General features: G+C 49.0%; 3 protein-coding genes across 6 annotated transcripts; 1 reads left to right on the forward strand and 2 right to left on the reverse strand.

Moving 5' to 3' along the window:
* Nucleotides 1–5,995: 5,995 nt before the first annotated feature.
* On the reverse strand, nucleotides 5,996–26,446 carry CCDC191 (coiled-coil domain containing 191; the record flags this gene model as incomplete). Its single annotated transcript, XM_082336674.1, has 17 exons — nucleotides 5,996–6,350; nucleotides 7,840–7,994; nucleotides 8,382–8,534; nucleotides 9,744–9,887; nucleotides 11,390–11,491; nucleotides 12,926–13,008; nucleotides 14,624–14,718; nucleotides 15,240–15,709; nucleotides 17,067–17,316; nucleotides 18,093–18,283; nucleotides 20,169–20,325; nucleotides 21,117–21,334; nucleotides 21,837–22,015; nucleotides 22,553–22,684; nucleotides 24,888–24,975; nucleotides 25,800–25,874; nucleotides 26,297–26,446. 17 exons carry the CDS (start codon nucleotides 26,444–26,446, stop codon nucleotides 6,218–6,220), a joined length of 2,775 nt encoding a protein of 924 aa, XP_082192800.1. The 3' UTR covers nucleotides 5,996–6,217.
* A 112-nt stretch (nucleotides 26,447–26,558) lies between these two features.
* On the forward strand, nucleotides 26,559–40,403 carry QTRT2 (queuine tRNA-ribosyltransferase accessory subunit 2). Of its 4 annotated transcripts, none has more exons than XM_082337943.1 (8): nucleotides 26,559–26,807; nucleotides 27,483–27,538; nucleotides 29,470–29,546; nucleotides 32,310–32,519; nucleotides 33,478–33,677; nucleotides 36,328–36,479; nucleotides 37,991–38,105; nucleotides 39,105–40,403. In XM_082337943.1, exons 1-8 carry the CDS (start codon nucleotides 26,611–26,613, stop codon nucleotides 39,364–39,366), a joined length of 1,269 nt encoding a protein of 422 aa, XP_082194069.1. In that variant the 5' UTR covers nucleotides 26,559–26,610; the 3' UTR covers nucleotides 39,367–40,403. The 4 variants fall into 4 exon arrangements, with proteins under 4 accessions (XP_082194069.1, XP_082194070.1, XP_082194072.1 ...); XM_082337944.1 differs by lacking the exon at nucleotides 26,559–26,807 and adding an exon at nucleotides 26,847–27,059 and having other exon boundaries at nucleotides 27,488–27,538; XM_082337946.1 differs by lacking the exon at nucleotides 26,559–26,807 and having other exon boundaries at nucleotides 27,527–27,538; nucleotides 32,314–32,519.
* A 10,899-nt stretch (nucleotides 40,404–51,302) lies between these two features.
* DRD3 (dopamine receptor D3) lies at nucleotides 51,303–63,071 on the reverse strand (the record flags this gene model as incomplete). Its single annotated transcript, XM_082337631.1, has 6 exons — nucleotides 51,303–51,499; nucleotides 52,307–52,652; nucleotides 53,530–53,726; nucleotides 54,851–54,993; nucleotides 56,220–56,332; nucleotides 62,790–63,071. The coding sequence occupies 6 exons, from the start codon at nucleotides 63,069–63,071 to the stop codon at nucleotides 51,303–51,305; spliced, it is 1,278 nt and encodes a 425-aa protein (XP_082193757.1).
* Nucleotides 63,072–69,562: the final 6,491 nt, after the last annotated feature.

The following is a 69,562-nucleotide window of genomic DNA, read 5'->3' on the forward strand; positions in this document are numbered from 1 at the left end:
TTTTTTTGTTGTTGTTTTTTTTTTTTTTTTTGTGGTGTTTTGTTTGTTTGTTTGTTTTAGGAGGAGAATGCAGTGCTGATTCCCCAGTGAACAGGAGTTTGCAGTGGTTGTACTCTGCATAGCAATGGTGACTTTTTCTTTAAGGACATGGCTTTTGTTTACCATCCCGCCTTCTTCCTGAGAGGATTTACCTTGTGAATGCCTTGGGAGATGGGAAGCATAAAGTAACAGGATATCTGAAAGGCTGGAAGGGTTGCGAGTTTCAGATGCGTACTTTGGAGCTCTCCTTTTAATAGCCCTGAGAATCAGCAAGAAGCCCTTGCTCCCTCTTGCCCTTCCAGCAAGGGCAGACTGTTGTGATCTCTTGGTGCACTAAAGGACAATTTCTTTTCTGAGTATTTTCTTGCTGAGCTTGTTATTGGCCACGCTGGTAGAAAAATGTTAAAACCTAGGCGTGAAGAGCCAGTCCTCGGGCTCGCTGTGTTGGTAGCTGCCTAGATCCGTGTGTCGGAGCAGCGGGAGCAGGCTGCATTTGACAGGTGACTTGTGTGGGCCAGGTGTGCGTGGCCTTGAGGCAAGGACCAGTATCTCACCAGTAAAACTGCATGCACGTACCTGGCTGTGCAGCAAACGGTGCCCAGCTGGCCCTTGCACGGTTTTCCCTGTGTAAGAAGAGAGGACCCGGACCTGCTCAGAAGCAGGGAGGGATTTGGGTAATAGCTGGCCTTGATGTTTCTCCACCTAGACTTGGAAATGAGTTTAACCATGACCTTTTAAGAGGCATTTTGTTGTTTTACAAATAGTGTGGACTTCTGTGGACCAGGGCAGCTCTTAAGGGGCCAGGTTTCTGATGTTGCTGCTGTTGTAGAGTTAAACCCTCCGTGTCCAAATGCCAGCACCCTACTGTTTGGTGACTGTACTAAGACCTGTGCGCCATTAGATAGACCCTGTAAACGGTGGCTTGGCGCTCTTTAACTCTGTCTTCTTACATCGTGCTTTTTTGTAGGCAAGTCACAGGTCCCCGCATCGACTGTTTCTCCATTTAACTTGTCCTCAAATGACAAAAGTCACTGGTGAGCCTGAGCTGGCGCTGCTTGCGACTCCTAATCACATTGCAGCTTTCATGCTATGATGGTGCTTTTTTTTTTTTTTTCTTCAAAGTAGGTTGCTTTCAAGTGTCTTAATGAAACCATTTGCTGTAAAATTTCTTCTGAAGATAAAATGGATACTGCCTCACTGCCTAATGTCTTAATAACGTGCTTGGTTTTTTCCTTCTATATGAATGTATATTGCCTCATTAGGGCAGGAAGCGTGTGTGATTATGGATGTGTTTTCCTGTATAGCTTTCAGTGAAGAACTCTACAGTTTCCTAGGATTTTCTTCCACTATCAGGATGTTTGTACAGTGAAAATCTTTCTGCAGACAGGTGAGGCGCTTTCTGAAATGTGGAAATTCAGCCTCCCAAGATTTTGTCTTTATGGACCTCCTCTAATGATAATGTGAAGAATGATGGACTCTGGGAGAACTGTCTGCCTTGGAGAGTGGGGTGTTTTGGGGTTTTCTTTTTTTGTTGTTTTGTTTGGTGTTGGTTTTTTTTTTTTCCACCCTAAGCTTTAGGGAGAAACTTTGTGAAACATATTTGTGGGCTTCGTTGAAAGGACTGGTGCGTGTGTGTGTGTTTGTGTCCATTTTGCATCATAGTCAGTGTTTCCAAATGGATGCAATTATGAATCAAAATAAATGATTAGAAATGATCTGTGGAGTGGTCTGTTGATTTATGCCAACACACTCAGCCAGGTCAAATGACCCAAAGCTGCCATCATCTCAAGGCTATTTAGTTGGGAGCTGGACTTGGGAATAAGGGAGCAACAGGCTTAAGGCGAAGCTAGGAAACAAGCGTTCTTCCAGTTCTGCAAAAGTTGACCTTTGGGGTTGTTGGTGTTGGGATGAAACGGAGACCTGCTTGGCAGTTCTCGCCTCCCTGGAAACTAGGGATATTCCCCAGCAATGGGGATTTGAACCGGGATCTTGCATCCGGAGAGCAATCCGTTACCAGATACTGAGTGTTTGCATCTGATCAGGTTCCTAGCCTTTTTGTCCAGTGTCTTGCTTTCCCTCCTACACCTGCTCACACAATACATCCAGAACCCCAAAAAGGAACAATCTCTTGCTTTAAACCGTCTTCTAAGCCATGTTTGGAAACAACGTGGATATTCTCTGTGCAGATAGTGGGAAGAGATGTAGCCTTTGATCCTGTCGGTATCTTGGGACATCTGCTGAAAGGCAAGATGACTTTTAATGAGTAGAATCACAGGTGCCTTTGATGGTTCCCAGAGCTCAGCTTTGATTTGCCTGGGTGGCACTTCTGTCTGCTGTTCAGCTGTTTCTCTTTGAGGATGACTTTGCGCTCGCTGACAACGAGCACCTCGCACTAGCAGCGAGCCAGGTTTGTAGCTAGGTGCGAGTGGTGTGCGCGGAAGGGTGTCAGGCTTCCGACACCCCAGCAGCCACCAGTTTCATTAACTCCAGCGCCGATGACGGGGACACACGAGACTATCGTCTCTCCCCAGCTTGTATTTATTTTTTTTTTTTTCCCTTGTGGCTTGCCACGTTGTCCCCACGCAGCGGGAGCATGCCTGGAGCGGCAGCTCACGTGCTGGGGAAGGCCAAGGCGTGCTAGTGCAGCTGGCGTCCGTAACGCGTAACGGGTCTGCAAAGATGTGAGCTGCGGATCAGACTGCGGTGGCTCGCAGACCCTTCCCAGCCTGACTCCTGTCCCCACCTACGGTCTTGTTTGCCTGGGGGGAGCAGAGGGAATCGTTTAATACTTCAGGTGCTGTTTCAAATCCAGTTTGAGCTGGGCCTGGGAGACTTTGAAGAGACTGGTGTACAGATTTGCTGAGAAGCAGCTATTTCTGTGGTCGAGGTTTTTGGGAAAGCATGTCAGATCTCTGGAGGGCAGGCGTCAGCTGGGGATGGGGTTGGGGAGAAGGGCAGTTTGCGATCGTTTCAGGGTTCTGTGTTTGCTGTTGTACCAAAATGAAAATCCTGCCCCCGTCCCTGCGCAGGAGAAGGAGAGGCTGGCTGTGCAGCCACCTCCCTCTCCTGCTAAGAAAAGCAAGGAGCTGGCAGGCAGGAGCGCGCCTGAGCTGTGGGTGTGTGGGCTGATGACCAGCGTTAAGGCATTGACATCTGCATTTAACCAAGCGCCGGAGCAGGAGGGATGCTCCGGCACAGCTGCAGGCTGAGCTGTTCCCTCGGCCTGACGAGCTCTCCTGTGCATCGCCCTCCTGCTGGGAACTGTTTGCTGGGGCTTTAATTGGCAAAACGCTAACACCCTGCCGGGGATTTTTAGGGGTGTCCTGTGCAGTCTCTCAACAGCATCAGCAGGCACAGCCTTGCTCTGCCAAGGAGGCGTGAGCTGTTTCAGCCAGGTGTGGATTGAACGGGGAAGTCGAGGGGCTTCTCCATCTCCCCTTTGATTCTGACTGGGTTCAGTATGAACACGCCTGATCCCTGAACATCATCCCTTTCCCTCAGCTGGATCCAGCTGAGACTTCAGCTCTGTGCTAGCATGGAATTAGCAGTAGGCAAGGGCAAAGGGCTGTCAAAGCACAGCTCCTCCTGCATCATCTTTTTGGCTTCTTACTGCTTGAACTGTCCAGCAGAAGAGCATCTTAACAGAACAATCTTTGTCAAAGCTGCTAAGAATGGAAGAAAACTCTAGAAGCTAAGAGTATTTGAGACAAAGGCCAGTTTTCAAAAGTAAGCGTTGGCTACTTCGAGTTCTGGGTGGGGGAAGCTGTGCTCCACATAGGCAATGTTATTTTCATGGATGGTGAGTGGGCGCTGTGGACCTCGAGGACAAAACCGGCAAGCGTGGCATTGCTGGGGGAGGCAGCTGCAGTTCAGTAAACTGGATGCACTCGTGAGTAGCCAGTGGTTGGGGGCAGGCTTTTAGTGTGTGAGAGATGATCCAGACCCTGCTCAGCCTGGTGCTAGAGTCAAAACCAGGCTGCGTGCGGCTCATTCACCCCGCTGCTCCGTACTGCGGCCGCTCCCCTTGCAGCCGTGGTGCGTCCCGTCTCCAGCCACCTGTAACGCTGAGAAAGCCCTCGCGTCCTCGCCTTTCATCCGCTGGCTCGCTATCCTTCTTACGCCGTGAATCCAGATGGAGGGTGGGCTGGAGACTTTCCCTGCTGTGTTCATTGCCAAGCCCCGGTCAGGAGGAATTCAGCTTAGGAAAAGGCCACCAGTCACCAGGGAGCATAAGGGCTGGTTGGGAGGTGTTCCAGGAGCTCCTTAGCCTTGGGAGAGGCTTCCGAGGGGAGAGAGCGGACCAAGAGAAAGCCCGTTGCTGCTGCTGTGCTGCCGCAGCTTGCCGCTCTTAGCACCAAGCGTGGCTGCTGGCTGCGCCGCGGCGTTGGTTTGGTAGCTCAGCCCCCAGCTCTGCTCCTCCCTGCCTCTTTGGCTCAGTCCCCTGCGAAAGACGCTACCCTTCTGCGGTGCCCGCTCTTCCCCGCCAGACGAGTTATTCAGCCCCCTCTCAGCTTGTCGCTTCCTCTCGCAATCTGCCTTTGAGGCAGCCAGATGGTCTGCTCTCGCCCACGCTCCACGCAGGCACCTTCGGCTCCCTGCGCTTGGGTAACGCGCTCATCCGACCTGCTGGGGGTCGGGTCCACAGTCCGCCTTTGCGAGATGGTGGACGTTCGTGTGTTGTAGGGGATGGCTGCGGGAGGTTACCTGGGAGCGACAGCCCTCTTCAGACCCGCGCCGAGTCTGCTTGTGTGGGCAGGGAGGCTCTCTGACCGCATCCCCGTGAGCTCTCTGCATGGACAAACTCCCGGTGCTGAAGCTCTGGAGCCTGCTGCTGTCCCTGGGCACCTGACCCATCCTGTACCGCCGCAGCTGCGGTGCTTAGTGCTGGCCCAGCTCCCTGAGCCGGGACTTCTGGCCAGTCGGCTTCCAACCCATTTGCACCGACAACACAGTTGTGCTCATTTCAGATTTGGGTTTATTGGAAACTTTCAATGCATATACAGGATTTAAAAATTATCCAACACAATGGATAACAGTAAACAGTCGTCTTCCTGGCGTTACCTAAGTGCTCCCTGTACTGCCAAACGCTTTTGGCGAGAACTTTGCCTATCTTGTTGTGAGGGGGAAGCAATTCCAGATTCCTGCCTTATGCTGTTGCTAAGACAAGACACACTGTACCTTAACGGCATTACCCTGTCTGCACTATGCTGCAGGTTAAGGTTAAACAGTGATAAGAAACTTTTCATTTTAATCATGTCAGCTTTAGCTTATGTAAAAATACAGTCTGCCTTTTTCTTGGATTTTGGGTTTGTTTTTTTTTTTGAAGTGCTGGATCAAGTGAAAAGGCCCAGACAGACTCGCACAATACACCCTTAAATACTACAGTTAACCAGCTTGGAAAACGTTTACGTGACAAGAAGATAGCGACTCATAAACTTGGAATCACCGCTTGCCACCAAAACCAAAGCACTGTGCTTGCGAGCCGGCCAGTGCTGCGAACTAGGCAGTCCCTTGAAACAGAATCCAGGTTTTAGATTGTCCATAGGCGATGCTGTGATCTGGACCGTTAGCAAATATGATTTGCATAAATAGCTCTTCCCTCTCCTCCTCCCATCCCAACCTTCCTGGCACAGTTAGCCAGAAACTCTTCCCTGGGTGGCCAAGTTCGCAGTAGCGGTTAGGGGTGAGCTGGCAGCCAGGTCTGCCCGCGCTCTGATCAAGCTGTGTCACCCCGCGGAGCGCTGGCAACAGAAAAGCACCAGGTTACTGGTGCTTACTTTCCTTACTGCATAAAGAAAAATAGGTGCAGCTCAGTTCTGTGCTTGCCGCGATGGAGAAGGATTCGTGTCGGCGCTGCAGCTCTGCCTGCAGAAATGGTCTTGGCCTGAAAGCCTAGCACTAGCCTCATGGCCACCAGCCAAGACACCCCTACGGAGACTTCACACAAGGAGGACCGTGTAGGGAATAACCCCCTGAAGCGCAGTGTGAAACCGGCAGATAAGTATCCATATACACTTAGTTTATGACAGCAGTGGCCCCAAGAAGCCTCCTTTTGGCTTTAAGAGCCTTTGCACTGGACGGGACTTCCCCTTGGATTCGTTTCGGTTCAGCAGGAAGACAGCATGGAACAAAATCAGTCTTTCTGTCCCCTTTCCCAGTCTCCTCCGACTCTCTTCTGTCACGCTTGGAAGTCAGGGAGAATTTCAGCTACTCTCCTGCGTAGCTCGTTTCTCCTTTCCTCTCTCTCTCTTTCCTTTTTCATCAGTAACGGGTACTGCCCCCATGCCTTGAACGTGTTCAGCATGAGTCTCCTTAAAGAAATCGGGGACACAAAGAACACAGTGACGACGCGCAGATATGTACGTAACAGAACAGGTCATCAGAAGATTTTGAGGGGGGACCTCCCCTAAAATACCTGTGGGATTTGTCCTTTCTGCTGCTAGTCAGGGCTGTGACATGTTAAACATCTGCATGCAGACCACTCCATTAATATGTCAATCATCCCCGGGTAAAATAACACATTGCCCTTCTCTATTCCTCTCCCTCAAGAATTTTCCTCCTCCCTCTGACAGGATTCATTAGCTGGTGTTTGCTTAGCACTCTGAAGACGAAAGATGTTTCTTGAAGAACAAACAGGGTCTCTGAAAGCAGTTTCTTCAGGAGAAATGCAGGCTTGTTTGGGCCACACCAACCACTTGGGAGCGCAGGTAGCTGGGCTCCAATTCTTACCTGATTTTCATCACCCCGCCAAAGGTGCCTTGCCCTGGGCTCCCATGTGGGCAACAGGGAGCAACAGTCCAAGAGTTTGCTACGTCAAAGTCTGAGCTGGCTTTTGCCAGGCAGCGGGGGAAGAGGTAATGAGGAACGACAGGCGATTATACTCCTAATATAAGGTTGTACATAGAATAAATCCAGTCTCTTCCTGGCTCTGAATTTTCCCTGGTTCCTCCAGTTTGCTGGCTTGTTGGGTTAAATCGTGCGCTGTTCTGATCTTACTGACAGGGCAAGCTAGAACAGGTTCGCTCTACCACGTAAGAGGTGAATTTCATTTAATTCCTCCTCCGAGGTGCTGCGGATCCTGTTTGGGCTACGCACAGGCGCAGCCCATTCATGATGCACGCAGCTGACGCGCTGTCATGGCGAGGTAGGTGAACGTGTTTCTGTTTTCCGCTGAACTTTGGCAATAGTTTTTTTTCCTCCTGTTAAAACGCACAGCTAACGCGGTTATGGGACAATGAGTGAGCTGGGTGTGCCCAGCTCCAGTCGTGATCGGTAGGACTGTCTGCTGTGGTTCTCACTGCCCGGTCAGGCTGACGATGGCATAAACTGAAAGATTCCTTAAGTAGGGTTTCTAGTTGATCAACTTTGGATTTGTGAACTAAGTCATCTGCTGTGGACAAAACACTACGGTGTAATTCCTGCACAATCGTTTGGCTTGCTATAATTGTACTGAAAGATTTTCCTAAGGCAGCTTTTAGCAGAAGCTGCGTGGCCAGATCTGCTAATCAGCTTACAAAGTTTCAGCCACTTATCCGCTTTCACCGTATTCTCTTTCAGCAGATTTAAAAGTCCTGTGAAGGGTACCACCGAATTTCCTTTTCCAAGCTGCGTGGAAAATTCTTACCACAAACCTCTGCTGATGTCGTCTGTGCATATCACAGAAGCAAAATACCAGCAGTAACGAACCTGTTTCACATGGTCTTGGGGAGCAGATAACTGACCTGTCAAAAATAGTCTCTAAAATATCTATAGGGTATATTAAACCCAAGTAAAGAACTGCTGGCAAGGGAATGCACTTACTTGTTGCTATGTTCAGTAGCAATCTTCAGCTTCTCCCATAAGGTGCTCTTTTCCTCCATGATCCGATCAAACCATGCCCAGAAGTACCTCCTCATGAGGCAGGCTGCATGGAGGGTACTCACCCTTTCCTCCAGAGCGGAGAGATAATCCTTGTACTAGGGAAGGAGGACAGAGAAAGAGGTGAGAATGGCTTCTTTCTCCCAACCCCCGGCTCAATAAGCAGACACAGAGCGGTGCTGAGACTGTGGCAGTGAAGGGTAACGGGGACAGGAGTGGAGGAAAATCAGCAGGGAGCAGGGCGAGAGAGAGCAAAGGTGGAGGTGGGGAGCAGTACGTAGGAGAGCGTCCTGGCTGGAGGAGGATGCTGGAGAGCGGAGAGCTGACAGAAAGTCTCTGAAGAAGGGAATGATGGTGCTGGGAGGGGGACAGCGTAACTCAGCAAAGGCTGGGCTGCAGGTGGGCGAAGTGGCACCGCGGTGAGGGGAAAGCGCGGCAGCAGCTAGCTCGCTTGGTATCGTTTCTGCGCTGTGGCGCAGGCAAACCTTTAGCCAGTTCCTGAAGCCCCGTCTCAGCAACATACGGGAATAGAAGTCCTCAGCCCGCGACACCTTCTCTGTGAGGCGCCCCTGGGTGTGCTGGAGCCAAGTCACCAGGCATTTCCTCTGCAGGCCCAAGCGGTGGTGCCTTTCTGCCACCTAAGTAAAGACAGCAGAGGCGGCAGCTCGTTACTTGGACTGGTGACTACATAAACATCAAGCTACAGAAAACTGGGTACGCTAGAAAATCACCTCGGCTTTTTGGGGCCCCAAAAATGCAGATGTCTGACAGCTGGAATAACTTCCAGGATAGGTTCCCACAAAGAGGGGTCAGTGTAAGGAACAAGACCAGTCTCTCTATCAGGCTACTGCTGCGTCACTTCTAGAGAACATCCTTTTCAATTAGATGCTCGGTTTAACCAGTTGTGAATGGAGCAGAGGCATGGCCTATAACAGTTTAGTCCAGCCCCGTCCATAACGCTGACCAGCAGGGTGGACTTATGGAGCAGCTGCTGTCCCTCTATTTCTTTCCAGCCGGAGGCCTGTGTGCATTTGGTCGAGTACTCTAAGTAGCTGCAGTTCCAGTGACTTAAATGGAAGCTTGCCAGCTTAGCCCTGGGCTCTGGCTAAATCTTCAGGATACGGCTGAGTGTTATTAGTCCACCCCTGCTAAGGCATGCCAATTCAGTCGTGTACGGAAACGTTTCATTAGCAATATTTATGTGTCAAGGTCTCAGACGCTACCACTTGCTGTTCTGCACTGAAGGTATGGCCAGGCTCAAACAGATCGCTGGATCACCACCTGTGGTGTCCGACCCCTAGCAGTGGCCGACACCGCACCAGCAGTGACTCCAGAGAGAGGGAAAGCCCTAGCGATGGGCTGGGCTTAACAACTACAACTACAGCGGCTTAGCGGTGTCTTACTGATGAGCTTTGCGGTGGAGCAAGAGAACTGACAAGCTCATGTCACATAACTTAAATTTTTTTTTTGGCTGTACCATACTAAAGTAACTCCCACTGTGTTATTGGCATCAAATCACGTGGCAGTTAGCACTGCAGACAAGTGGAGGCTACCAAAAGATGACTTCTCATTAGGCTGAATTCGTTCCTTTCTCTGTCCTTTTGGTTCCTGTTTAATCAGCTATAAACGAGGATGCCACCCTTGGGGGTTTCTGATGACCTTTCACGATTATTGTCAGATGGGCTGATTTAAAGAACTGACACAGGGCAGGGCATGCAGGGAGAATTTTTGCTTTTTCCATCTCCACCTGGCTTAAGAGCCTACTAAGCTTTCTGTGAAGTGCTGCAACCATTCTTTTTCCCTTCCTCCCATGGCACCAGTCCTTTCCTTTATCCTCAGCACTTTACCACCAGGTTTTCCTTGGCTTGCTCCTTCAGCCTTTTCCATGGCACCATTCCCAGCTTTCTCAGCAGGACCTTCTCGTAGTGATCTCTGGCCTTCTTCTGGAGCTGCTGCTCTTTCTCCAGCCTCCTTTGCTTCTCCAGCTCTTTCTACAATAAAAAGAACAGTAGTTTTAATTCACTCTGGATGAAGAGGATGTTAAGCAATGACAACAGATTGTTGTATTGGAGCTGGAGGTCCTGACCTGACAGGAAATAAGGATCTGCATCATCTTTAGCAGTGCAGACCAGACCAGACATGACCCCATCTACTAGAACCTGTGGTAGAAAGCAGAGCAAACCGTCTTGAAAATCCTCATGGAAGATGATGGTATTTCTGGACATTTCCTTGGGCCATGTATCAGCATGTGGCCCTCCCTCAGCACTGCAGTTTGGCGTTACGGTAGCAGACGTAATCTGTGGCTAGCAGCAGTGCTGACGTAGCAGGAACCTCCTTTTGACGGGCCTTCATCAACCTGGGGAGGGGTGCTTTGGTGAGCTCAGCTTTCTATCTTTATAAAACTAGATTGAATACCTGTCTGAAAACGATTTTGAGTGAGTTTACCCATGGACCCTGCCACTTAACCTAGCCTAAGTCGTAGGGGAGGGTTGTGGGTATTATATAACTGTACAGTATTGCTTTTGACTGAGACTCAGGGATGAAGGTCAAACATCCTAAAACACTCAATCCAAGTGGAACAGTAGTTGCAGGTCACATTCCTGTAGGATTTCAAATGTGCTATTTGGGTTATTAGGACAGCTCATTTCCAAGTAAGAGTAATGAAGTGGGGCTATTCCTGGCCTAGCTCCAGGGAGAGGATGCTTCTCTTCTTCAGGTGGAAAGTTGCCCTTGATATATCTGTCAGGCTTGTCATGTGTTTGTGACTGGTATCGTTGTGAATGCTGGAGGGGGATACAAGTGGAAGGAGCAGCCTGAAAGTAGGCCAAACATAGAATCCTAGAACAGCCCAGGTTGGAAGGGACCTCAAAAGACCATCTGGTCCAACCTTTCGTGGGAAAGGTGGCCTGTATGAGGTTATCTAGCACCCTGTCCAACTGCATCTTGAAAACCTCTGGCGATGGAGACTCTACTACGTCCCTGGGGAGGTTGTTCCAGCGAATGATTGTTCTCAATGTAAAAAAATTATTTCTTATATTGAGAGGAAACCTCTCCCAGTGCAACTTGCACCCATTACCACTAGTCTTCTCCATGTGGCTCCTTGTGAAGAGAGAGCCTCAGTCCTCTTTATAGCATTCCAGTACTTAAGTACTTAAGTACTTAGCATTCCAGTACTTAAGTACTGGAAACACGCTGCCACTGGGGGACTTATGTGGCTGTACCTCAGCAGTGAACGCCCACCAGCTGGGACCTCCAGTCCCGCTGATGAGACAGAGGCAGTATATACTTCATAGCGCCTTAAGCCCACAGCCCTTCCCCTAACGCTGCCAGAAAGGGGGAAGGTGGTGACACAGTGGGTGCTGTGCTGTGGAACTCTGCTCCACTAATGAAGACCTTCAGTTCACATCACTCTGCTGACTGAGTGCTAGTGGGTAATGGCTCTTCTTCCCTATCCCTGCTAAAGGAGGGGGAAACAGGTGAGGTGTTTGGTCACCAGCTTCTGCTGCCTTCTCTCCTCCCGTTGTTTTTCCTGCTGAGCTTCCCTTTCCTCGGCCTCCTTCCTCTGTCGTGCTTCCTCTTCAGCCTTCAGCTGGGCCTTGAAATGGAGAAAATGGAGGAAGGTAAAATTTAATTTGGCGCATGTGACCTTTTCAGAGCACATAGACCTCTCAGCTTTCCCAGTATTCCTCTAGTATTGACCAGCACCTGAAACTTCAGAAGGAATCAGACTTTGTCACATACTAGACGTGATCGGTGCTGGACAATGAACTGTGGAAGGCAGAGGAAGGAGGGACTGTTCTTTCTACAATCTATCTATCTATCTATCTATCTATCTATCTATCTATCTATCTATCTATCTATATCTTTCTTTGTCCTACGCTATAGTATTTGCCCACTCTTCCCCTAAAAAATTTAAACCATACACTAAGTTATTTATTGTTAACCTGATTGCTGAAGTCAGTTCTGGGCTCCTGGGCTCTGCTCTGAAGTTTTACCTCCACCTGCAAAGCAGCATTCCAGGGAACCAAACATTTCTTTCCCCAAACACTGAAGATCAAAGAAGAAGTTGTTTTACTTCAGTACTGGCCATACTTGGCACAATATCCTTCTCTGAATGTTTATCTACACCCCTTGCGGACCCCACTCCGCTTTCATTTCACAAAGCTTTTGCTTTTGGTGTATGCATCAGAGGCCTAAAAACCACGCCAACCATAATGCACGATTACTATGGCTGTGTGTCCTGATCTCTAAGATCGCGGCAACTGCAGCTGAAGAAACCTAACCTTATGCTTGTCTGTCCACTCTATGGTTAAAGTGTTCTCTACGGCTCGTTTCAGCCTCCTGCGCATGTGAGTGCATCTCTCCTCCTCGGAGAAGGAAGAAATGCTGGTTGTTTTAGGACCCCAGTTCCAAGCTGTCTAATCCTAATGCAACTTACTATCAATGTTTTCAGTAACAGCTCAAAGCCCTGAAGCTAAGAAGGCTCCTCTGTTGGATGTGCATCACAGAATTTGTATATTAACTATGCAAATATTGTCAGTATCTTCTCTCTTCAGCAGAGATTTGCTAGAAAGATGCAGGATTTTTACTAGGTCAGACTGCACGTCCTCAAGCTGCACATGGCCAGACAGGAAAGGCAGGGGAGGGGAAAGGCACCGTTGCCAGGTCCCATCAAGAGGATCTCTGCGTGCACTTCCACCCATCCCACCCTCGGCAAGGACATGGTCATGAGGTAGGTGTGAAAGATGTTGTTGGGGCATGGAAAGGGAAGCTGCTTCTAGAATTGCAACTGCATCAACGTGAAGCGTCCGCCTGTGATATGGCAGGGCTAGTGGGGCCACTGAACGCAAATGCAGCAATAACTACTTCTTTTGAAGTAGCGTGCCGGACATCTCCTTTCTCACAAGCTATGAAACTCCCGTTTTGGATAAAGGGCCTTTTCTTGGGCCCTGACTCTGGTGTTAAACCAGCATTTCTTGCAACTGGAATGGTGTGAAAGAGACTGCATTTCTTTTTCCGTTTTTCTTACCAATTTTTCCTCTTCTCTTCGTTGTTTGGCTTCTTCTAGTTTCCTCCTCCGTTCTGCCCGCTGAGTTGCTCTCTCCTCCATAGCTACAGAAACAGAGGACATAAGGCTTAGTGGCAACGAGCTATAGGATAATGACAGAAGTTTGGTGAACAAGGATGACCACTTTACTGCCAGGCCCCCATTGACCTGGCAACGCCAGCACAAAGGGACTTGCTTTCTGCTGCCTCCTACGGCTGGCAGCGTCATGAGCAAGGAACCCATAACCATTTATAAGATGATTCAGGACTATCCCAATTAGATTCACTCCATCCCTCCTTGGTTGACAGTCACAGCCATGAGGCTCAATTATGAAAGGAGCTGTGTCCAGAGGTTTTATCCCTGTCTTCCCTGATTGAGTGCTGAGGTTCAGGGCACCTGACTTAGCAGCAATTGCTATGAGGTCTCCAGTGAGCTCCAATTGCCTATTTAAAGAGTGACTTCATGATGGAAAGCATCCCTGCCATAGTGACACACCGGTACTTGGTCCCACTAGTGGGAAACTACTGCTTAATGCTTCTTTTGGGAGATAAATCGCAACGCAGCGATCTTGCTGGCTATCACTGAAGCTGTTACAGTGCTGATATGACCACACAGAACATGCAGTGGAGTTGAGAACCCGTGCTCGCTTCTTCTAAAGTCGCAAATGAAGCACAGGCTGGAGCAATCGATAACTGGGGGACATTTAAATGTTTCTGACCACAACAGGTTTCCTCAGTTTCTTTTCTCCTCTCAGCTGTCCCGGGATTCTCTGCCAAGAGAAAATCATCTAGTGATGATAACTTATTCATTGAATTTTTGGGGGATCTTCAAACAGAGGCACTTGAGAGCTCTGAAAATACATTTACTGTTCCTAAGCTGTACAGAGCGCAGGCAAATCAGAGTGAGTGACGGTGTGGACTAGGTAGCATTGGAGCTGAACACAGTCAGTTAATGACAGACAACTACTAACACTCAGCTATAATGGCCAAAAAGCTCTGGTGATCCCCGAACTGTTCAAACATCACAGTGATCATATTCCAGTCTTTCATGCAGACTGTGACCACCCCCCAGTTGATATGGAAGAACATGACCCAGGGATATAACAGAAGCGGATCTTAATTTACTGCATGAAAAGGCTGTGCTGCATGTTTAAGGTCTATATGCTGTTCCAGCGTGGCCAAAGAAGGGGAGATATCTCACAGAAGGCAGGGATCTGGAGCTCCTTCCCCAGCCTAGCTACTGGTGTCTCGCAAAACCTTGGGTAGGCACTTAATTCCCTTTGAAATCTCAACACCTCTGTCAAAGTTAGATGAAAATGACTGGTCACTTAAGTGTTACTTGGATGTGCAATGAAGGGAATACGACTGACAGCAAATCGCTGTAGAGCTGCTCTCTCTGAGGCTTGGCACACCAGAAACAATCACAAGTGCTTGTTAGGAGTAACTGCTACCACGGTGTACTAAGCGTGGACTTGAGGGGGTTGCAGTGGCTCAGGTTTTACAGATGCCTGACTTGGGCACGGGAACAGCTCACAGCACTGGTCAGGCTGGGAAAGAGAGTGCTGAGTTTTACTTGCATGTTGTCATCAACCGGCAAGGCTGAGGCGGAGAAGGCGAGAATTTTCCAGACAAGCTGTTGAGCAAAGTGGTCTGGAATGGTCTTTGCTATCTAGAAGAATACCTTTCAGTATGGGATGAGCTGAGGTCAGCTGGCTGGAGGGCCTCCTGCCTTGCATCACTGCCCTTGTGTTTTCTGGCCCATGAGAAACAGGTGGACTATGAAAGGAAAGAGCAAAGAAATTCATCAGTGAATGTGCTCAAATGATGTCTCACACCTACCACCTGTGGTTGAGAAACAGGCCGTGTAGTTTCTGTTCTCCATTATGCTGCGTTTTCATTCTGAATCCCTGATACACCTTCCTTCTGCTTGAAATGGGATTAATGATGCATCCTTGCAAAGGAGCCAAGTACCTGGGGCTGCTGCGTGTTCTGAAATACTGAGGATGACACTCCCTTTTTTCCTAACTAAGTAAATCCCTGCTGCCACTATGTGTGACACTCTAGTGTTGCTGTTTCTAAGCTGATCCTCTACGGATCACGTGGTGTCGAGCCACTGCAAAAAGGGAGAAGGACGGAGAACTGTGGCCAACCTGATGCTACCCTTCAGGCTATGTCACAGGTGAGAGGAAGAGCCAATAGCGCTAGCATGACTGAAGTGCGCCTGGCAAATTCTGGCTCAACTTGAGTAGGAATGAGACATGCTGACTAATTGAGCCTGCTTTATTGAGGGCATATACCTCAAAGGGGTTGTATTCTTGCATCTGGATTGGTATTCCCTCTTCAGTTTTTCCTCCCTGGTTTGTGAAGCAGAGATGTTAAGCAGCTGGGTTACAGCCGTGGCTTGTGCTGCCTCTTCTTTAGCTCTGCTCAGCCTCTGATTTTCCTGCAGTTCAAGGATCAGCTCTTGCTGTTTCCGAAGCTGCTGCCTCTGTTCCTCAATCAGACGTTGCTGGAAGGCATGACGGTGCTCGAAACGGCTACCATAAGCAGGAGCTGTCTTTGGACCAGGTGCCTGAAACTGCTTGGGGAGAGTGGCTGTTTGATTCCTGTATGCAGCCTGGTCACGTGCACTCGGGGCTGCATGTTTTAGGGTAATCTCCCGGGCAAATTTGGGTTTTCTGTAGGAATGAGATGTGTGAGCAGCATCCCAACAAGAGCGGTCTCTGGTCTGGTCAGGTTCTTTCTGTACAAGGCAAGTTTCAGTTGGCTAGGGGGGGAAAAAAAAGAATATTTGGCATTGATTAAAACCAAGCACTCTTCTGCCCTTGCTACATAGTAAGTGTTTCTTTAATGCAAATCTAGTGAGATGCCTGAGCAGTAGGGTAATCTCAGCTGTGCAGTCTTTATCCAGTTCCTAGCCAGGGCAGAGGGGCCCTGTAATGGACAAAATGGGGGGCTGTGGGAAAGAATTGTTAAGGAGCTGTGTGCCATTTCACTGGGAGGAAGAAATCCTGATCAGGCAAGAGCTCTGGTAGGAATGTATCCTGACTATTTTGTTAGGGAGCACGGCTCAGGACAGCTCATCTCTCAGGGGTTAGCTCATCTCTCAGGGATTAGCACACTCCCTTTTGGACTGTGTTGTCCCCCACTCAGTGCTCAGAGAGAGAATAAAGGAAAAAACAGTTGTTGAAGTGATCTATACTGCTGATCTACTGGACAGTCCCTTTTCAGATGGAAGAGGAGTCTACAAGGTACTGCTTCCTCATGCCTCTTCTCCAGCTTTGATAAATATTACCATGAAACTGGTGCACAGCGGGGAAGGAGGCTGCACCTTTTCTGACACATGGTCTTTCTCTGAAGAGGCATCAGGTGTAAGGTCTGCTCTCTGATTCCTAAGTCAAACCCCAAATTCAGTCCCATCCTTCCAGCACAAATTTTACCAGTGCATCAGAAGAAAAATACGGGTCTACTAGGATGATGTAAACACCGTAGGAAATCAACTTTTGCTGACAATTAAGCAAACGAAAAGCTTGACCTGTAATATGTGTGCGTGAGCTCTCACGCTGGGATCGGGACACTGCTGTAGTACAGGTTTTATAGTCAGATAGGAAGGGCAGGCTCTGACCTAACAAATGACAATTTAAGGAAGCAACCTCTGATTCTCCTCTCCTACCTCCTTGTGATGCGCATTATCCTGAAACAGCCAGTGACAGCTTTTTTTCCCCACGCTTAAAAGCCAGAGAGCTGCACTAGCATGACAAAATCTCTTGTCATGCAGTGAAACATTATTCTCTTTCAGTCTAAGCAGGCATCAAAGATGTAACTAACCTTTCAGCAAAAGTGATCTGGGGGTGGGACGCTCACTGCGACTCACAGTACATGAAGGCAGTTCTCTGGCAGCACTAGAGATTATTTATTTTTAAAACTCATCCATTGTCCTTCAGGTTTGCCTCTGATTTTTAAAGATTTCTCTCCTGAACAGATGCAGGCAGGTATTTGGGGGTCACCCTGGGGAAGAAGCCTTCCTCTGGGACAATGTACTCTGTATTTCAGATTGCACAAAGGAATTACTTTGGTATAAGTATTGAGATGCCAACAGAACAAACTACATGGGAAGGATTTACCTTGTCTTGCTGCAAATCTTGATGATGGTTTACTTCTGCTGTCCCAGGCTTGTTAACCTCCAGTGGCCTGTCCAGACCACCCTTCCCCAGTGACACTGCCTCCAGCAGCTGTGCCATCTTTCTCTTCGTCTCCTCCCTCTTGATCTGCAGCTCTCGCTTTTCTGTCTCCGCTTGGCTCCAGCGCTGCCACGCCAGAAAGCAGCAGCGCAAAAGCCGTCGCTGGTTATGCTCTGCAGACAGTTGGTTTTTCCTGAAGGAGAAAGCACCTGTGTTATGATAGGAGCGAGGCTTCTGCCCAGGCCTGCCTGAAACAACTGCATCACGCACAGCAGCCCAGGCCATGGCACGAGGCCCCATAACTTCCCAAGTCTTTTTGTCGCTTAACTCTGAAGGCCCTGCAAAGCTGTACAGAGTTTCTCCAAGGAGGAGCGGCAGAAAGGATGCCCGTTATTTTGAAGTAAGTTTCCCTAGTTCACATTTTGCAATTTCCTGTGCCATCCCTGGGCCGTAGGATGGGTGCAAAAGAGGTGTCCTGTTCCCTTGCCAGCTGCGTAGGGGGAAGCGGCAGTGCCTCACCACACAGCCTGCCAGGCACCTGCAAGAGCAAAATTTTCTCTGGCTGATAGGGAATTCATCCCACAGCCTCCTTAATGAAAGGCACAGGCCAAAATGATCTCTGCTATACTACTACTGAAATAGGAAATAACTATGTTAATCAGCAATAAATATGGCATCTCATCTTCTCTGGGGTCCAGAGCAAGCCAAGAGGAGATTTCCAGGAAAGATACCTACAGAGAGAGCGAGACGCAGGCTTGTTGGAAAGCGCTAAAGCTCTTGTTTATCTCTGTCCTCCTTTTCATCTGTGCCACAATGCCTCTGGCAGACCGCAGGCAATGTAGCAATTTTCTCAAAAAGCTCCCGTTTTCCTCCTGCTGGCTAACTGGCCAGCCCCTTTTATAGTCCCTGATCACGGCACTGCCCGAGTACTGCTGCAGTAGGAGGGATTCCGCAGGGTAGGATCACTACCTGTTTTGATCTTGGAGATGAACTTGCAATTGCTGTGTCGCCTGCTCTACTTTCTGGGCCCAAGTATAGTCTCTCCAGGCTCGCAGGGCCTTCAGTTGGCATTTCCAGTCAGCAAAGGCTCTGGCTTTTCCCATTTTAATTCTGTGCTCCAGAATGACTTTCAGCCAAGCAGAGAAATGTCGTTGCATGCACTGCATGGGAGAGTTTCAGAAAACCAATGAGCAAGACACAGCCCATCACATAAATGCTGATCCTCTCTACCGTTCCCCTTATCTATCTGACTTCCCTTTTTGAGATTCTTTTTAGAACCCCCACTTTCCACAGTTACCTTGAGGGTAAAAAAAAATAACGCAGAGCATGTGCAGGTCTTCTACAAGAAGCAGAAAGGGGCTAGAAAGATAACATCATGGGACTCTATGCTCTTGAATGAAACACACTTAGTTCATCAAGTGTAAAGGAATAAAATGGGTGAGGAACACAGAATTTCTAGAGATAGAAAAGACATTTCAAAATCTAGAAAACGTCTAAGATGCTACAGGTAAGAACAATTCTGTGGAGCACAGTTTGCAAATATCTCCATGGACCACTTGTTTGTTTGTTTTTTTAACTTAGACAAAAATCAAGACACTTCCTAGCATGAATTTATGACACTACCTAAGCTCACCCTTGTTTTATGTAGGAAGCCAAACCTTTCCCTTATTGTGTAATTAGACTCGCTGCCTCTGGGAGTGACTTACATTGTACAGAACAGCAATTTGCTATCTAATCCACCCCATAATTCTAGCCCTGTCACTGCAGCCACTGTTCATTTTGATCCTCCAAGTCGGTCAACTCGCAGGACTTAGCTGATCCCCTTTTGCCATAATGGCTTGTTTTAATTGCCTTCATCTCACTCACTGAAATCTCCAAATGGAGACTTACAAAAAGGACAAAATGTCAATGCATTAGCTATTTCTTTCTGCTTTAGGAAAATAATCAAAGTGTCACTATTGCTTAGCTCAGCTAAGCCGTGGCTTCTCACATTTTGCCAGCCCGAAATTGCTCTGTGCTTTCATTCAGGCTTATCTTCATAGCTTAGACTGTGCTGGAGAGAGGTTGTGGACTGCTAAACAGCAGCCAAGCTCAAATCCAGCAGACGGGCAGATGAAGTGGCCCATGGGGAGAATCACCATAAAATCTATAGGATTCTTCTATAAAACAAATTCTAGATGTAGATAAGTAGACATTAACGATGATGACTGCTCTATTAATGAAAAACATTATGTGGTGGATGGCATTCATAGCTGCGCTCAGGGAAATTTATTCCCTTTGCTGAGACTGCCCATATAAAATTATTCAATACAAAAAGATTGTTCTTTAATTGCAAGTATTTGATGCAACTAGGTGTTTAACCCAGAGCTGGCCATGGTATCAGAATAATGAGGGTAAAAGAAATAGGTTCCTACTAGGAATTATTAAAGTCTGCGCGTTTGCCTTAAAACAGCTGTTGCAATATCACAGAATATCCTACTGCACCCGGTGGGAGTGGATCCTTGAGGAACCCGTTACTGTGGATGTGCTGGCATACTTCAACTCTTGGAGCCACAGCTCAAAATTCATCCCAGGCCTCAGCACTTCTCTTTCCTCTCCCTGCTCCTGCACCAGCGTCTGCAAGGCAATCTTTAAAACATCTTCCCATACACACAACAAGGGCTTCTCAGGCCCTTTTGTGCCACTCCCCCCCTTCCTCGAGGGAAAACAAATCTTGCTCCGCTGCCTCCTCTGTACACCTGCCTGTTTCTCAATTGCAGAGCCTTTATGTTCACAACCGTCCTGAGTGCCACATCTTTTCCGCAATTCTAAGTGAAACCTCCCACTGAAGTACACCTGAGGCATGGACACGCTGGGGAGGCTCAGGATTTCTTGCTCCTAGTCTTATGAGATACTTTTTGCCCTGCTCTTCTACTTTCCTGGTATCAGGAAGAGGGCTTGGAACAAGTTAAAAATTCTGATAACTAGGACTTTTTACTTCAGTTTTGCAAACGGTAGCTGAGAGCAGGTAGCTCAGAGTCTCAGATAAAGAAGGGTGATGCTCACTCTCTGCTTATTGGCGTGAATCCTGCGCAGCAGCTCCTGAGCCTTTCTCTGTTTCTCCTCTCCTTGCTCTTCTTTCTTCAGGACCAGGGGTGGTGACGCAGTAATAGCTACCTCCTGCGTTGACAGCTTCTGACTTTTTTCTTGTCTCTTCCCCTCCCTGGGAAGTGAACAAACATACAGATCTAATACAATGAGGAAAGTACTGTAGCACAGATTTCACTCTCTTTTTGGCCAATCCTAAATGAATCATGTCTACAGCTTAGAAAGCTGCTGATTATTTAAGTCAGCCTTCTTAGAAAGCCTCTGTCATGGTTTGGGGTCCCAGAGGTTAAACAGCCTGGAGCATTTCCAAAATATAGCAGGCAGAAGAAAATAGTAAGATCTCAGTAAAGCACTTGCCTGAGAAGATTTAGGATCTCAGGGCTGCCTAAGTAAATAAATGGCATCCCTACAAGTCACATCTCTGTGACAATCCAAGCTCAGCAGAAGCAAAAATTACATCTCCGCAGAATTCTCAGCCAAGAATGCTCTTTACTCTCTCATAGCAGAGGAAGTATTGTAAGTGCTAGACTTTCAACACACGCTGTTTTTTTTTTTTGTGTATGTGTGTGTGTACTGGCTTTCATGCTGCATTAGACACTAACAATGTGGCCACAGAGGTAAGGGAGAGAATGCACGGTGGTGCAAACGCACTCCTACTTTGTGATTCAGCGTACATGCTGGTAATGGCTGAGGGGAAGCTAACAACATCTTTAGGCCGTCTTCCCACTAACGATAAACTCTGCCATTGACGTTGGTAGCAAAGGAATAAAAGGTTTTGGGAGAGTTTGGAGAGAGAGGAATAGCAGATGTTTCCTTTGGGACCATCACTCCTCTTACATTTAGCAAAAGGAGCTGATAAGAGGTGTTCTTCATATGGTTCTTTCCACGCCCCCCTCTCCCTCTTACATTCTCCATGCTTCTGCCATGGTGTGCCTCTTCTCAGCCATTTCCCTTCGCAGCTTCACCATTTCCCTCTGGATCTCCTCCTCCTTGGCCTTCAGGGCCTCCCTTCTGGCGTCCTCCCGTGCTTGGAGCTTGGCCTCAAACAGAACTGATTTCTTCAGGGACTTTTCTTGTCTTTGAAGCTCTAATGCCTTCTCACGCCTCATTCGGTTTTCTTTCACCTAGGAAGGAGGACATCGGCAAAAGTGACAGCAGACGCCAAAGGCTGAAGAATTTGAGGTTCATTGTACATTGACAGGGTGGGTCACAATCCACCTTTCACATGAAGCAAGCAACCCTATCCATAGCTGGCACTGACTGGACTGGTTCTGCTCTCAGACCAGCAAAAAAATCCATTCGAGACAGTGAGGTTAAACCAGTGTTACTTGATGGGAGCAAACTCAGAACTGGCTGCCACGGCGGCTTTTCCTCTCAGTCTTTGGAAAGGGGGAAAACCTGAACAGATGAAAGTTGACTGTGCAAGCTATTGTGAACGGCTAACGTGCATGCAGAAACGCAGTAACGTTTCAGCTAAACCGTGGAAGAGTATCCACAGGTATTTGCTTCCAAGTCAGAGATTATTGCAGGTCGGGAGAGAATACTGGGGAAGTATCACTGAGCATTTACTCTAATCCTACAATCCTCCACCTTATTCCTTTTAACTGTGCTGCCTTGCCTGCTCACCTGCTTGTGTCTGAGCTCCATGATTATTCGTGGATCTGCAGGTTTCTGTTTTTCCTTGATGTCTTCAAGTCTAAGGTTCTTCAGTATCCCACAGTTCACAGCTTCACTCTGCAAAAGATGCTGTAGGTATTCTTCGACAGAAGAACTTTCCAATTCATGTTCCAGATGGCTGCACAAGTCTGAAATGAAGAATTCGGATTATCTCAGGCTAGTCTGAAATGAATAAACCCCTGTGTCTCAGATCACAAAGCCCAGCGTAATTAAAGGGATCACTTTCCCAGACTGTGAATGCATTTCTGATGAAAGCGGACACACTGACTGCACTCCATTTATCCCCAAAGAGTCTTAATCAGTCTCCCATTGAACACGCTAGAGCAGTAACATTTCGTCCATTTTTTACTGCCTTGCCTCTGAGCACCTCGAATGACTGTATAAATTTGACAGGCTTCACAAATACCCATACACAAAAGAAATAACTTCTTTCTTTTACAAAGGTAGACATCGAATGTTTATGAGGTGCATTTGTGCAGCCCTACAGAAAGCTGCAGTAAGAGCTGGGGGAGAAAAATCATCACCTCTAATCTTGTTTCTACTGAGCCCGCTATCCTGGCCTCAAAGCAACTTTTACCTCTCAGGTTGACAAGCCATGAGGCCTGGCTCCCTTCCCCAGCACATCCTCAGAAAGGAAGCCAGGAACTGCTTTGTTGTGCTCTCACCATCAAACCGCTCGTACTTCAGAAGGGCTGCAGGTGGCTTTTCCAGGAGGACAGAGTCAACTTCCTCTTCTCCATCGCTCATCAGCTCCCGTTGCAGTTTGGACTTCATCCAGTTACTGAGTAGCTCTCGGGCTATCATGAGGAAAGAGACTGATGACTTCACTTGCTTAAAAAATATATGGGTAAGTGTAAACTAGCAAGACTCTGTCTCTGGGATAGTTATATCACATGCTGGGAAGGCTGCCTAAAATGACTGAAAGCTGATCTGCAACAGAAAATGGAATAAGGCTAATTAATAGTTCTGGTCTCTTCTTGATCTATAAAAGAATAGGAAGGGAAGGTGGCAAACGTTTTCCCTGTCACATATGTCACAAATGACTTCTTCTCTGCCCCATTTTTCCTACAAGATTCTGTGGACATTTAAATCACTCGTGTGATTATTATAGCATTTATCAAGGAGATGGAATTCACATGAGGTAATGCATAACTCAGATAGCTTTCATGTTTTACCACTGCCCTTGCACACACTTAGATATTTTCCACGTGTCAACAGCCAAGGCTGTCATATGTTAAACACAAAAAGAACCACTGTTTGGACAAATGTTTGCTTCATGTGTACAGGTTAACCTTTTCAAGCACCACAGCTCCAAGAACAACTGGTGAGTCTAGATTACAAATCTGTCAGGTGGCAAGCTTCACCAGGGACTACTTGTACTCAGGATTAAGACTGCAACTACAGGAATCCGTCAGGTGGCAAGCTTCACCAGGGACTACTTGTACTCAGGATTAAGACTGCAACTACAGGAATGCACCCATGATGGATTTGGTACTCCTCAGTGAGCTCAAATGCTTAAGGAACAATGAGGCATAAAGTTGTTCTGTGGACTTGATTTGCGTCTCCACTTTTCTGGGGAAAAACGCAAAAATGCCTTTTTCAGAGTTCCTACTCAAAAGCAAGGACGGCTAACGTGGCTGCTGCCTCCACCTGGCCTCACTGCCTGGGTGGCCAAGCTGAATCAGAAGGCAGGGCTGGAAACTGCAAGGCACCAGGAGCAGCCCCACGAGAAGCTGAGCCATCCTGAGCCACCCGTGCGGTGAGGATGGGCGAAGAGCAGGGACTTCAGCAGCCACTGCAGTGCAAGTCATCCCCTGTAACGGCACACAGCCGACAGGAGCAAGCAGCTGCTCCAAATCTCTAGTTCTAACACAAAATTGATGCTCCCATTGAGTCCTGGTATTTCTAAGGCAATAAAGCCTTTTTAAAACTTCCTTAAAAAGGGGTGGGTTTTTTGAAGAAAACATAAATCTAATGTTTATTGTCCTTCAAATCACTTCTGTTCTCTTTTATAATCTCTCAGGCCAGCTCAGGACCAAGGAAATACATCTGATAACAAAAAGAAGAGAGAAAAACAGCTTATTGCTTGGGGAAGGGTTACTTTTTTTGCCTGGGAAATGTGAGCTCCTCATAACCGGAGTAAAAGAGTCCTTGCACTTCTCTTATCAATACCTTTCTTTTCAAAGTGGACTACATGTAGTTAATACCATTAAGTATTCTAATAATGGATTCCAGATAAAAGGCTTTCCGCTGAGCTTGGACCGATCCTGAGGGATTGGTAGCTATAAAAAGGAAAACGCTAGCAGAGAAGGGCAAACAAAAATAATACAGAAACATGAGCAAAGCAAGCAACTTTTCCACCAATTGCAAAGACAGCTCCTTTCCAGCCACTACGCTGTACAATGCGTTCAGACAGTGCACCGTAAGCAGAGAGGCGTGTTCTGTGCTATTAGATGAATTCCTGATGATTACAAGTGAAAAAGCTGGCTTCCTGTACTGAGGTGGCTGCTCTTGAGACGTGTCTTTATTCCGTTCTGTAAGGCTCACTTCTGAGTCTTAAAAGAATGGTTAACTCAGGTTTTAAAATCCTGTCTCCTATCAGCTTTTTACACTGCAGATGTACTTCTAGCACTGATGGGAGATAATTTCCCTCTCCTTTTTTTTTTTTTTTTTTTTTAAATGTACCGCAGTTTTGTTTTCAAATTCCAGTAACTAACTTGTATTTGACCATACAGTGTGTCTTCAAGGCGTTCATCCTCGTCTTGACCTGAAATCTCCAGCAGAGAGTTTATCCTTCTCTTAAGTAGGCTAATTAAGATCTACCTTGAACTCCAGCAATTGAGTCTTCCTATGCTTTCTCCATTAGATGAAAAGACGTCTTGCTATGAACTGTTTCTCATGGTCTCAAGCTTTGCGAGAGCCTGTTCAGCCCAGAACCACAATGCTGAATCAAGAACAGTTCATTTTAGGCAGTTTGTGGGAAGCTGTATCTCAGCTCACCTTCCTCACGGGCCTCATCATGATCTTGCAGCTGTTCCGCGGTTTCCAAACTCGTCACAGGACCACAAGGCCCCTGTGGATACCTTGGCTTTTGAAGAGAAAAAGCTTCAGAGACAGCATACTCAGAGGCTTGCTCCACTCTCTTTAAGTTAAAGAAAGGAAAACATTTCTAAGGATTGCTGGATATTAATTTTTAAACTTCGTATATCCAGGTTTCTCCTCCAGAGAGAGCAAACATCAGCGGGAATGGAACACAAGACAGTATGGCTGTTATAAGAAACAGATTTCTTTTGAAACACGTTTCTCCAACTGCTCTTGATTGACTGGAGAAATTGGACTTAGAAATGATTAAGTAATAACCATTCATTTGGCAATTAGTGACAATCACAGTGAGTGGAGAACACGTTGGGAGAATGCAAACACCTGGGCCCTAGGGGCTGGATGGAGACTTGCCGCATTAGTCTCCAGCAACCACCAACTGTGAAAGTTGGTATCAGCATTTTGTCATAACCAGGCTGGCCACTGCGTAGTCTGAGTGATTTTCTCTCCCGCATTCATCTCTCTGAGGTGTAAACGGTCCTGGCGTGTCGCTGTGTTTTCACGTGTACCCCAGGCAGCCCGCGTCTCTGCAGGGCTTCTTCCCTTTGCAGAGGGGCCTGGGAGGCTCCGTGCCCGCTCCCGCCTGCCGCAAGAAGCAGGCGGAGGGTAGGAGCACAGGGGAACCCAAGGAAGTAATACAAAGGGAACTTCAACCCACAACTCATTTTCCTTGATCTCGGGTGGCTGTAGAAGCAGGAGAAGGTGCTCTGGGGTAAATCCCTTCTATTACTTGCCCGTACATACAACCCGCAGCGCTGCTCAACAGCAAGCTTTGCGTGTGACTTGTGAGTTTTATGCACAACAACAGAGTACCTTACTCTGGAGTGAGTTACTGTACAATGACTTCACCTTGATCCAGTGTTCCAAGTTATCGGAGTCAAACTTTGGCTGGAAATAAGATAAAAAAAAACAAGTAATAGTGTTTCAACCCCCTGTCTCTTTTTTGGAACCAGAGTTTCGGCCTGCCACGTTCAGCGCCATTCACTCGAGCGCAGCACGGACTGCTAAAGCAGGGGGCCGTGGCTGCAGCCCTCCCCCAGACCTGGGAAACAACTACTTCTTCTTTTGGGCCTGGGCCTGGGCCTGCCCCTGCCCTTCGGAGCAGCCGGGACCCGCGGGGCCGCCCCACGCAACCCCCTGCCCGCCGCCATTTCAACCGCTGCGGGCCTGGCGGCGGCGCGCGGCCCCTCACCCGCAAGGGCGCCCCCTGATTGGACAGCGCCCTTGCCACGGCGCCTCCTGATTGGACAGCACTCCGGCCAGGGCGCCCCCTAGCGCTCTCGGCGCCGCCGCCCGGCGGGCCCCGTTACCTTCGGTCCGGCCGCGGCGGTCGGGCGCCGCCAGCGGTAGAGGTGCGGCCTCCGCCCCGGGAAGGCCGCGGCCACGCCGGGCAGCCCCGCGGGCCGCCCGCCCCTCTCGGCGGGGCCCGCAGCGCACCGCGCCGGGAGCGGCTTCGCCATGGCAACGCCGCTCCCCCTCCTGGGCGGCGGCCGGCGGAAGGGCGGTGTCTCGCCCGCCGGCGCACGCTGATGATGCCGCGTGCGGGGATTGGGGCGGGGACGGGAAGCGGCGGGGCCCGCGCGCCCCCTGAGCCCACGCCGGTAGCGGCGCGGCGGGGCCGACGATGAAGGTGAAGCTGTGGGGAGCGGGCGGCGGGCGGCTGGGGACGCTGGCGGGCCTGGGCCGGAGCGGGGCCGCCGCCCTGCCGCTGCCGGGCTGCCTGCTCTACACGCGGACCGGCTCGGCGCCCCACCTCACCCACGACACCCTGCAGGCCGTCGACGGCGTCCCCGCCGTGGCCCAGCTCACCCTGCCCGCCCTGTGAGTACCGCGGCCGGGGGCGGCCTGCGGGGCTTCTCCCTTCCCCGGGTGCCAGGCAAAGCGCCCAACTCGGTTGCCCCTTTGCTGCTTCCCCGTGGAAGGGAGGTGCAGTGGCTTAGTAGGAAGCGGGTAAAAGTAAGGGACCCAGAGGGCTGCCTCATTTTTGAGCGTGTTCTGGCCAAACCCCCTTCGCAGTCATCTTCCTAGCAGAATAACCAGCTTTAGAAGCAGCCAACGCTCAAAATTGGTTAGGTAAGTGGCAGCTGAAAGGAAAGATTAACATCATAAAGCTTGTTAGAAGCTCTCCCCTCCCTGGCTTGTGTAGTTGTTGAGCGATGCGCCTTCGCAGCGCTACCCAGAAAGTCCCAGTGCGACTTCACGCTCTCCAGCAAGTCAGTGGTCGCTGGTCGGCGCGGGTAAAAGCTCTGCCTTTTTGCCACAGAATGATGAGCGCCCCGGTTTGTAAGCTGTGATTCTTGAGCTCTGTGTCTCTGGCGTTTAGTTCCCTCTGTCCCCTGCTTTGCTGCCTGGTGGCTGGATGGCAACTGTCAGTCCCTAAAACCAATCCGAATTTAGACAATGCATAAGTATGGAAACAGAAGCCTTAGTTATGAAACCACCGATCTTTCTTGACAGTTGTTTGCTTCGTTAACATGTTTCTGTATCTGGATGCAGGGCAGAACTTCATGACGTCCTGGAAGAATATAAAGAAGGAGCTGCAAAATTTATAGGTAAAGTGTGTGTGTTTACTTGTATGTCTGGAGAGATATTGCAGGTGGATCCCACTGGTGCATTTTTAGGCAGTACAGTCGGCAGAAAGATGTAGGTAGAGGCTTTCCACGTTTAGGCGTTTTCTCACTCAAAGCAGCACTAAGGAAGACTTGAAATAGTATGTTGTCACTAGTATGGCCAGAAATCCTTCAAACAGGCTACAAAAATATGTAGTATTGCTTTATTTCTCTTTTTCCGCACCCAGCCTTCTCCTTGGGGGCTTCAGCACTGACTGGGATGGGCTTAGCCCAGAAGTTGCGACTAAAACTGAAAGGTTTTACTGTAGCCCCCAGTCACTGCTGCGATTGAATCTTGCCAGATACAATTTCTGACTTCTTTTGACGAGGAGAATTGGAAATTCTCATGAAAATGGCCTTCCCCATACAGCTGTTCAAATATATTTCCTGAGAGTATCTATCTGCTCAAGCTGGCTTTTTTGATTCTCACAAAATAGTTGGTTTCCTCTAAAGATTTCCAACAGGAAATCTTCTTTCAGTATGAGGAATAAACAGGCAAAGCACCCTGCATCAAGTCAGTCTCATCTGGTGGACACTTCTGCCTCCAAGCTATTCCTGTTCTGAGAAGATGTTAGGGGAAGGACCCATGTTGGATTTGTGGGAGCTTTGAGGAGCTAAAGAAGCAGGTGGAGAAGCTCATTTTTTCTGTGTTCTTTGTTCCTGTCAGTTTAGCAGTCAGACTGACTTGCTCCCTGTATTCTCCTTCCATATTTCCATGTTAAAGAGTCAGTTTTGGGAATAAACTCAATTTTACTTAAGGATAGTAAAATGCAAAGCAGGCAACGTTGCCATAGCCCTCAGCTACTGCACCGAGCCTTTGTCATCTTATCAGTCCCTGTACTCCATTCCTGGAGCAGTTCCTGAATGAAACCTTTACCTTAACACCTTGGTGATAAGAATGAGTAAAGCAGCAGTTCCTGTGTTTGTGACTACCCTGGGTTTTATTTCTGGTTGTCCTAACAGATCAGGAAAGGCCTGACCACATGTGCTATGCAGCCAGGATCGCTGTTGTCAGGCTCAGGTGGCGAAGGGCCCTGAATGCACAGTGAATGCAGGGTTAGCATCTTGTGTGAATGTCTGTATCATAGCTTGTATGTATATCTGTATGGGTTTTTTTTTGTTTTTTTTTTTTTAAAAAAAGACACATCAGAATTTTGAACATGTATTTCAGTACATAAGCAGTTATGGCTTGGATTTCCAAAGGAAGTTTGCCCCCAGTTTTCAGTAAACTTCCACTGCTTGGGGACAACTTATTCCTTCAAGAAAAAAAAAAAAAGAAAATCTCTTTATCTGAAACTTCTTGGAGGCTTCACCAATTTCAGTGACTATCTGTAAAGAGAAAACTGTATGTCACTGAGGCATACTGTCTAGCTTTTTGACATATGAAACCTCCAATCTGGCAGTGATGGTGAATTTCTCATTTGTGTAGCTGATCTGTTTTCTCACTATACCTTGTCCTTCCTTAAAAGTTTGAGGCTTGAGGTTGTTGCTCAGTTTAGATTGTGTCAAGTGTACCAGCTGAGTGGTCAAGTGAGTCAGCTGTGGGGTCTGGCAAATTTTAGTAGCAGGAGAATTAATCAAGAAGAAACATAAATAAATCTCAAAGGAGCTATGTAGGCTGCAGAACCAAAGGGTATTATTTGATGGTTTATCCTGATGCTGCACTCTCCTCTGTGCAGCTAGTAAAGCTGGGGAAAAAGTCTGCCGCCTTTGGCGCTGAGAGATCAAATGAACGATATTTTCTCTGTCAGAATGGGTGTACTTGTGTGGGGGAGAATACTCTGTTCCCTTTTGCAAATTTACGAACCACATCTTCGCATTGGCTTTCTTTTGGTTCGTGAAACTCTACTCTGTGCCTGCCACTCTGTTCCCAGGTATGCCAGATGCCGTGCTGTACTGCTCCCTTCATGACCCGGTCGCTCCCCGTCCATCTGGCTACAACACTAACAAGGTACAGTAACTGTAAAGACTTGAAAGGGTCCACTTAAAGCTCCCAAAAGAAAGCTGCCAGTCCTCCTCTCATCTGTGTGGGTGTGCTTATTATACAGCCACAAGATTTTTTTTTTTAATGCTTTATAGAAAAATAAATCTTTGCACAAAGGGGAATGTCATTTACATGCTCATACCTCTAGCTAAATAAAGCTGGATGCTTTCTTACTTGACAGTGTGTTCCCTGAACAGTTAAGTGGCAACTCAAATAGAGCAGCTCTGGACTCCAACGCTGTTGTGGTTAATATGGTAGTAAAAGAAAATACATGTGGTTTAGCTTATATGCTGTACAGGCTTACGGTGATGCCACTGATACGCATAGGTGTTCAGGTTTATTGCTTGTATTTACAGTCTGCTACAGGCCCGCAAAGGGGAAGAACTTAGTATTTCTGCAGGAGAGTGGCTCAGCAATCCAGGAGTGTGTAGTGTTGCGGATGCCTTCCCGTTCCATCCCACAGGCACGCGCGTTCTCCGTGCAATCCACGCGCTACCTGCTGCCTGCCACAGCTTTGGCCTGGCGGGGCCGCTCCTGGCACCTGCTCAGATGTGGTCGGCCCCAAGGCCTCTCTGGGTACGGTCACATTTGGGGAAAGGTCACTGAATGACAGAGGATAACTGCTGCCATCCAGCTATCGGTCTGTGTTCTTTGCTGCTGGGAACAGGCCGAGTCCTGTCTCTCTGCAGGGGAGGAATTACCTGAAGCTTGTCTCACCCTTTGTGCAGCTATGAGGTGATAGCAATGATCTAAGCCTGGGTGTGGCAGCTTTGATTCCACTTTTTAATTTTTTTTTATTAAGCTGGTGAAGATTTTTGTCACAAGGCCTTCTGCAGCTGGATCTGTTCTGACAAATACTTACGAAAGCTTCTTGAAAGCAATGAGACAGAAAGCTCTGGATTCTGGGACAGAAAGTGTGGCACAGGCTGGATTTAAATAATCATGGGGTAACACGCCATTCTCTAAGCCGCATGGCTATTTTATTTATTAAAGCAGCTTTTTTTCCTCTGGAGAGCAGAATGAAGGTAACTAGACTTGATTACGCTCTCTGCCCTTTGGCTCAAACAGTTCTGACTTTCCTCCACGTGCCTTCACCAGCTGTTCCTTGATGCTCTCGCGTAAGAGGCAGCGGGTCCTAACTGGCCAACGTGCTGCTGCAGAACAACATACAGCTGCTGCGTTCCAGTTATTCTGCAGGTACTCATTTGGGATCTCCCTCCTTTGGAGTTGCTTTTTTTTTTAATGGGAAATTTACAAAAATGTTGTTACTTTGGAGACTTCTGTCTGTTTCTTTGTTACTCAAATTTGGTGAAATTGGCTGATGAGGCCAAAGCAGTCAGGAGGGATGGATGGATGGACGGACAACAGATATGTAGTCTATTTGCGCAATCATTTTGTTTTTTGTAGAGAACAGACAAAAAAAAAAAAGTTCCACTCATATTTTTTGCATCAGCTGATCAAATTCAGTTTATGAATTAGTATGCATGAGAACTGCACTGCTTAATCTGTCTGTCTGGCATAGGCTAGGAGAATGTGTTTAAACCCTCAAGCCCCCAAAAGTCCCCACAACACTTCAAGCTGTAAGCTATTTCTGATAGCTGAAAATCATCCCTCATTTAAAAAAGCACTAATGGAGCTGCAGATGAAAAGAACTAACTTCTAAAGGGCTCGAGCCCAATATTTAACCTACTTGAATACCCCTTTAAAATTTTGGAGCAGCAGTGTCAGAAGTCTAACAATAATACGACAAAAGCAACTGCCAAGCTGCACTCGCAGGTTAATTACGGATCCTGCAGAATAGGATGAAGCTTGCTGGCGTGCATAGTTGTGGTGGCTGCGGTAACATTTGGTGAATCTGAATGTTTAGTGCATTGAATGATGACATCTGCTAGCCCAGAGGTGTTCGGGTAACATAACCTCTCTGTGCAGGTGCTTTTGTCTTGCTTTAAAATCTGTTGAGGGTAGCATGGAGTAACGATGGAAGATGGGAGCCCATGTGCGCACACAGAATGGAAAGTGTGTGAAGAGACTGAGAAGACTGCGTGTGAAATCCTCGCGAGTGCCCGCCATTTCTTACGTTGGCTCGGTTTGAAAGCTGTGTATTACTTTTGCACTTGGTATTTCAATCCCTTCTTAAGTGGCTGGACTTGGGACCTAAAATAACATTGGATTCTAGGATTAAATTGCCTAACAACCTTTTGTATTCTTCCCAGTGTGTCTGTGTGGTTTATATATACACGGATATTTGCATGGGTGGTATGAATTCACTGCTTGGAAGAGGAAACGCTTTCTTGGTTTTGCATTGTGTACAGAAAAGTAGTGAGCTGTATATCCCATGGCAGCCTTTGCTGCTTTTCATGAGATGACAACATAAGTCTGATGGGAATTAAATCTTTTCTTCTTTTTATTTTTTTTTTCCCTAATTCTGCCACTAATTTGTGTGACGATAGGCCAGCTGCTCTAAGAGAGTCCAGAGACTTCCAAACATGTGGAGAAGTCTCTGTGTTGAGTGTGATGGTTTCACTAAAGAGTATCCCAGAAATCCCAGTTCAGTCATTTATCTCCTTTCACTCATTGTGCCAAGTGCAGATGATGAACTGAGCCGTGCTCCTGGAGAACTTATCTATGTTCCAGTGTCTGGTATTTCACCAGACCAATTCCTTCTCTTCTTTGACCCTTAAGATCTGTTAACCTGTGCAACTAATGTTCATCCCTCCTCTTCCTTGACAGACAGTGTCCCTGTGGGGAAACTCAGGGCGCATGGAAATGACAGCTTCCAAGTTCATGGACATACAGCGGGCCATCCAGCCAGACTGGTTCCAGTGCATCTCTGATGGAGACACCATTTCTGGGGAAGCTGGTAGAAAAAGGGCCAAGAAGTCTGTGGATAGGTCACTTTCCTTCCTGGATGTATGCCTTCAGCTGCTAGAAAAATCACCGGTAAGGTCCCCAAAATATCGGGGCAATACCACCAGAGCTGCTTTTTGGTCTGTGCTGCGTCCTGGGCCAGTCCCAGGATGTGATTTAGTAGGAAATCGTGTCGTGTGTGTGTATCGGAGAACGCCCAGGTGATAGTCCTGGATAAGTTATAATCTATAGCACAGTGGGTTTTCCTTCTGCCACTCTCTTTTTTTAATAACTTGCCTCCTGCACCAGGATACCCATCTCTACTAGTTCAGGAGAACTATATTTTCAATTTTTTTTCTGCTTTTGGACTGTAGTGCATTGCTTTCACTTACCTTCATGCTACATACGTGGGCAAAGTAGGATCTTCTCATTCAGACTGAGAAAACCCATCTTTTTGCTCTGAAGTCCCCTCAGTTCCAAGTGAGGGAGGACTTGCTAGAATTTGCTAGAATTTGCCAGTGTCGTTATTTCTTCCAGCAGCTTTGAAACTTCCCTCCCTTTTGGTGAAAGGTGACATACTATCTCAGTCTGTGCTACAAAGGAAAATGGGTGATAGGAGCTGATATTGGTACCCCTGAAAGACAATTTATTGTGAGATCTGGTGGCTGACAGCCAGGATAATGGCACCTTGCTTTCTATTCTGCACTGACACGTGTGGTGCTGAGGGGCCATCTATAAAAAGCCGCGTACAAAGATGATCTATGGTTATTGCCTTCTATAGGGAGGTGGGAAGAATGGCACCAAAATTCTCAGTGAGTTAGTGTTAAGGTAAGGAGCAGAATCTTGTCTCTCCTAATCCCGTTTCTACCTTACACTTGGACTTCACAGTGTTGTGTGGGGAATAGTCCTACGTGGGATGAAACACTGTGGCTCTGGCAAGTTCCTGGGAATGCAGGGCTTAAGTAGCAGGCATCCGGAATCCGGGCTGTGAGATGTCTTGCGTGTCTTTGGCAGAGCACGCTCTAACACTTGTAGCTTTCTCCTGGGCCAGGAACTACAAGGAAGTGTAATGTTTGGGGCAATTGAAGGTGGAGATATCTTGGAAGAAAGGCTCAGATCAGCCAGGGAGACTGCCAAGCGACCTGTGGGTGGCTTTCTGCTAGATGGCTTCCAGGGATGTGCCATGGCCAAGGAGACCAAGTTGAAACTGATAGCTTCTGTCACAGCAGAGCTGCCAGAGGATAAACCAAGGTAAGTTGTGCGGGCAACATCCCAAGAAGTCCATCTGTGCTATTATGAGGAGCGTCTACAGGCTGCTGTGCAATATCACTGTAGGAAATAATCGCCGTATTGCACAGCTCTGTGTGTGTGCCAGGCTGCGTAAATTCTACCACCGTCAGGCTGCAGTCTTCAACCCCTGTTTCAATTTTTAGCTGCAGCTGGCACCAAGCTGTGCTCACGCTGTGGGTTTGAGTATTCCCCACATTTGGAGAATAATCAAGATTTTAGTTCAAGTTGTCTTTACTTTTTTTTAGGAAGAATCATAGGTAGGATATGTCTGGGCTGCTTGCATTTGGCCTCTGAGGCCATGGTTTACTTGCAGTTCAGCTTGAACAAGAACATTATTATCAGCCTATTTTACAGGAACCTATTTTACAGGGACCTCTTCTCAGAAAAGCTGTCATGTTTCCAGTTTTCTTTGGTCTGAACTGGAGGAGAGCAGAGAAGGGTGCTGACAGAACCAGCCAGTGCTTACACAGTCTTACAGCAGCCAGCTCGGACCTAGTGCCTGAGGCACTGAGCCTGTGGACTACCAGAGGTTGTGCAGCCTGGCCCAAAACAGTTGTATTCTCTGCGTGGACTGGCATAGCGTGGGGATCGTTGTGCATTCTGAGTTGTTAGTTATGCCCATCAGATCCATGCCAGAGACTGGACAGGAGTGGCAGCATTCTTCACTCTTATAAATGACTAACAGTAACTAAAGACTTCTGTAAAATGTGTGCTAATATTTGCTAGTGGTTCAGAAGTGGAGGGGTTTCTTTGAAAGCATTGGGTTGTCCTTGCTGGCTTTTGCATGGGTTGCTCTTACAAGACCAGCCGCAACAGAAGTAGTGTGGGTGCTTTTTTCATCGGTTCCTGAAGAGAGTGACTCAGGCCCTGTTGTCTTTCTGTAGCTGTGCTGCCCTCTGCTAGCTGAGCATTGCTCTGACCTAATGGTGTTCAAAAGGACATCAAATGCGAAAGCATATGTCTGGTGTTGCAGCTTGTTCGTGCTTAGCGGTGCCTGGGGTTTGAATTTTCCTGACAATTAGAAGGCTTGCTGTGTTGTTGCCATCCTGTCTGGTTGAGCTACTTAAAAAGATCCCCTGGGAGCATTAAAGTCCAATCTGCTCAGCTAACCTTAGTGGCTACCAGTGCATCTGCCTCATCTATCAAATAGTTTGCTTGTCTGGTTAAGACAAGTGTTTCTGCCCTCTTTGTAGGAAGAAAGCTGGTTAGCCCTAGGGGATCTTGTAAGTACCTCAAGTGAATTTCAGACAGTCCTGCTTTCCTGAATCACCCTTGCCATTCCGGCTGGAGGAGTTGTTTTGCAGCTGTGTTCTACCCCACTGTGAAAGTCTCTAGAAGACAAACGCTTTCTGCGCTTCACCCAAGAAGCGACCGCTTCTTGTGTGATGGTGAAATGATCTTTTGAATGTACTCTTTAGGGTCCTTTCGTGTACCTAAAGGTGCTGAAGTCTCTTGGTAAAACTTATTTCCCTTTTCAATAGCATCAGAACCCTTGCAAGAACAAATGTTTGTCCTTACCTGTGCAAAGATAAGTTTTAGAAAGGGTTTTGAGCAGAGCTACTGTTTTAACTATTGAGCATCATTTTCTCCCTGCTGTGAGAGCCTGAAACATAAGACAGTCATGCTGTAAACTTCTCCCGTCCTTATTCTGTGCTCATCAATTTAATTGGAGTACTTAGAAAAGTGACTAAAAATGGCACCTTGTGACTTCATTTATCAGCCCCTGTGTATTTTCCTAATTATCTGTTTAGATCATTGCCCTACATTAGCTTCTACTGCTGTCAGCCCAGCCCTGCACCTGCAGGAGAGCAGGCACCGCTCTATTCTCTTCTGCTACACCCACCCTCAGGGAAGCTGCCAGCTAAATTTGGCTAACAGCAGCATCTCTGTTGATGGCAATCCGGCTGGGCTCTGCCTGGCTCTTAATGCCACGTCCCAGGAGATGGTACAGCCCAGGTTTTTGGGTGAATCATTTGAGCAGGTAGAGTGTAAAGAGGAGGGAAGAATAAAGCAAGGAACTTTTCTCTTTCCAATGAAATTTCTCATTAGTGCATTCTCCTCCAGGCAGCTCTCCAAGTGCTGTATGATGTGTCTGTCACCTGAAGGACTTGTATCTTTGACCAGCCATCTACTGCTGACTCTGCTGCTCTTGATCAAATCTTTTTAGACTGTCTCCTAAACAGTTACTGAGCAAAGGGGTCCATGTGTCTGGAAACGGGTAGTTCCCTGGGGCACAAACACGACTAAGGAAAACAACTGTTCTATCACATAGATGTTAGGTGAATTTTGAATCTGAATGTATTTATGTGTGTGAAAGAAACCAAATCACTTCAAACAGCGTGAACAGAATGAGTTTTTTTCTGCAGTAAATGGGGGATTATTGCTGTCTTCCAACTGGCAGATAAAGAAAAGCCTGCCGTGCCCTGGGCGGGTTGGAGGTGGGGAAATGGAAGCACACAGGATTCTGAGTGATGACTGTTGTACCCACTTGCCTGCTGGTTAGCAGCTGCAGGGATAAGCTACACGTGCTGCCCAAGTGTCTTTTCCTTCAAATACCTGCTTGCTTCTACTCAGAATATTCTAGATTTGTCATCTTGTGTGTCTCTTACAGAATCATCCATGGTGTCGGCAAACCAGATGAGGTGCTGGAGTGCATTGAAAGGGGAGTGGACATTTTTGAGAGCTTCTTTCCCTTCCAAGTGACAGAGCGAGGCTGTGCATTGGTTTTCAGTTATGACTGCCATCCAGATCCTGAAGCAGCAGGTAGGCTTCTTGATGGCCATTATAATTTTTACTGTATCAGCCAGTATTGTGGTAAGCATAAGTCATGCTTTGGACGAATCTATATTTGAGTTTTTTGTTCCTGAAGTAAGCGTGGTAACCACTGGAAGAACACTGTCAAGTGTTGCTTTTGAAGGTGGGGTATTTTGGTGTGAAACCTGTTGAGGCAAACTTGAGGCCTCAACCTAGGATCTGACTGTCTGATGAGCCAAAGTATGCTCAAGCATTTCGTAAAGGCTTACTGAATAGAGGAGGTTTTGTTCGACACCACTGGCAAATTTTCTGTTACTGTTAGCAGTGAAGGCTGGACCTATTAAGTGGAGATCTAAGATACTTGATCTCTAAATTAACTGAATGTATGTCTGTTTTAATAATATATTTTTGAAGTCCCTGCTTCTTTCTAGCTGACAAAAGATCCAGTTTCTTTGGGCAGGTTTCTTCTCTGCCCTTGCATTCATCGGTTTATGTCAAAACAAAAAGGAGATGTTCATAACTCATTGCCTCCTTAAGCTGTGAGATGGGAGCATGTGTATCACTCATTAAAACATCTATCAAATGTGTTTCAAGCAGCCGTTTTGTTTTGGCCTATTAAATGTTTTTAATACAGACAAACACTTTACATTTTTCCTTCTGGGTAGAACATAGCAGCTTTTCATGCCTGGGTAATTCAAAACCAGCTGAACAGAACAGAACATCTTGTTTCTTTGTGCTTGCTGCTATTTTTCTTTAACCCTTCTCTTCTTATTCTTTACCTTGTCTCACCTTATTCTTAAATCATAAGATCCTGGGTAAGGACAATCTCTGTGTCTGTTTAACACTCAGTAGACATGGATTGTGCAAACAGTAATATTGATGTTTCCAGATACATCTCCTGCTTAAGAACAAACCTAAAAATGCAAACCTACAAAATGATGGGGTGATTTTTTTAAGATAGACTGCTGAAAAGGCAGGTGTGGAATCTACATCTTCTGCATTAGTGCTACCAGCCTCTTTTGATTCCAGTTGGTGTGTTTTTTTTTAAAAAAGGCATCTAAATCTCTGAGCCTGATGGCAGCATGGAAAGTAGAACGACTGAATGCAGATGAGTTGCCTGTCTACTCTAACAAAATCTCAATAAAATCAATTTATTCAGGTGATTGCATTCTATTCAGCATGCAGTTCAGACTGGAAATATTTTTGACATTTTATTAAGAATTCAGCTCAGTAGAGCAGCAAAAAGTTACACTGTTGTTTCAGCTCTAACTCTTCATTAGGTTTAGTAGATTAGTTTTCACTTGTCTCATGCTGTTTTAATCATCTAAAATTGTATGTGTGTTAACTAACCTATGACAGTTAAAGAAAAACAGTTGCTTGCTATAGGAAAGAGGTGGAAATTTGTGGCAGGAGTTTTCATCTGGCAAGGGAGTAGCAGAAATACTTACTGTAAGGTTGCTACCCTTCCTCTGCCCTTGCTCTCTGTTCATAAAAGGCTGTTGTCTCTTTATTTAAAACAGCTTTAAACCAAAATGGGGCCCAGGACCTGGAGAAGAATGGTGCTGAAGACCAGGATGAAATCTGCAAAGCTGACCCAGAAATGACACCATTTGAGATATTTCTGAAGGACAAAAGGTACGTGAGTTTGTGAGGAGGGTCCCTGCAGCTGCATCGCTAACTATGATGCTTTTGTCCTCTGTACTTCATTGCATGTGGTCGGTGGCTGGATGGGAGGCTTCATACAACGTGAAGGTGTTGAAGACAGTACTTCTGGACGTGGAATGGAGAGTGTTGGACAAGCGTTCTAGCTTGTTAATCAGGCAACAGTGTATGGCTGAAAGCGCTGGCTTTTGCCTGACCTGAAGCCAGGGATTTTCTGATCATTTATCCAGCAGACATACTGTGGTCATAACTATCTTCTAGCTGAAAGACAATAGGTTCACAAAGGTTGTCTGGGGATCGTTTCGGTCTTCCGCATCTAACTTGGGTCATCTTGAGATGCTAGATTTTATTTAAACTATGGAGAGCTTCTGCTTTCTGACTCAGTTTGGGCAGCTGCAGAGCAATTCTGCAATTTCTGGATACTTTGCAAAAACTTGGGCCGGTGTTACCACCTCTCCGTCCTTCTCGTTTCCACAGCTACCGCCAGGCTGTCTGAGTAGACAACTGTGTTGCTTTGCTCGATCCTCTCTCCACTTTGGGAGAATGTTGCATCTCACAGCAGAGGGGAATGCTGTTTTGTGAATAGTGGAATCGGTAAATCCTTGTTTCCGATAGCTTTCTCCTTCATAGACTGGGTGATAGCTAGCGAGGAGTGTCTTGCACTGCAGCTTTTCTATCAGGGAAGGCACAGATAAGGCCTCTCTCTGCTGTTAGCTGTGATGTACTCCAAGTTATCCTCCGACTTAGGTGTGTGGCCTTGTGGCTCTGTGGTGAGTTCTGGCGTGATATTTGGAGTGCTTCGTGCTGGCGGTTGTGGTCTTAGATGTCAACACATCTTAGAGCAGCTGGATTCAGGCCCTCAGGGCTTCAAGGCTCAGCTCCCTGCAAAAAGCCACGTAGCAACTGAATACTCCTTATTGCTTGAATGGGTTTTCTTACCTTTGATGTTATCCAACGTTGCTTCCTCCTCAGATACCAAGATGATTTTGGTCCTTTGCTGGAAGGATGCAGCTGTTACTGTTGTCAGAGGCATACTCGCGCCTACGTCCATCACCTCCTCGTGACCAATGAGCTGTTGGCCGGCGTCCTGCTCATGATGCACAACTTCCAGCACTACTTCAGTTTCTTCGGTGCCATACGGGATGCCTTAAGAGACGATAAACTGGATCAGCTGAAAAAGCTTGTCTTCAGGCAGGCGCTTCAAGGCCCAGCAAATGCGAAGCCAGGCCAGTGAGTTCAGAGCGGATAGAGGAGGTTGCAGGCTATGTCCTTATCCAGTGGGACGGTGTAAAGTGGACTGCCGGCGGGGTCACCTGGACCTGTTAGTAGTAAAATGCCTTCCTTCCTGGAGGGAATTGAAGGAGACATTTGAAGATCTTGCTTCCTGGCGGGGAAGGAAGATCTTACTCAAATGTCTCTTTTGGTTAATTGGCTTGGGGCATTCTTGGGGTATGGATCACGAGACCAGTATGGATAGCTTTGTTTTCAGTTACTCACTGTTGGTTTTCCATGTGGAAGGACAGAATTATTGCACTTGGGATTGAACAAGAAGTAGGGCATATATTTAAAATTAATCCAGCTGCTGACAGGAGGCTCAGCGGCTGTTTGGGACTCTCATTCCATACCCAATCCATATTACAGGTAATTATTTTTCTAGAAAATCCCAGTGGTGTGGTTGTCCAATCATGCAGCTCCTTGATGAGAGATCCCGCCTCGGTTTAACGGTGTTCCTTGGGGCCACTACCAGCATCTGTGTCCCTGAAAAGAACTGACTGGACGTGCTGCTGTGTTCAGTGGCACAGGGGACTGTATGTATGTGTACTTCTCTCTGGGGCCGCCTGCGGTGCAGAATGTTCTCTGGGCCAGGAGGAGGCCCTCCACCTCGGCCTGGCCTTGAAAACCCCTGCCTCAGGAGTCCTACTCTGTGACGTTAGAGCCAGAAAGAAGAGAAAATGTTTAATCCGTGTCCTGCTCTAGAGGGGTTTTTTGACTCTGTACTCTTTCACCTGTATGGGCTAAGATTTCACTCCCGCACTAGCACGTGGATGATAACGAACGTACCATTCTTTCCAGCTGTCCTAGCACTGGTCCAACAGCAGGCTACGCAAATGTCGCTGTGAGATGGAGCTGTGTATTGCAGGAAAAGGCGTTCAGAAAAGATTTCTTGTGGCTCCTTGTTTTAAAACATGACTTAGTTATGTTGCATTCCTCTGATTCAGTTTTTTTTTTAATGCGTCTTTACTTTGGAATCCTGGATTTACTCATTTTATGTTACAAAGCAACAATAAAAAAATTTATTATTCATTACGCTGGCTCCTCAGTGTGTGACAGAGGTGGTATACCAGAGAGCTTGAGTGTAGTGCTCAAGAAGATGTCTCCTGGAAACTTGACCTAGCAGCCTGCTGGAGGACAGGGACCCATCTAGGAGTAGGATCCTGTCACGGAGCAGGGGTCCAAATAATTTGCTTCAAAGGAAGCCATAATAGACCTGGAAGTGTTGAAGACGCCCACCAGTCCCTCTCCCCGTGAGAACTCAACTACCTGAATTAAGCTTAAAAAAATACTACAGTTAAAGTTGCTGGCCTTAAAGCGAGTAAGGATTAATATACAGTTTGCTTTTCACCATTTGCTTAATGGTTTAAGATTTTAATATCTTGCATCAGAATGACTTTGCCATAGAGTATAAGGAGTTTTCAGCTTCCCTGTCAGCATTGCCTGTACGTCCCTGTTTCCTTGGGCAGATACGCAGTGGTGTCGGAGGCCTTTCTACCGTTCCAGCCCTACCCGCTGCGTTGCGCTGTGTTTCTTTTCCACAGGATCGTAAAGAAATGGTGCAAAGACTGCTTTACTGTTGTCTTTAAGCAGAGATTAAGGGGAATAATTCAGCCACAGAAACTAAATAAGATACAGGACTAACGTCCTCACTCGGAAAAGTACGTTTTGATTGTTAATGTCGATGCAGCACTGGGCAAGTTGGAGATGGTCTCCTGGGTACACAGCGTGAGGTAGAAGGGCCGACAGTTTTGGGATCCACCTATCTTCAAGGGCAGGGAATTCTAATGAAACAAAAATCTTTTGTGCTTCTTTCAAGGGGAATGCAGGATGCGATGGCAGTGTTGGGCCCTCGCCATGGCTTCTTTCTGCAGTGTCTGTTTCTACAGTGCAAAACCTCATGGGTTTATTTTAAAACTTCTTCGCTTGCACTTTTGAATCCACGTGCTTACAATCACCAAAATGCACGAGCCTGCCCGGCACTCGGGCACCAAGATGCTTGCGTCCACGCGGCCTGTCAGGGGTGCTCTGTGAAGACGCGGAGGATAAGGGATGCAAGCTATTGTGTCCTCCTCGCGCTGCCCGCGTTCTTCTTAGGTTGGTAGCCTTATTGCTAGTTTTGGAAGTGCCGTTCTGTACCCTTTGGGAGCTCGCTGTGAGCAGCCTCCCCATCCCGCCCCACCTCTGAGAATCATTAGGTTTTATTTGTTTTTCTTTGTCTCCCAGCCTGGGTGGGAGAAGCTGCTGCACGGAGCTGTACTGGGATCTTCGGGACCTGCTAAGCTAAGTGCCGCTCTCAGTAACCCTTCTGCTCTTGCTTCTGGCCCTCCGGTCTTTCCATGCTGCTGTGTTCCCGTTCATTCCCCACCCATACCCATCAGGTACGTGTGCGTGTGCGTACCGGCGCTGCACAAAGCGAACAATTTCCTATCGGGCAAAATTTGATCAGGTACCTACGCTTATTATCTAACAAACACGGGAACGAACCGCACTAACCCTTGAAACAACCTTCGTGTGTTGTATTTACACAAGTTTTCAATCTACCTGTCGTCCTCCTAGTTCACATTGTAAAAATAAAGCAACATTTTTCAGGCTAACTTAGAAAGTTTTGTGTTTTATTTCCAAGCAGAGATCTAATTTCTTTCAAAAACAGAATTCTTGCCCTAATGTGGGGAACAAAACTACACGAAGCAAACTAAACTTTTCACGGAGATGTGAAAATCGAAATGAATAAGGAGTGGAAAATTTTCTGTGCTAAATTAGCTTTACTTAGCACAGAAGACTGCTAAGCCATCCTTGACTGCCGTCCATCCCCAAATGGCAGAATGCAAAAAAGCAGAGCAGAATACAGAAGAGCTGGTGTGTTACAGAAACATTAGACCCTTGAACATCTTTCCCTTGGCAACTTTTAGTGTAACCTTCCCCTCGATAAAGCAAAATCTTTCATGCTCTTCTGTTTCTGGTGAGAATAACTGGCAGGGCCACACGTTACATGTGAAGTCCTGTGCCTTTCTGACTGCTTCGTCGGTATTCTGCTCAGTCACTTGCTCCTTTCAGAGCTATTTTAATATTGCAGGCTCTATAGCAGTTTCAAAGGTATGCTTTAAAATGTGGTAAGGACAAAAAAAATCAAATCGGTTTATCACAAAAAATGTTTTCTCCTTTCCTTCAGGTATGCCATTTCTTCCCCCATACGTTCACCCACCCCATCCATCCTCCGAATTACTAGGACTCGGTGTCCGTGACAGGTCGTATCGAGCCTTGTCTGACAGTTTCTAGGGCTGCTCCTCTGCGGCTCGGTGGGATTGCAGGAGCTGCCCAAGACTGGCAGTCTTCCAGCAGGGACTTCCATTTATTTCTACATCTCTTAGGTCCAGAGGGCTTTCCGATCATGGGGTTTATGCATAGAAAAATCAGCTCCAGGTATGTTTGTTTCAGAGGTGCTTTTAAGCATTGGGTAGGTATTTTTTTTTTTTTCCTGAACCCTGTTGATTTTTGATTCATAACCTGAGTTGGCAGGCAAAGGGCCCCCGTAACATGTTTAACCCTTCCTCGCAGTAATTTCCGAGAGGTTTCCTCTGTGATATGGAAGGCATACAGAAAACACAAAAAAGATGATGGTGCAGGTCAGTTTAATGGTCTTGCTTGTAGTACTCTGGGGTGGTCTACATAATTCGCTAGGGACCTCATCTCTCTTCTCCTAATGCAGCACTCACTTCTTCAGACTATTAAAGATATTCAAGCACGTGTTACCGTCCTTCCTTAAGCGCATTCTGTAGGCCTGATAGGACTTTTCAAACAAAGGAGAATGAAGTTAAATCCCTTTGAGAAGTTAAATCTAGATTGGCAAAGTTGGTGCTGGCACAAAAGTGGTTAACATCCTCCTGCAGCAAAATGTCCTTGTCTCCCTGTGGATGTTGCCAGTGTGAATGGCGTCTGTCGGATGCACCGTCTCCTCTCCGGTGGCATATCGGCTGGGAAAGGCGGTACCTTCCCTGCCTGACAGCGAGGTGGTGATGAACTGCCTGGTTACTTCTACATCTGTCATCTGCACAATTTAGGCTGGTCAGGTGAAGGTGCAACACGGTGGGATGCTCTGTCACGCTTCCGACGTCCCTTCTCCAGCGCCTGGCCTTGCTCACTCCCCATCGTTTCAAAAACTTCAGAGAAATCCTGCTCTGTTCGGCGGCTCTTTGTGTGTCTGAACATCTTGCAGAGCTCTTTGAGAAGCAGGTTTGGATGAGAAGGGGTTATCTGGTTAACCAGGGTTATTTCAGACTTCAGCCTGAAAATTTAAGCAGCTATGTAGTGAGGATAGGGCCGTGTGTAAAGAAATGATAACTAGAGGCATCTGGATCTGCCAGACAGCTTGGGATTAGCCACCATCCTGTCTTCTCTATCCCCCTGCTACCGTGTAAAGCATTTTCTGGTCAAGGGGATGGCCAGTGCGCTGGGAAAGGCGATGGCCATGGTTCATGCCTGTGGCTCTACAGGGCGAGGTGTATCTCACCCGTCCGTACTTGCAGAGCAGGTTGATTTGCAGATTGGTGGTCAAGAAAAGATCTAAAAACTACAGCCCGTAGATATAATGGCCCAGCACAGTTTTTCACAAAAGAAAGGAGTGGTTTCAAGGTCCTTGGTTGCTGGGCCCATTCCAGTGCTGTGTGTGTGATACCTTCCGCTCTTGAGTTGACTGCCTTTCTGAGGTATTGGCCGTGTATCGCAAAGCATGACATGAAGGTGGCTTTGTAGCAATGCTTTGTGCTCATTGCTCCCTCCTTCCACAGGAGAACGGCTGCTTTGCCTTTTGATGTGGTAATCAGGGGAGGTATCGAAGTGATGTAGCCAACGTCTTGCAGAAAGTCAGCAGAGGCTACAAATCTGTCCTGAGGTTTTTATACCGCCCTTCCCAGACCGGAATGGAACCGTCTACAGTGTAATGTCAAATTTAATGCTACTCTGTGCCGAAAAACAGCTGAGGAAACCAACCCTTAGGAAAGCCAGATGCTTCCCTCAGATGAAGCTGGGATGGGAGAGAACACAGAGACTGGCAGGCAGCCGAAGCCTTCAAAGAGATGCCGCATCTTCGAGGAAGGGAGCAGGAGATGGAGCATCTGGGAGGAAGGAGCATAGGCAAACAGGATGATTAGGATTTGGCAAGGCCAGCAAAGAAGGGAGTGGGAGATGTGCAGTATGTCCACGTGTAGCATTGCCAACACCGAGCTGTAGAAGACGCCGGCATGCGCCTTTTTACATCGCTTGTTTCGCGCATGTCTTGAGGAGGAAGAAGCATTCTGTTGACGTTCAGAAAGTTTAGCAATGGCTGCTGTACTCCTGCTCACAAAGGCAAAAGGCTACAGAGTAATGCTGGTGGCCTTCAGACCCGAGGCCGAGTGGGGACGGAGTGCTGGACTCACCCCTGGTACCTGGCTCCCCTGTTCCCCGCGGCCAGTGCCGTCACAAATATTCAAGGGATCCCTACGGCACTAACGATCCGCCCGTCGCCCTCTGCCTCCCCTCACAGACAGGCAGAAATGCTGCACCGAAAGGCACAGCAAGGAGAGCGGTCCACCTGCATCACAGCCCCTCCGCCATGGCATAGGATAGCAGAAAGAAATGTAAGGTCCCATAATAAGCATGCTTCTGCCCAGGGAAAAGGAGCCTTTATTTGCGCTGTTCAATTCGCCATGCTCACAGCTGCGGGGTAAAACTTATTAAAACTGACAAGAGTCCCCAGGGCAGGGAACCAGAAAGGTCTTCCCCACATCGCCAAACACAGAGCAGCCTGGTGCTTGTCTCGCTGAGATGCTTAAATCATTATACTGAAATTAATTTTTAATTATGTTCGTTTTCTTCTTTGGCCCTAGGGGTTTTCTTTTTCTTTGCCTCACATTTCCAGAGGCATTCAGGGACGAGATGAGACCAGTGTCTGGCAGGAAGAGATTCGCTGATGTGTGGACAGAATCGTGCAGGAGGCTCAGGAGAATTCCTTGCCTGGGCCTGGGAGAAAGAGCATCCCTGTTGGAGAAAGATGCGGTCGGCATCGGAGCCGACGGGCTCCTGTGCTGGTGCTTGAGGCGGTATGAAACCAAGGCAGGGTGGCACGAGTGATGCCAGGGAAGCAGAACAAGAAAGGTCACGGCTCTGTCTTGAGTTGAGATTGACTGTTTGGAGAGTAACAGAGCACAGCTGGATCAGTGGCATTTGAGACTGAAAGGCAGGATTGGTCTGGGATATCTCTTCTACCTCCTGTTCAATGTCATTCAGCAAGATGTATGTAGCAGCTGACGCTGACTTTGAAGAAGTACTGTTTTGAATCCCTCACACCTTGAATTGCCTGCAGCCTTGTGAGCCTTTGCTCCCAAGGCAGCAGGTCAGGTGGTAAGGTACCACCAGGAGATGACAACTACGTTAATTCATTATTACCATTAGATAAGGAAAAGTTCACTTCAATGGTTCACTCGAAGGCTAATTCAGATTCGGGGTACTCGCATTGGTCTGAGAAAGAACTGATGTGCCCGTTCTCTCGGGTAGATGAGACACCTCACGGCCAGGAGTGTTTGCAGGCTGAAAGCTGCCAGACCCTGTCATCGCTTTGTGAGCAAACCATCACACACTTGGCTGAAACTAATCAGATCGGTACCAGCGTCCTCTGGCTGTCCGCAACTCCTATTTGTAGTTTTCTGAGCATCACCGTATCAGCAGCCTGCAGCCTGTTGCTCCTTCCTCGAAATGCTGGCATTGATTAGACGTTCTTCAAAAACCACCACGTCAGTAACAGTGACTGAGACGGGACTTTGCTTTGCAATAAGCTTAAGCCAAGCTCCATCTCGCGTAAGGCTGCCCCTTCCAGAGGAGCCGCTAGCCTGAGCAGGTTGGGCTGACCCCAGCTGAGGACAGAAGACCAGCCCGGGGCAGCAGGTCCCCAGGTCACTCCGATCCCCCTCAGAAAGGCTGCGATAAGGCAGACTCCAGGTGTACACCCCACCAAGGGGGAGCTGCTCGTGCGTAGCCCCACAGCGGGGTCCAGCTCAGCTCAGCTGAGTAGCTGGCCTGCCCATCCCCTAGGGAGTCTAGGGAGGATTACCTGGGGAGGCAAGGTTTTCCGCAAGACTTTGCTTCGTCCTTGTTGTAGTCTGGCAAATGTGGGTTTTTTTAATGTCTGGCTGCAGCTGGGATTGTTAAGACAACGTCTCCAACAGCTGTGTGCTGGAGCAGGCTGCTGAGCAGCATCTCCTCCATCATTTCCTTGCCTTCCCAGCAGGCAGCTTTCCCTCATGGACGATTGTTTTACCTTCTGCCCCAAGGGCCTTTGTGCTCTCCTGCTTAAAGACTCCTGCGTGACCTGGTGCCTGTCGCGCCTGCTGCTGCCTCCGACGGGGGAGAGTGTTTTATGGTTTCTTCCCTGTTTACATTTTACAGTGTAAAACTGAACATAAGAACTGCTGATTTTAGCTCTGGATGGCTTCAGTTTGGTGCCTGGTACCATTTAAGGTTTTAGTAACTTGGGTAACTGGTGGTTTTGCTGCCAGACCTGGAGTTTAAATTGTGGCCCTTGAGAACCCAGCCGAGAGCCATGGGGCACACGTGGGGCTCTAACCTGTGATGGACACCTCCTGTTGCACCTGCACCCAAGTAAGCCACAGAAGTAGTTACAATAACCACCATACAGCAGCCTAAATAGAAATTTTTGGTGGCCTGTGAAGGGGTGGCAGTGAGCTATGGAGATGCTCTCTGCTTGCTTCTGCCTGCCGTGCTTGTAGGAGTGAGGGACAGAGCGGCTCAGGGCGGGTTGTCTTGTCTTGCCTTGTTTTCAGACGATCGGTACCCACCTTAAATACCCTCTACCATCATGGCTACCGCACAGCAGCCTGAGGAGAGGTTGCAGATTGGGAGGCACCACGGAGAGCAGGTTGCTGCCTGGCCGGTTGTCCTTTCCAGCCCAAAGTCAGGCTCCTACCACTTACTCTGAAAAAACTCTTATTCTGAACTATGGATTTATAATCAATTTTATTTATGTGCTTTATGCTCTAAAAAAAAGCGCCCCAGAGCTGCAGGCTTTGTCAGGGTCCCCCGTGTCCCGCCAGGGAGGGCACTGGGAGGTGCACGCACACGCCTGGGTGGGTGGTGCTGCTTAGGAGCCCCCAAAGAGCAGCACCGCAGGCGGCAGCAGCAAACTTGATGCATGCAGCGTGTGGCCCACCTACCTCAGACGTACCCCTGGGGAGCCCCAGGTACGCGTGGAGGAGGTCAGGGGCTCTGTGGCTTTCTCCGAGTCGGTGTGCGGTGCTGCGAGAGACCTGCGGGCTCCTGCTAACCCGAGCGAGCGTACCTCTCTGCGAGCCTGCTGAGCAAGCCGTGGGGGTACGCGGGCCCAGCAGCTCCTTCGTCTGGGCTCCTGCAGCTCAGTCAGAGCCTACGAGCTGAGACACATGTCTGCCTGGAGAAACGGTGGAGGCAGGGGAGAAGTGGTGTTTTTCAGTCCATTTCTCAGGCGTGCTGTAATTGCGTCTAGACAGGCAGTGCTTGGATGGCTGCCTTGTACCTTGCCGGGGGGGGGCTGCTGTTCCCAGTGGATTTTGCCAGCTCTCCATCTCCAAAGGGTCTTAACTCTCCTCAGCTACAGCAGACATGCTTCCTGGCTATTCTGTCTGCTGGTTCGTTTGCAAATGGCATCCAGCCTAGGGGACCTTAGGTATCCCGTTCCTGCTGCCCGGCGGAGCAGAGCGACGGTGAGCCCAGGCTGCGGGACCCCTCGCTGCGCCTGCACGTCTGCCCGGCCGTGCTGTCAGAGCAGGGCTCCTGGCACCGGGAATTATTTACAGCCTGCGGCGGTCTCTGGGCTCCCTCTTTCTCTCTTTCTGCATTCTCCAAAGGCTCTTCTAATGTGAATATCAGCATGTCAATGAAACCCTGCACAACGCTTGTGGTTCTGCAGCAGAGCACGGAGTCACAGCTCGCCTCTCCTCTTCCAGCTGGTCGTGGAGCCAGGGGGCAAAAACCAGCAAAAATGAAAACATTGTAGAAAATGAAGGTTAGGAGGAAGCATTTCAGTTAAAAAATGAGGGAGTGCAGATTATTCTGCTGCAAATAGAGTGGGGGGGTTGTGAAGCACCGGTCCTGGGGTCTCCTCGGCTGTCCCTCTGGCTTGCTGGGGAGGGCATCAACTGGTTGCACCTTTGATTGCTTCTGTTCCTCAGCCTTTCCTGGGAGGCCACCTGTGTTCATATTGCTGCGGTAAAACTGGGCAGGGAGCTCAAGCAGTACTTGAGGGAGGGGGAGAGAGAGATTGTTTTATTTTTGACTTGAGTTTCTGTAACTGTGGGTGGGTTTTGTGGTGCTTTTTTTTTTTCCCTGTCCATAGCAGGTTATAGTTTGCTGCCAGTTCTGTGATCTGATAGTTCGAACCTTAATTATTAAATAAAGGACCATATTTTTAGATATAGAACTTTCCCCATCCCTCATAGCTGTGTGGATACCAAAATACTGCTTGGTCTTCTGCCGCAACTCCTGTTCCTGACCTCTATCCTGAATCGCCTTGGGGATCACTGCTTGAAGACCAGGTTTGAATTCAAGAAAGATCAGACTGAACATGAGATGCTAAGCCGGGGCTTGAAATGGACCTAGTTACCCTTTAAAAGATCTTTTTCCTTGTTTCCACCTTTCTGGCAGCTGTGTATATAAAGCAACTGAAACTGGTCTCTGGTGATCTGTGTTACGAAGCATCTTAATGAGAATTACTCGAGCAGCAATCTGTCCACAGGTTGATTCACTCGATTGATACCCCCGATATCCCGTGTGCTGAGTACCTCCCGCGCTGTCCAGCACCTTTGAGCAGATGGAGTAACACTACCGCACGCCTGCCTGGCGTAGCTGGGAAACTAATTGACCATATTTTCAGAATTTATCTGCTGGAAGTGCTTACAGCAGCCGTTGCTTTCTTTCCCAGTTGCAAGTAAAATGTAAGTAATAATAAAGACCTCTTGTGGGTGTCCAGGCGGGTGATCATTTTGTACAGGGAAAGTGTTAAGGGGAAAGTGTCAGAAAAGGCTTATGGAAGGGCTACATTCACCACAAAGGTACCAAAACTTCCAATTACAGCTGTGTTTTATTGGGTTAATGCAGATACAATGCAGTACGGAGGGCACCTCCCCAGGCGAACACCACATGCTGCCCACCAGCATCTCCTCCCAAACCCCAGAGAAACAGAAGAAGCAGCCAGAGCTCTGCTATGTGCTCCAGAGGCGGAGGGCGATGGTTTTGGCTTTATATTAGGAAAGAGAGGAAGCCCGTCCCGGAGGGAGGAGCTGCGGCACGGACACGGGCAGAGGCAGCGCGCACCGTTACGCCCAAAGCTGTCAAAGGAGCGCGGCTAACAGCACAGCTAAGCCGAGTCTTGGGAGCGAGAGCTGGGGCCTCGGGAAAGTGAGAGAAATGTCTTGAGGCTGTCCCAGGTCAGGTTCGTCTGTACAAGGAGGAGAGGGGTAGAGTGCCCTGACATGAGACCAGCTTACGTGGTACGGCCAGGGCTTGTCTGGTGTTTTCGTCCAGATGGCTTTGTAAAGTACTGCTGGGAAAGGAGACCGTGGCAGGGCGGTATTTGGCCAGCTCCTGGAAGCTGGGATGGACGGACGCCCTGCGTGCTGACAGATGTATCGGCGAGGGGAGCCAGGGAGAGTCCTGGGCCTGATCCTGAGGCACGCGATCCTTTCTTACTGGGAGGGATGTTACTGAAACAGCTCTCCCCCAGGCGTGGGCTGTAACAGGAGTTATTGCAGCAGTCAGACGGGACAAACCCTTAATCTAGCAGTGCTCCTGACGAGGGGAGGAGCACAAACGGAGATTGGTTCCAAAGAGACCACAAACAAGTTTTGAGACAGGGTGCACGCAACCTGCCCCAGCTGAAAAAAACAGGTTTGCATCTATTGCAGGCATGACCAGAGCTATCCTAGGCCTTGCTCATTATTTAGTGGCCCCAGCAGATGACTGGGTGTGTGGTAGTTAAGTCGTAGCCAACCTATTGCTGGTCCTTGGGTTAGGAAGAGAAGGGACGCTGTGATAGCGTTGCACTTCTCATGCGATCTGACTTACCAGAGGGATGGTAGCCACCTCTCTACCTTGCAAGGAGCAATAAAGTACAAGCTGCCAGCACAGGGGAAGGTTTCATTTGCAACTGGGGCAATTTTCTCAAGCACTGAGACTGATCTAGTTTTATGGGCAAACCTTTTGATGGAGACAACAGGGACGTCGTCATTTCTCCATCAGTGCTCCGTTTCTAAGTTTCCTTGCCAAATTTTTGCTCTTGACCAAACGAATCGGGATCCTTACCAAAAGAGGTCATGTTCTGCCCTCTTATTAGGACCGCTGTGGGTGAGCCGGGTGCCTTCTGCAGGCTGAGGCTCCAGCAGCGGGAGGGCAAATGCCTTCCCAGCCCGTAGGCGGGGGAGAGGAGGGATGCTGTCTGCTCGGGTCCCGTGTGCTCTGCCAGCCTGGCAGCTCCCGGGAGCTGTGGTGGCTGATCTTCCACTGCACGGCCGGGTCTGCCTCTCAGCGCCGCTGTGCCCAGCGCTGAGGGACTCGCTGGTTTGCCTCTGTGTCTTCTCACCCTCCCTCCCCAGAAGTGGGAAGCACTTGTAGTCTCTCAAGCAGGAGTGTTGAGGCTCGGTGTGGGAAGCCAGCCGTGCAGGTGGGGTGTGTTCCCGCTCTTCGCTTTGGTGCAGAGGGTGCCTGGCTGTTGGCAACGACCACGTCGCGCCGACCACCGCCGCGCACAGCCGAGGGGAGCGCATCGCTCCCCGCAGCGTGTAAAGCGGAGGGAGGGAAGGGCCCCGCGCCTTGTCCCCAGCCCAGGAGCCTGCTGCAAGCCGCAGCCCGTGCAGCCCGGCGCTGGCCCCGCGGTCAGCAGCAGAGGATCTTGAGGAAGGCTTTGCGGAAGTCGGTGTTGAAGGTTGTGTAGATGATGGGGTTCAGGGCGCTGTTCACGTAGCCAAGCCAGGTGCTGGCACTGTAAAGCCCTGGGGGCACGTGGCAGGACGGGCAGTGGGCGTTGAGGATGTGAATCAAGAAGAAGGGCAGCCAGCAGACTATGAATGCCCCTGGGTTTAGAGAGAGGGAGAAAACAATCCATGACTTTAGAGAAGCAACTACTTGGAAAGGGGCCTGCACCTGTGCCCTCTCCCTCCATCCTCTCACTATGTCCATGCACATGTCTGAGTTTGGTAAATGCTGACGGTGACGTTTTATTCCTGATTCGGAGGGACTTGGCAAGAGCTCAGGCTCCTCGGGACCAGTTATGTGAATGGATGGATGGGGCTTCAGAAGCGGCCACAACTTAGAGGGAAAGGCTGCTGCCATAGCGGCTTTAATCAGCTACCACGAGGGCTGCATTATTTCCCTGCTACTACTGAGTTAATGGTGACCGTGGCAGGTGACTGGGACACCAGTCTCCTGGCTTCTCTATCCAGCTCTATGAGCCGATTCCTCTGCTGCTCCTTGCCTCAGTTTCCCCTTCTGTAATTGGACCTAAGAGCTGCTGCATGTATGGAAACTTAGGATTGTTCCAGCTTTATAATAATAACAATAAAAGAAAGAAAAAGGGCGAGCAAAGGTGTTGGCTGTTGCTCCCTCCAGCAGGTCTTGTTGGCCACTGATTTAAAACAGAAGGGTAACAAAACATAGCCAATAAAACACTAACATACTTGGCTCTCAACATTTGAGAGCATTACCCTGTATCCCTAAATGCCCCACTGTTGTCTCTCCTGAGTTTGTGAAACAGTGACAGCTGAAGTCTGGGGCTGGCTTGCATGTTTTTGATTTCAATACTGTATTAGGAGATTCCTTGCTCTTGCAAGTCCCAAGCCATCACCCCTTGCGCCCCACTAGACAGAGTGGCTCTCACTCACCCAGGACAATAGCTAGCATCTGTGTCGCCTTCCTCTCCCGAAGCTGGATCAGCCGGGGCTGCTGGTGTGCTAGCTTCAAAGAGCTGATGGTTTTGCCATCGCTGAGCCTCCGTACCTCCAGCCCTGGCTTCGTACTCTTTCTCCTCTCTTCCAGCCTGCTGTGTTGTGTAGTCCCTGGTGTCTTGGTGAGGGATGCCTCGTGGCAGAAGCTGCGGTACCGCTGCAGGCTGAAGACAGTTAGCAAACTCCTTTTGGTAGACATCTCCTGGCCCGAGCATTTGAGTGGGAGACAGGGGGAAAAGGTGCCTTGGCATCTGTTTGGCAAAGCTTTTCTCTCCATGTGTTCCTGCAAAAGAGGATGCCACAGAGGAACTGGGAACCATCCAGACTGTTCACTGGGTCAAAGGATGACGAGGAAAGTTGTAGGAGTCATCCTTAGCCCCACTTGCTTCTTAAGTTTGCACCATATCCTCTGGACTGACCTTGGCTTATCAGAGAGGTGAACCGGCACCGGACAACTCTCTGCCTCCATCCCACCAAGGAGAAGCATGAGAACAAGAAGAGCTGGAACACCTGCTCTGCTAACCTTTCGCTTGTATTTTTGTGTTGGCCCTGCTCCCCTCAACATCCCCCCCCCTTTTTTAATGTAGCTTCACTCTGGGAAAAATGGGTAAAACAAGGGGATATGCGTGACCAGGCGATCCCTTTCAAATCATTGTGCTGGTTCCCATGGTTGCAGATATTTCATCTAGAAAGGTCAGTGGAACAAATGCTTCATGCACCATGAGCATTTTGACCCCTTGAGTTTGTCAGATGAAGAGGTTTTTTTTTAAAAATAATCTAGGTTACAGCCTGTGAAGCTCTGAGAATGAAGCTTCATAGAGCAAAAATCAATAAATGAAGACATAAAAATCAATAAATGAAGAAATTGGCCAGACTTCTGCACAGCTGAGAAAGCCCTGCTCCGAACAGACATTGAAGGAGGCTGTGCTCTTTTCTAGTTGCCTGGTTCCAGGGGCCAGAGATACCCAGGGAGTGTCCTCTTTCTAGAGGGCTGGAGCTTATGCATCTCAAATATCATGGTGTACGAGTGAGGGATGGAATGGAAACACGCCATGTCCCTTCTTTATGCTTTCCATTCTGTGCTTTGACCCTTTGAGGAGAAGAGATGATGCATGCCCTGTCCTTTTTGGCAGCTCCTACTACGTTCACGTGGATCTTACTTTGTGTGCGTAACACGGTTTGGTGCTGGCGCTGTGGCTGCCCTGCCGAGTGAGGGTTCGCTTCTTTTGCCTTTGTCTTAGCACGAGGTAAATCCGGACATAGAGCAGCAGGGTCACCATGAAGGGGAGGTAGAAGGACACCAAAGAGGAGTAGATGATGAAAATAGGGTTGGATATGGAACAGACACTGGGATCCCCTGGGGAGGAGAAGAGAGAGAGAGAGATAGAGGAGCGGCTGAGCTGCTTTGGTTTAGTACAAGGAGGCTCTGGTGCGTTGGCAAAGCAAGTCAAAAGGGGGCCGGGGGACAAAGGCAGCCTAAGGAGTGCAAGTATCTCCTGTCTCTGTTGTTGCAAATTATACCGTGGCCTACCCACTCACCTAACTGATGCTTAAAATGGACTCTACCTAGGGCCATCTAGCATGACCCCGCATGCATCTGCCTGCTTTTCTGGCCAACACCTCTGCCCTCTTCTCTCATGTCCATTCTCGTCCTTTCCCAGAGGATCCTTTCTCCTTTCGTCCTTTCTCCTATTCCTCCGACAGCCTCTGAGCCATCTAGATGCAGAGGTGTGCCTTCACCCCCATGTGTCTGGACCAGGCACTGGGGGCAGCAGCACTTCCCACCCCCCCGTCCCCTTCTCGCCTCAAGCACTGCATAGAGGATGGATGGGGAGCAGAGGACTTCTGCCTGTGGCTCAGCGGGGAGGAAGGCTCTCCTCCCCCTCTGCCTCCAGGGAGAATGGGCTGCCCTAGGTGAGGGGAAGGAGAAAGACCAGCCTGCTTCCAAGCAGGAGGCTGAATTGTTTGCTCTTCTCAAGGGATTAGGTGAGGAAGCAGCCAGCCAGTTGGATGGGAAGGAGGTTTCTCACAAGCAGCGCCAATATGCAACCCTTGCTGTTTAGAAATGTGTCCTGTATCAGATTTAAAACCATGTGTTTGGACCTGTTGATATCAGCAAGATGCGGTAAGTCTGGGGTGTGTGTGTGTTGGACGTGCTGCATGTCCGGAGGTTTGCTCTGTGTGTGCAGAGTGTTTGGGGCGATCTGTAGACCTGGACACCTTGATGGACATTGATTTGGCAGTAAAGCAGGCAGCTCTGTCCTCAGTGTCTGCCTGAGCAAATGGCAACTTCATAGACAAGAGCACATCTGCTCTGCAGCACTGGAGATTTTTCTCATCCTTCATAATGTGCTTTCCAGTTCCTTAAAATTCCCTGTAACTTGGAAAATCTGCAGGACCCATGTTAAATGACCTGGCCATACACAGAGCAGCTCCGTTTCCAACCCCTCCCTGCATGCTATTGTTTGGGATGTCACCTACCTGTAGTATTGAAGCCAAAGAGGAGAGGGCACGACACTGCAAATGCCAGCATCCAGACTATCACGATCATGAGGGAGACCCTTCTGCAGGAGCTCTGCCCAGTGCTGTACTGGTACTGAACTGGTTTCACCACTGCAGTGTATCTGCGGACCAAACCAGCTCCAGAAAGAGGAGAGGTAAGAATGGAGGGAGGAAAAGGACCAGGTTTTAAAGGGAGAAATGAAAGCCACGTAGGGAAGATGATGGTGAACGTGGTGAAGAAATGGAAGAGGAAAGGAGAGAAGATCAGATGATGGGATCAGCAATTTGTAGAAATGGTAAGCAGGGTGTTGGGGGGAGGAACAGAGGAAATCAGAGTTAGTTGGCAGCACTGCAGAGAAACGCCCTGCAGAACCGCCAGCATTGCGAAGCTACAAGGTTTGGGAAACCAGATGGATCTAGAAACCCCAGGAAAGCCCCATTCCTCAAGCCCCTAAGTGCACGGATGGGCACTGCTGGGAAAGAGCAGTCTCTGGAGCAACCACAGCCTGTGGCACTCTGTGCCTCAGCTGCCCGCCCTGCTGTCGGCCTCGCTGACAGCCAGAGGATTGCCCAGGGGTGGGTGTCCAGGGCCTTCGGCTGCCGGGGTGCCCCGGGGATGCAGTGCAGCAAGGCTAGGATTTGGAAGGCAGAGGAATCTCGTTTTTAGGGTAGCCCGGGGGCTGCTCTTTGCAGACAGAGCCAAGATGAAATGGGGATAAAGATTCCCATGGAGGAACGCCAGATCAACCCAGCGCTGAGAGCTGCTTTGTACGATTACCCTTGAACCAGATATTACAAAGGTACAGCATGCAGTCTTTTTTTCCTTCCCCCACTCCTCGGTCCTAACAACACCATGTGCGCCGAGGTCTTGGCTCCCAGCCCTCAGTGTTGCTTAAAATAGGCTCAGTTTTAAGATGCAGAAAACCAGGGCAAGGCTGAAGATTACACAGCAATAATCTTCACCCCTCCCTATGTATATAGCAGTATTTTGTTTATTAAAACTTCATGAGTGAGGTCTCCAGAAGGAGAAACCCTCTTTGAGGCTCAATGGGAATTAGATGACCAATTCTGGTTCCTGCCTTCAAAAAGCACGAGGATGTGGCTGACTGCCTATGGGTGATGTTTTATTGCTTGTGCCTCTCTGCCCTTAAGTGCAGACATCTTCTAGCACGTGGTGGGCAGAGCCACCTTAATGGCAGCAGTGGCAGTGACAGACTTGCAGGGAGGTTTGTGTTCCTGAAGACGCTGATGCTGCCTGTGCAAACCCCACTTTCTTGTCCCTGCCACGCCGGGGTACGGGGCTGACCCCCATCTCCACGCTATCCCCCTGGATGCTGTTGGCTCTCACCTGTCAATGCTGATAGCACAGAGGTTTAAAATGCTGGCTGTGCACATCATGACATCCATGGTGACGAAGATATCGCAACAGATGCGGCTGAAAGTCCAGACTCCTCCGGTCACCTGCACCAGCAACCATAAAACTGTCAGCCTTGTTCTGCACCGAGTCCTGATATGTTACGCATAAGGAGGTGCTCTCCTCCAAATATCTCAACAGCTGGATGAGTTTACGTCCACTGCGATGTGCAGAGGGACACTGAGGCACCTACTTTGTGTGCAAGACAACACAGCGGTAGGTCATGGAGAAGAAGCCACACCTTGATTTCAATCGTTGAGTTACTCTTACAGAAGGAGGCAGGGTGAAGAAATAGATAGCAGCTATCCCTTCCCTTAAGGCCTAGCGTGATAAATTGATTTAAATTTGATATCACTGTATATATCCTTTAATTAAGGATTATCTGAGAAAATCTAAGGGCTGAAAGAGCTTCTCAGCTTAGCTGCTGGAGTTCTCTTGCAGGCAGTGAGCTGGAAAAGTGCTGGAAATTTTATGCATTTATGTATGAAACAGAGACCTGAGGCTTCTCTAAAACCTTATTTGGATTCTTATCTCAGCTACAGATTTTGATTATTAGATCTGAGTGAGAACTCACAAGCTATTCAGATAAAGGGTTTTGGTTTGCTACCATGTTGAGCTTTTGTTCTGGTTGTTTTGAATTTTTAAATCTGAAGTGTGTAATCGTGAAAGCTTAGCTGTGGCCAGTCTTTGTGATGGAGAAAAACATTTTTTTGGCCCAGCCTTCAAGTTCTTGGCAATGACCTTTTCGGTTGACAACAATATGCTCCAAGCACTGTGTGGCACTGCTCTCCTCGGGGCTGGGATGATAGCCCGACGGCGAGCGAGGCGGTCTGCCTCAGTGCCTGCTCCTTGTAGCAGATGAACAAGGAGGCAGCTTGCCCTCCATCAGATAAGCCCGTTGGATGAGTACAGCAAACAAATCTAACGCTGCACCAGTTGGAGAAGGCGGGTAGGAGAGAAAAAGGGAGGAAAGTCCTTGCTTGGAGAGAGCCTGGATTTTAGCCTTCAACCCTGTAGATCCTGCTGGTTCAGCTGGATCCTGGGAAGCTATCAGGAACTGGTACTAGTTCCTGGTCTCTCTGCTTACATTTAGACTGCATCTAGAGTACTGGATCTGGTTTTGGGGGCCCAGTACAGGAAAAACATTGATAAACGGGTGCGAGTCCAGTGGAGGGCCACCAAGACAGTCCCTGGGGGCTGGAGCACTTGTCCTGTGAGGAGCAGCCAAGGGAACAGGGCTTGTTCAGCCTGGAGAAGAGGTGGCTTCGGGGGGGGCTAACAGCAGTCCCCTAGTGCCTAGTGGGGGGTTATTAAGAAAGCTGGAGCCAGGTCACTAAGAAGATGGAGCCAGGATTTTCACACCAGTGAGCGGCGGGAGCACAAGAGGCAACAGGCACAAGTTGAAAGAAAGGTGCAAACTGGTTATGAAGGTAAACTTTCTGACCATGAGGACGGTGAGGCAGTGGAGCCAGTTGCTTGGTGAGTCTGTGCAGGCTCCATCCTTGGAGGTTTTCAAGACCCAGTCGAAAATACCCATCCCAGATCAGGCTGGAGAGGGTGCCACAAGTAAGCTTGGCTTCTAAGGCAGTGGGTCAACCCTGCAACAAGTGTCAATGCCTAGGAAGGACACGGCTCTCTGCAGAGAGGAGCACTTGTATAAATACAGACTTCACTCTGCGTGAGTTGTTTTCAGAGTTGTTTAATAACAAGCCCCGATACATGTGGGGCTCCTTTGTCTTCTTTTAAAAAAAGCAAGCAAAGGAAAACAAACCAAACCAAACCCTTAGAGCTTTTCTGCACAATTAGGTGGGCTACAAGATGTGCAAACTGAAGGCTGTCCCTCTGAAATTAGGGACCTTATTAGGTAGGTTCAGTTTTCAAAGAAATCCCACACCGTTTTTGCTTTAGTTACATATTTTGAAATCCGCTTGACCACCTCAAAATAGAAAAAAAAAATTATAAATGCTGGAAGCCTTTGCAGTGGGACCCAGTAAGGGGTGTTTCTGCAGTCGGAGGCAAAACGCAATGCAGTGTCTGTGTGATCTGGGGCGTCTGAAGAATATTTCACCAGGAGCTGGTGCCAGGTGTTCGCATGAAAGCCAGCTGCCGCTAGCCCAGCAGATGTGCAAGCACTTAGCTGAGGGAGTTTCCAAGGTCCTGAGCACATTCAAACGCTAAGCCCAAGAATGTGAACCATTAAAACTGAACAAGGTGGTGGTGGGAACGGCTCTGAAGTGAACCCTCTCAGGATGATGCATTCAGATCACACCGCCTGCATACTAAGCTGTAGCTTGTATTAAGAGGATGCTTGACAGATCAAAACGTTTGGGCTTAAAACCCATCCTCACTTCCACCAGCCACAACTTCTAAAATGGGGAGTAGCTCTGCTGAAGGTGGTGAAGGAGTTAATATTTACCTGTAGGCTATGCGAACCCAGAATTTATTCCAGAATTTAACAATGAAGAAGAGCCTTTTTATTATAGGCCTCGTTCATAATTTTTTAAGTTCTATTTCTGCTCTTCCTTTTATTGCTCTGTTCTGCTCATCTTTGTTACAGCAGCTAGAACTTGCCAGTGTGCATTTCTGGGTTTCGTGTGCTGGCAGGGTACCTGTTCTTTATCCCTCTGGTGTCTTTTGTCCAGGAATCTCAAAGCACATCACAGGTATTAATTGAATCAATCCTTACAACTGCCTGGGTGAGGTGGATGGTCAAATATTATTCTCTTACAGCTGATGAGAGCAAACCACAGAGAGATGAGCTGATACAATCTCTCATTACCACTGAGTGCGTGTGCGGCAGAAGTGGGAATAGAGTCCAGGATGAAATCCTGGTGCTGTCAAAGACAACGCTAAAGCTCCCTATAGACTATTCAGGTCAGGTTCTCACCTCATCTTTCTTGAGGACCCGTCTGCTTTATCCACAAAATTGTGGTATTATTTTTAACTTCCCAACCCTACAGGAAATCTTCCAGTTAAAAAAAAAAAAAAAAAATCATTGTGCATTCATAAATTTATGCAAATCCACCACTCTCCTGAATCCCTAAAAATAAACAAGAGTCTCTGTAAATCAGATACGTACGGTGATGCCGTATGGAGGAGTACATGGATGGGAAAGTACGAGCACGAAGTTGCATCAGGTGATGACGGGGATGTAAGTAGCAGTGCATCTAAGCACTAAGTGTTCACTTAAGCATTTTGTGTTTAAGAGAGCATTCTTCTTGGGGGTGATGTTCGCTCCCTGCAGCTGTGAAATGGCTGCTTATGTTTTTGCACGGTGGGAGTAACTAAGAGCATGTGTGCGGTCAGGCCTGCTGACAAGAGGTAAACTGCTGAGCTGCAGTAACCCAGTTGTCTGCCCTCCCTTTGACAGTCATCTGGCGAGCTCCTCGAGCTCAAAGAGCAGTTGTAGGGCTCGCTGCTCGGGTGTTAGAGCCACAGAAGAGGAGGCGGCGTTACTCTCACATGCTCTGAACAGAGCTGCAGACTGGACCTCAGTGACAATCATCGTTTTTCCCTTTGGAGGTAGAACTAGATGTTGTGAGAAGACTGAGAAGGATGCTCCAGGCCATTCTGCTACATCTCCTCCTCCATTTATACAATGGCTATAAAGCATGATGGTGTTTAATGCCATCAGACTCCAGTAGGCAGGATACCCTAATGCCACTGTCTTCGAAACCTTGGTGAGCTTCAGTAGTCATGCCAGCCACGGCATCAGAGGTCAATATAGGACTGGGGTAGCAGTACTGGTATATTAGACCTACGCGTTGACCCCAAAGGATTGCTAGAGTGCTGAATAGAATTTTTGTGCCAGAAACTTCATTAGGTGAAGATGAGGATTTTGAGGTTATAAAATGTTCCTATTGTTGCTCTGTCACAGTCTTCCCAAAAGACTTCTCAGAAAGAGACCATTCTGGTCTGCATGCCGGATAAAATGACAAATTTCATGGAGAAGGTCCAGGCCATAGATGGCTCTAAAAGTGGAGTGTAAAGCACAAAGTTCACAAGTGACATTTAAATTTGAGGTATTCGACCAACTTTGGCTTCTCCATAAATAATGGCCAGGTCTCAGATGTCTGGTTTGGCAAACGTACAGTAGATAAATAGGTATTGTACATGGTTTTGGGGACTGAATGATTTCTTGGCAATTTCCAGGCCCATAGAGTACCGAAGCATGATGCCATTTCCGCTTCATTGGTAGCATCACTGATCCATAAACAGCAGCAAATATCTAAACGACTTTGAGGCTTTTTGGACTGTTTTTTAAATCTTAGTCTTGCTGGAGTCCTACAGCCTAGGTCTCTAGGAGATACTGCGCAATGCTGGGAGTGGTAGGTTGGGTTTAGGATGTGTGTGCGTTCTTCTCCCTGTTGTTTGAGTGACTCTTGGATCAGCTACTTTGATTATCCAGGCTCCACAGATGGAAATGAATCTGGAAATGGTCTACAAACACGACTAGGGAACGGACCTACTGCCGTGCTCACAAATCGTGACCACGGTACTGCACGGGGCAGAGGCTGCTTCACAGATGTGCCTCAGTCCCACCCTGTCCACAGCGAGAGCGAGTGCTACATCTTTCCTAATGCAAAGCATATTGTGATTTCGTTAAAGATTGGAATGTGCTTGAGGTGATGGGCTATTCCAGTCTGAAATAAAATTTGACTTTTAATAATATTTTTTAGTTCCAATCAAATTGCAGAGTCTAATTCTGTCTTGCTGGGATGGCTTCCCCACACACATGCCTTGCTTTTTAATCATTCGATGTAACACAACTGGGCTGTACACATCCTGCAGGCGAGCTCCAGGACCGCTCCACACAGCTTAGTCTAAATGTTGCTACTGCCTTCATTAGGAACATGATCACACACGCAGTATCATGGTACTCTCTTTGTTCTTTCACTCCACAGCGATGCTATACATAAATAATTAACCATCAATGCCCTTATTAATAATGCTTATACACAGAGCAAACCCTTAATTTCTCTTAATTGTAGCTTTGCTGAGACTGCAGTGGGCACAGTTTGGGAGAGTGGCTTGGATTAACACAAGGGAAATGCCTAGGCTGGGTGCCAAAGCTTAGAGCTGCGTTGCCTATTCAACACACCCCGGTGGCAGAGGATGGCTGTAGGCCACTGCCAGTCCCCTGCTACTTGATCAAATGCCCTTGTACCTGCATAGCAGGTCTGGCATTTGCTGGTGTTGTCCTGTCTTGTCCTACTTTCTGTTCAGGCACTGCACAGTCCGTATGCGCAAGTCAAAATCCCTCTCTGCTTCTGCTTTGCTTTGTGGGAAAGAGGTCAGCCAAAGGTGGGCAGCTGCCAACAGAATATTTACCCTACCCTCCAGCCTGATCCCAGCTTGCCCCTTACAGAAAGAGCATGAGGCTTCAGCGAGATCATGGCTCAGAGGCTTATTCTGTCTCTGTTAGCATGAGAACAGGGTACCAGGCTCAGCTGAAAGCTTACGGCTGATAGATGTTCACTCTAATTTTTTTAGACCTACCAGTTTTTGTGAATTAATGTAAAAATGCTAAAGAGAACAGATAAAAAAGTCAGCTGTAGCTTACCTTCAAGTATTTACTTTAGTAAAAATATTTGCCCCAGGAGTGGCTTCAGTAATTCAGGATTTTGCCGCAGTGTGAGGGGATTTGGTTTCCATCTTTGCTGCCCTGTATCTGATGGTGTTGTCCATACTGTGCACGGTCATGCCAGTACATTTTTACACTGGCCAATGTGCAAAGATCAGGGAAATGGAGAATAAGACCCCGAAGGCTTGATGAGTCCTTTGAAGTTATTGTGAAAATGCTCACATGACTTAAATTTTGGACCGTATTCTTCAGCTTCATCTCTTTCGCAGCCTGTTTGGGGAATGTTGCTTGGAGCTGACCTAACATCATGGACATTAAGGCTCTTAAACTCTGCAGGAGATGAGGATTTGACTGCCCTCACTTGTTTTCTGGCCAGCAGGAGTAGGAATTGATCTGGGCTCTAAGATGAGTTCCTATAAGGTATCTCCACCCTATTGCCTCCCCCGCCATTCCTGAATCATGGTGCTCACTGGAAACCCTTCTGGCTGATGGAGTCAGCTTCAAGGATGCTCAGATGAAAGCGGCATTAGCACATCAGAACCCACAACCTACATTACTGGCTATAGCTCAGCTGCCGTTCAAGCTCAGAGAGGCTGTGCTGTGCCAGGAAGAGCAAGGCTCAGGGTATCTGCTGATGGGTGGGACTGTGGTGCGGTTGTCCGGCATGTGTCCAGCCTACGAGGGCCACCTGTGTGACATTGTGGGCTGCCACCCACCCCACAAGTGCCCCAGAGCTAGCTAGGGGGTTAAAATGGGAATGGACTTTATCTGTATGAGAGCTGGCCTATTCTGAGAGTGCGCACTAACACCAGTGAGCTTGCATGGCGGTTCAATTCTGCTTAGGTTGGACCAGATGATCCTTGAGGTCCCTTCCAACCTGGTATTCTATGATTCTTTAATCTTTTCTAAGATGTACTCACCTCCAGGTACACCACCCATGGCATCACCAAAGTAGCCACCAGCAAGTCCGCCACCGCCAGGCTCACCACAAGGTAGTTTGTTGTGGTTTGCAAGGTGCGTTCCCTCAGCACGGCTAAGCAGACCAGCACGTTCCCAAAAATGATGGCCAAAATCAGGATGCAGTAGCAGAGGGCGTAGTAGGCATGCGAGTGCGGCAGGTCAGACTCTGTAGTGTTGTCAGCCCCGCAGGGAATGGGGTCAGTGGCGTTAGGATGACTGCTGGTTCTTGTGAAGAGGGCCATGGGGACGCCGCTGCAAAGAGAAAGAGATGGCCGAAAATCACAGTAATTCTGGAGAACGGTACCTTTTGTGGATGGTGTGCGACTTTCATACTTCCTTCATGAATGCTACTTCAAGCCAATTGTAGAGGTCTTTTTTTCTGCTCCTATATAGGCAGAGCTTTACGTAACGTCTTGCTTGGCCTGTTTTGTTTTTCTCTGAATCTAAGCCAAGAGAAGAATGCAAGATTTCACCTCCTGTGTGCAACTGAAAGGTGCATCTTACCAACCAGTGCAGCTGTATGGAAGGCGGCAATGGTTGTTAAGATGCACCAAAGTCATACCACAGTACAAGTCAGCCGGGCAAGAGCGCAATCTGAAAGACAAAACAATTTGTAGCGCTGAGGAGGACCCAACGCAGTTACCCAAACTAGGACTTGCCCAGAAGCTTGGACTTAGTATCTTTTCTTCTTCCCTTGTCAAAAAATGTCTCCAGTAACTTCACGCTCTTGAGTGCTCGGCAGCCTGGCAGAGAGACTGCGCCTGCAATGCTCAAGTAGCCTCTTGAACCCTGGCCGCCCAGCAGTACGCACCACCTACTGAATTACTCTTTTCCTGCAATGTGTTTCTGTCCCAGGCCTTCTGTTCAAATAACGCTCCGCTTCAGCCCTGCCTGCCTTGCCAAAGCTTGACCGGCAGGGCTGCCCCCACTGCATCCATACTGGGCTCTGTGTTTTCCATGCCTGGCCAGAAGATGAGCTTCCTGCGCTGAAGAGCAAATCAACTTGTCATTTGGGATGAAATAATGGAAGGAGGCTTGCAGGGTACTCTGCATTTCTTTTTCTTACAATAGATTCGTGATTGTGCTTCAGGAACCCACCCTTCCTTGATTTAGAAGGATGATTTTTTCCAGGTATATGAAGGCTGCTGTCCCAGGGTTGTTCTGTGACATTTAATCGCTTGTATCCGATTTTTTTCTTTCTTTGCTAGTGCTCCCATCGCTGAACTCATCGTCAATATGACAGGTACGAAAAGCAAGGACAAAACGTTGCAATGCCGATGGTATAAATATTACTCCTTGTGCCACCTCACCCCTCGAACAGCAGCATCTGCGATGCACACACACCTGGAAGAGTAGCTGCGCAATAGGTATAAATTGCCCCAACCCCCAGCATATATTCATCCTTAAAACTGGTGTCGCTTGCTCTTGCTGGTTTGTAGCTGGCAGAGGAAAAGGGCTGAATGAGATGGAAACTGAACTTCCCCCTGTCCCGTGAACACAGATCCCTCGGGACAGAGGCGAAACAACCTCTTACGGCATCTGTGCTGTTTGAAAGTGCCCGTGCTTGTCTCTCCTTCTCTATCTTTGTTCTGCCTGCCCCTGACAAAGAAGTTAAGCTTTCCACTGGATCTGAAGCATTTCCCGTAGCGTGAGCGCTGCTGCCGAGTCCAGGACTGTTTTTGTTCATAAAACAGTTCAGCTGCAGCCACCCAAAGACTCATTTTGCAGTGTCCCCTGCACCGACACAGCTCCCGCTCTGGGAAATCTGTGTTGTCTGGGGCCACGAAAGGCTAGTTCTGTAGCGCTGGGAAAAAAACTACGTTAAGCAGCTGCCTGGCTGATAAGCAAAGCCACAACAGGGGAGGAACAAAACACCACGCACAATACCACCAAAAGGCTTAAGGCACCGCATTACAGTTTGCCTGTGGGTTTCCCACCTTGTCTCCTGCCCCTTGTACCCTGAAGCACTATTTTTGACTCTCACCCGGAGGCCAATCTGCCCTCCCAGGATCCCTCCCAGCTCCCCACCCCCAGCCCTGCCAGGCCCCCCCAGCCCTGAAGTGCCCCACACCCCCCCAGCCCTGCTCTTCTGCCCACAGCCAGGGTGCTGCCAAACCAGGCGAGTACAGGGAACCGGGATACTGATGGGCCAGGGTACCGGGATACCTGCATATGGGGGTGGTGGGACACAGGGGTGCAGGCACACCGGGACGTCAGGGTACTGGGATACTGATGGGCCAGGGTACTGGGATACCTGCATTTGGGGGTGGTGGGACACGGGGGTGGTGGGACACGGGGGTGCAGACACACCGGGACATCAGGGTACTGGGATACTGATGTGCCAGGGTACTGGGATACCCATATACAGGGGTGGCGGGACACAGGGGTGCAGGCACACTGGGACATCAGGATACCGGGATACTGATGTGCCAGGGTACTGGGATACCCACCACCCCGGGCAGCGAGCTGCGGCAAGGACAAGGGTGGCTGCCGTGGGGACGAGCGGAGGGAAGGGAGAGGGAGGGATGCTCCTCCCGTAGCTCTCGGAGGGTCCGGGTGCAGGTCCCGCTCCGGGTGGCGGGGTCCGGGCGCGGGTTCAGGCGTGGGGTTCAGGGTGCAGGGGAGGGGGCCGGGGTCCGAGCGCGGGGTCCGGGCGTGGCCGCGGCGTTGGGTCCGGCCCCGGCCCCGGCCCCGGCTCCGGCTGGGGGTGCTGCTCCGCGCCCGCCGCTCCCGCACCCGAGGGGCGGCAGCTCCGCGGCTCCCCGCCGTGCCCCCGGCCCGGGGCTGCCGAGTGCCCCGGCGATGCCGCGGGGGGCGCGGGAGGCTGGGCACAGCCGGGGGAGAGGGGCTGCGGGGAAGGGGACCGCCGGCACCGGGCGGGAGGGGAGCGGCGGGGGCAGAAATCAGGACTTACCGCCGCCGAGCAGGGCTCGGTCCCGGTGCCGGTGCCGGTGCCGGTGCCGGTGCCGGTGCCGGTGCCGGTCCCGCCGCCTCCCGGCCCGGCCCGCTCCCTCCCGCCGCCCTCCCGGCGCGGAGCCGCGGGGCGGGGCCGGCCTGGCCGCCTCCTCCCCGCCCGCCCCCGCCCCTGCCCCGCCGGGACCCCGCCGTGCCCGGGGAAGGGGCAGCCGGGCCGGGGGCTGCGCTCCCCCTCCTCGTCCTCAAGCGCCCGAGAGGTTGCTCCTCTCCCAAAGGGAGCTGGTGGAGGGGTCTGGGCTAATTCTGGGGCCGGGGGGCCGCAGCGAGGGGGTGCTTTGCGGGGGGACTGAGCTGCTTCTGCCTGGGAGGCGGAGAGGTGGGAACCCAAAATCCGGGCCCTGCGCTTGGCCCCGCAGCTTGGCCCCGTTGTGGCGGAGCAGGGGGAGATGCCTCGGCCGGAGCCGCCTGCGCTGTGGTGGAAGGCAAAGAGGCGAAGCCCTTCGGGAGACTCTGCGAGCGTGCGGCTTGGGATGGAAAGTTCGCACTTAAAAAATTCATAGAATCATAGAATGTCCTGAGTTGGAAGGGACCCACAAGGATCATCGAGTCCAACTCCTGCCCCTGCGTAGGACAACCCCAAAATTCACACCATGTGTCTGAGGATGTTGTCCAAAAGCTTCTTAAATACTGTCAGGCTTGGCACCGTGACTGCCTCCCGGGGGAGCCTGTTCCAGTGCTCCACCACCCTCTGGGTGAAGAGCCTTTTCCTAATGTCCAACCTAAACGGTTCATTTAAAAAAATGATCAAAGTAGAGATGATTCTAAAAAGGGAGAGAATTAAAAATAATCTTTAAATAAACCACCTTAAACCTGAGGTGGAAGAGTGCTCGGTAACGGGGGAGGGAGCCGGGAAGGAGAGTGATGCTGGGGAAGCGTCCTTCTCCTGGGAGCACTGCCTCTGGGCGCAGCACACCACATCTACCCCGGCCAGAGCACGACTACAGCCACTACCTCTGAGCTGTGGCTTCCCTTGAGGTCTGAGATCAGGTCTCTGAGGCCCGGTTCCCCTTGGACCGCGGTTCCTGGGAAGGCTCTGTGGGGTACGAATGATCCCGGTGGGCCTTCTCTCTGCCGGGGTTGGGCTGTGCCCGCCATCAGCTCTGGCACAGCCAGTGGGGCTCGCTGTGGGTTGTCACGAGGGTGCAGGGAGCTCAGCTGCAGGGCTGAGGTTTCCCTTCCCAGGCGTGCAAGCGTTGCAGGAGCGGCCCCGGCAGGGAGGAGGGAAAGCGCTCTTCCCCTTCGTGCACCCGCTGGTCAGGGTGGCCACAGGCTAACGTGTAGGTGGGTAAGAAGAGGAGGAGATATTGCGGAGAGCAGAGTTTATTTATTTATTTTTAAGATATTAGTTACCTTAAGAAGTGTGCCTTGGGACTCTGGCTGCCTGGATCGTCTCTCCTGATTGCAGCTACCCAAGCTAATCTCTTTGTGGGTAAGGGGGGTAGGAGGGAGAAGTGCTGTAGCGAGCACTCGTACTCATGCGGTGTGAGGGGTGTGTGAGTACCAGCTTTAGCCTGGCTGGGGAGGCAGAAGCGCCCATGCAGGGCTGATGGGGACTAATCAGCACCAAGGCCTTTAACCGAGGCCGTGACTACCCCGAGGCAGGTGGGTGGACGGTGCTGGGTGACTGTGATCAGTCTCTGCCTGGTCCCTACAGGTGACACCTTCGCAGGTGTCCTCAGTGGAGGATACAGCTGCCAGCTACCAAATGAGCCATGAAGGGCTCTACAGCCCCCTTGTCCCCTTGGGAGCTCCAAAATGGTGTGACACAGACTACATTTGCTGCGCTTATGTTACATGTGTACAGCTGAACTTCTGCTGTCGTCCATCCCGTACCGCTCACCTTCAGGGAAATGCATTTGCTAACTGTGCCTGGTGCAGTCAAGGAAGGGGAGAAGTCCTCCCACCCATCCCCAGCGGAGGCTTTTTTTCTTCTTTTCAGTCCTATGTGTCCCCAAGTTCTTTGGCAAAGATTTCAAATAACTTGGATAAATCTCAGTGTTCCCTCCTATTTTTTCCCCATCTCCTTGCCCATCAGCCCCAATGTTCCTCTGTGCTAAGTTTGTCCAGTGTTTGTGCACTCCTGTTCCCTCGTGTCTCTCCCTCCAGCCCATGCTCGTGTTTCTTCCTTTGGTTTCTAGCCACAGTCTCAGCACCCTGTCCAGTTCCCAAACCTCCAGCAGCTTCACCCAGCCTATTCGTCCTTCCCCACTACTGCTCCTTCCCAAGCTCCTCGCTCTCCGCCTTGCCACCTCTGGCTGGCTTGCTAGTCCTCTGCACTCCCACGGCTTAAAGGATTGTTTGCAAATGGTATTTGTTGTGCTTTCACACCACGGTTGCTCTCACTATAGTCGGTGTTTGAGCTGCAGTGTCTAATTCCACTCAGGTGGAATAAACCTTCCATCACTCATCCTGCAAGCCAGGATGCCCCCCCGACAAGGAGTATTGTTAAAATACTCTGCATCCACGGAAGTTTTCAAGACCTGGCTGGATAAAGCCCTCATCTGACCTCATGGTTGACCCTGTTTGGAGCAGGATGCTGGACCAGACACCTCTGGGGGACCCTTCCCAACCTGAATTAGCCTGTGCTGCCATGAAAATAACCTTGCCCACTGGGTGTAAAGCAAACAGAGCTTTCCTCGCTGGCACAACCTGCAAACTTCTGATGAAACTTAAGTTCATACCCATGCCATCTAAGCAGGATATGCCTATTCAGCCTCAGTCACTTTAAATTTTTTACAAAACTCACTTGTTTTTGCAGGAACTCAAGCAGCTTCAGGATAATGTATGCACAGCAGCTTGCAGAACCAGTAGAGACTCCTTGGAGAAATGGGAGGAAGCTACCACAGCTCACATCAAATAAGATTCACAGGAGATCCAGATCCTGCCGATATTGATTCCCTTCTGCTCAGCATTTGCCTTCCCTGTTCCCTCTTCCAGCAGTCTGGAAAGAGGTGGTGCATCCCGAACCTGCACGGCACACAGCGATGTGAGCTTAGCCCGCAGGGAATGTTTGTCATGGAAATCGCACCCGCAGTGGATTTTACGCAGCAAAATAATATTACTACAAGGGTAGGTGGTAGCATAACAACTCTCTTTCTCATCTGGTGGTTAGGTATAAGGTGGGTATAGGTATAGGGTTAGGTATAAGGCACAGGTATAAGGACTTTGAGGTCCAAGTCCTTCTGCTTCACCTAAGGCATAATCTGGGGTAGAGGAGCTCTTTCTGTTAGGCAGGACTGGGACTTCAGGTCTGCATCCTGTAAAGCAGGATGATCGGATAAAGCCAGCATCCCGCCAAACCCCTCTCTAAAATTACTGGTTTGAGCCTATTTTATTTTCTTTAAATTTGGTCGTGTTAGAACGCGTGTTTTGTAGCATGTCCATGAAAGGACGGATCCTGTTGCGGTTAGTTTTCTTCTGTGTCCAGTCTCAGGCAAGCGGTGCTGCTCGTGAGGAGAGGAGATGGGGCTTTTAAAAATGAGGAGGGTGGCTTCTGCAGAGGAAGGGCCATGGAGGGGGCCGAGGGATCATGCTGCCGTACCTCACCTTGTGGTGTCTCCCCACGAGCTCCACGCTGCGCCGTGTGCCGGGAGCCCAAGGGGCTCAGCCAGGTGGAGCAGTTCCAGGAGATATGGGAGGAAAAATGCTGGAGGTCCAATGTATACGTGAGAAAAAGGGCACCAGTGCTCAAAAGTATTGTTCTGCTCTCCAGGGAAACCCGTTCACATTTTTATTCAAAGAAGCCATGGAGCTGCAG

The sequence above is a fragment of the Platalea leucorodia genome (assembly GCF_965183815.1).
Source record: "Platalea leucorodia genome assembly, chromosome: 2".
In the NCBI taxonomy this organism is placed as follows: domain Eukaryota; kingdom Metazoa; phylum Chordata; class Aves; order Pelecaniformes; family Threskiornithidae; genus Platalea; species Platalea leucorodia.

Bases quoted from the DNA above. Each gene is read 5' to 3' on its own strand.
- QTRT2 (XM_082337943.1), top strand. From the start codon at position 26,611: ATGAAGGTGAAGCTGTGGGGAGCGGGCGGCGGGCGGCTGGGGACGCTG. The intron at 26,808-27,482 runs GTGAGTACCGCG...ATCTGGATGCAG, and splicing joins CAGCTCACCCTGCCCGCCCT to GGCAGAACTTCATGACGTCC. The intron at 38,106-39,104 runs GTACGTGAGTTT...CTTCCTCCTCAG, and splicing joins ATATTTCTGAAGGACAAAAG to ATACCAAGATGATTTTGGTC.